Source organism: Saimiri boliviensis, chromosome Y, assembly GCF_048565385.1.
Source record: "Saimiri boliviensis isolate mSaiBol1 chromosome Y, mSaiBol1.pri, whole genome shotgun sequence".
Lineage (NCBI taxonomy): Eukaryota > Metazoa > Chordata > Mammalia > Primates > Cebidae > Saimiri > Saimiri boliviensis.
In genome coordinates this window covers 15,990,722-16,062,810 of record NC_133471.1, presented here as the reverse complement: position 1 = coordinate 16,062,810, position 72,089 = coordinate 15,990,722, and the positions used below count along the sequence as shown (strand labels likewise).

Below are 72,089 nucleotides of genomic sequence, written 5' to 3'. Positions count from 1 at the left end.
TCCGGGTGTCCTGCAGCTCCACCCTCATCAGGCGAGCCAAGGGTGACGAGCTTGCCGAGTTTCTGCCCGGTGGCTCTGAGTTCACGCGCAGGCCAGGCAGGGAGCCGGCCCTTTGGAATTGTGGGCGTGGAAGTCCGACGGCCTAACTGCCATCATGACTGTGGCAGGCGGTTGACCCACAGCGAACACATGAAACGTCTCACTTCCTTAGGCAGGCCAGGCAGATGGTCCTGAATGTTGCAGATCCAGAGGAGAGGGAGAGGGACCAGCGCTGGCTGCTGCGGCAAGGGCGGCGCGGAGGAGGCCTGGGGGAAGTGGGGCAGGGCAGGCACGTGGGAGGAAAGCCGCCTGGAACCTTGCTGGGGTGAACTTTGCACTCTTGGCAGGTCTAGGTGAAGACAGACCCCGAGTGCCATGCTTCCTCCCTAAGGATGCTGCACTCCCAGGAGCATTCCTCTGGTGCTGGGTCCTAGGCACACCGGAGGCCAGCTGCCAGGGTCACCCGTGGATGGACTGTATATACGCTGTTCTGTGCGCACCCAAGACACTGCATTGCCGACCCAGAGGTTCCCGCCAGCGGGCAACAGCGGCATGCACCGCTGCCGTCGGGGTTTCACAGGTCCAGGGCCTGCCCTGTGTCTTCCGAGCTGCTGAGCATAGCTGATCCCTCTGGGGCCCAGGGCCCCAAGGTGCATGCGTGGGACGGCACCCCAGTGGCGCATTCCAGGAGCCCTGGGTCCACGTAGCTTTATCAACGGATGCTCAGCAGGGCGAGACCCACGGGTTTTTCAAGGACTGGTCCGCACCGTGTACGTGGTCCCTGGCGTGTGTTGAGCAGCAGAGGCAGGTGTCTGTGGGAGGCAGGAGGAGGACATTGTGTTCAGCCTGGAGGTAGGAGAAGGTGACTAGTGCACAGAGCCGGGGAATTGTGGACCAGAGCAGTATCCTTGCAACTGCCCATTTGGGATGCCTGACATGAAAGGGTTCCATGTCCGAGGTCTGCGCATAGCCCTGTCCTACACTCTTGGTGCTCTTGCAAACTTGCAGGGTGTTTTGTGGCTTGCCCAGCAAATCATATGGAAGCTCCTTAACCCGAGGCAGATTGTGCAGTACACCCAGATGTCGGCCAGCATCAGAAAACATGGTGAAGTCTTGCTTAGCTACGTGACGGATTTGCAGGTCAGGCAATGGGGACTGGGTGTTCGTGAGGGCCCATATGTCTGGGTCAGGGTGGGGTCCTCCCTTGAGGCCCCAGCATAACTCAGGGGAGAGCTGGGTAGGGGAAACACATGCACCACCCCAGCTACCAGGCCACTTCAATCCAACTAGATGATTGGTCACTTTGAGTCTGTCCTCTTTCTCCTCAGCCATGCAGGCTGAGGAACTCAGACATCTCCAGTAATGGGCCACTTTTACTTCCACCGTGAAGTGATCATTAAGGATAATCCTGTTACATTTTCAGTAAGGAGTGCCTCCCAGCATGGTATAGGAGGTGGTATGTGGAAGGATATGCCTGGCTTGTGCCTTCCTGACTCCTCTTTCTCCAGGATACAGCGTTTCTCATTTCTCTGCAGTTCTGTGGTCCTGGGATCATGAAGGTGAAGCCCCCAGCTGTAGGCAGATTACTGACTATCTGAACTTCTTCAGCTGGTTGACACACCATGACTGCCCAGGGTAAGGCAGGATTGCTGAGGTGGGGCCATTGTGGGGATCCTGGGAGAGGACCTAGCTGATTATTCCAAGGCCTCTGGAGAATTGGCTTTGAACCACGGCCTGACCAGTCCCAAACCATTTCGCCAGTCGCCCAGATCATAAGCCAGGGCCTGTGGCTCAATCCAATGCAGTACCACCCAAGGGAATTAGGCCCTCAGAGATGGAACAGATAAAATGTCAGGTGAGCACTCCAGGTCTCAGAGCACACCTGAGGTCAGGAGTTTGAGACCTGGTTGATCAACATGGTGAAACCTCGTCTGTACTAAAAATACGAAAATTAACCGGCCTTATTGGTGGGTGCCTGTAATCCCACATACATTGCAGGCTGAAGCAGGAGAATTCCTTTAACAGGGGAAGTAGAGGTTGCAGTGAGCTGAGATCCTGTCATTGTACTCCAGCCTGTGTGACAGAGTGAGACTCCCTGTCAAATATATATATTTTTTATATATATTGTTGGGCAGGGTTCATTGTTGCCTGCTAAATGCTATCCTTTTCCACAAAAGAAAGCTGCTTTTCCTATCAACAGCAATATAATTTTTTTTTTTATCATTGCAGTAGAACACACATAATATGACGTCTATCCTTTCAGTCTTTTCACAGAGTCCAATACACTGGTAATAAGTACATTCAAATAATTATGCAACCATCATCACCATCTGCTTCCAGAATGTTTCCATCTTCCCAAACAGAAACTCCGTCCACATTAAGTACAAATTTCTGGGCCGGAAATTTAATGTAATGGTTATGAGTTTTGGAGACAGAGTTTTGCTCTTGTTGCCCAAGCTGTAATTCAGTGGCACAATCTCAGCTCTTGGCAACCTCCGTCTCCCAGGCTCAAGTGACTCTTCTGCCTCAGCTTCCTGAGTAGCTGAAATTACAGGCACCATTGCCACGCCACACCTGTCTAATTTGTGTATTTATTAGTATGCATGGATTTTACCATGATGGCCAACCTACTCTCAATCTCCTGACCACATGTGATCCACTGGCCTTGGCCCCCTAAAGTGCTGGGGTTACAGGCATGAGGCACCACGCCTGGTGAAACTTTTCTAACTGGATAGCTTGAGAGCCTCCTTTTCTCTTATTTTTATAAAGTGTTGACCTCAAGGTCACTTTCTGAAGGATTCTGTCATTTCCTGTACCATTCTTACTGATTTTGTCCAAATACATATAATGTCGCATGCACCATTTTAACTGATTCTCTTCTTGAAAAGTTTTTCAGGCTCTACCCAGTGGCTCATTCCTGCAATCCAAGCACTTTGTTAAGCTGAGGTAGGTGGATCAGTTAAGGTCCACAATTTGAGACCAGCCAGGCCAATGTGGTGAAACCTCGTCTCTACTAAGAGTATAAAACATTAGCTGGGTGTGCTGGCAGGTGCCTGTAGCCTCAGCTACTCGTGAGGCTGAGGCAGGAGAATCGCTTGAACCCAGGAGTTGGAGGTTGCAGTGAGTCGAGATGGTGCCACTGCATTCCACCCTGGGCAACATAACAAGACTCCATCTCAAGAGAAAAAAACAAAACAAAACAAAACAAAACAAAACAAAAATAGAAAAGAAAACAGGTTCCCAAGAGGCCTCGAATCTGAATTGGGTGCCTAATACTCAGGTGAAAGAACCTCCAGTGTTTTAAAAAATTATTATTATTAAAGTTCTAGTGTACATGGGAAGAAGGTGCAGGTTTATTACACAGGTGTACATGTGCCTTGGTAGTTTGCTGCATTCTTCACCCCATCATCTACATTAGGGAGTTCTCTTCATGCTATACCTTCCCTAGCCCTCCACCTGCTGCTATTTCTCCCCTAGTGCCTAACCCTCTGCTATCCGTCCCCTAGCCCCCCAACCCCTGCTGTCACTCCAACAGTCCTCCACCCGCTGCTACTTTCCCCTAGATCCCCAACACCATGCTATCCTTCCCATAGCCCTCCAGCCCGTGCTCTCCCTACACAAGCACCTAACCCCTGCTATTCCTTCCCTAGCCCCCACCTGCTACTATCCCTCCTCTAGACCCCACACCCTGCTATTTATCCCCTAGCCCCCATCCACTGCTGTCCCTCCCCTAGCCGCTCAGCCCTGCTATTCCTCCCCTAGCTCCCCATCCCCTGGTATCCCTGCCCTAGCCCCTAACACCCTGCTACCCCTCCCCTAGGCCCCACTCCTTCTATCCTTCCCCTAAACCCCCAAACCCCCTGCTCTTCCTCCCCTAGATGCATGGTATCTTCTCAAAAAGGTAAATAAAATAAATTAATTAAATGAAGTGAGAATTAATCTCTACCTAGATCCATGGTTTCTTCTCAAAAGAAAAATAAAATTAATTACATAAAACAAGAATGAATCAGCACTTAGATCTAAAACTTCTTCTAAAAAAATAAAATTAATTAATTAAATAAAAGAAGAATGAATAAATACATAGACGTGTAGTTTCTTTTCAAAAGGAAAATACAATTAGTTAAACTAAGGATGAGTCCACACATGGATCCAACATTTCTTCTCAAAAACGTAAAATAGATTAATTAAGTAAAACAAGAATTAAGCAGCACCAAATTCTATAGTTTCTTCTCAAAAAAATAAATAAAATTAAATAAAACAAGAATAATCAATCCATAGATCCATAGTTTCTTCTCAAAAAGTAAATAAAAGTAATTTAATTACAGTAAGAATGAATCCATACACAGATCCATCATTTCTTCTCAAATATAAATAACATTAATTAATTAAATAAGGGGAGAAAGAATCTATACACAGATCCTTCATTTCTTCTCAGAAAAATTGATAAAATTAAATAAATAAATAAGAATGAAAGAACAAATACATCCATAGCTTCTTCTCAAACTATAATAATAATATAAAACAACGAATCAAATAAACCAAGAAGGAGTCAACACCTAGATCCATAGTTTCTTCCACGCTGTAGATTTTGGACATAAGAATGAGATACTCTCTGGCAGATCTGGGGGTATGTCATCCCCACGGTTTAGCAAGGCCCTGTGATCATGGCATGAAAGGTCTTCGTGGGACAGATGCCTCTCATGATCAAAAACCTCCCCCCTGGACCAGGAGTGCACAGGTGAGGTGAGTAGCTGGCCACTTGGCCAGCCTGTGCCCAGCCCTCCAACAGCAGGGAAGGAGGAGCAGAGCCCAGCTTTGGTGCATTTTGAGTCAGTTACCAAGGAAATTGGGGGACAGCCTGAGAGGCTTGGGCACGGCCTCTCCACCCAAGCATGTGGAAACCCATATTTATAAGTAGCAGCCAGGCACAAGCTGGCATCCCCTTAGATGGATACACGCAGAATGGGGTTACCAGTGTTGGCTCCTCACAGCCGATATCTGCCTCAGTTGCCATTTCGATCTGGGTCATCCTCACTTCAGGAAAGGGAGGGATGGATATGTGCTTAGACACACTCCAATAAACACATGGCTTTCCAATCTTTGAGAAAAGGCAGCATTTCAGACTTGAGCTGGAGGCTTTGAAAGCAGAGGGTGTCGGAAGCTCCCTCCCAGAGAGCTGTTAGGTGGGATTCGCTTCTGGTATCACCACACTGCTCTGTCCAGACTGACTTCCTGGGTGGACCCCAGGAGGAAGAGCACCATGACTCAGTTATCCCAGCGGCTCCCAACCACTCTTTGGGACATCTGTTTGTGAGAAGGAGAACATCTGTGTTGGAAATTGATGATCGGTGTTGGAAAGAGAAATCAGAACTGAGACAAAGGATCTTTCAGCAATGCAATTTTTGCTTCCTGGGCTTCGGGAAGTGGACCCTCACTAGCCATTATGCCAAGACAGTACAATGAACAAAGGAAAACACACACATTTATCCCTGAAGCATGTGGGGTCATCCTTGCTGATTGTGTCTGATCACCCTTGGCTGGAGCCAGACCTCACCATCTAAACTAGAACACAATTGGCTAACAAGTTAAAACTTTTCTGAACAGCTGAAAGCAATGTAGAGCTGGGACATGCCTGTGGCCAAGTCCAGCACAGATATCTTGGTTAAGTACAAGGCCATAGAGCATAGTATATGTTTGTAAGCACACCTTTTCTAACAGGAATATAGGATAGGGCTTCACGAAGTTATGAGCACACTTGTTCTTTAAGAAGAAAGGAACTTTAGAAAGGAAGTTTTCTACTTCCCACAATCTATCTGTATGCCATGCTCTTTGTGGGATTCTCAGCCGTGCCCCTGCTACTAGACTTCTCCCTGGGCAGGTTTTATGCTAGCTTATAAGACCCAAAGACACAGAGCTGAATCCCAAGCTGAATTGTTCTTCAACCTTTTTGGTCATCTGCCACCACATGGCATCATTTTCACTGTCTTCTCAAAAGTTTTTTTTCAAAAGCACAGCTCCTCTCCTATGACTATCACCATGCTGTTTACAGTTGCAAAATATGACCGTAACCAACGTGCCTTTCATTTGCTTTTTTAGTTTTATTTTTTATGAGACCCAGTCTCATTCTGTCAGCAGGCTGGAGTATAGTGGCACCATCTTGGCTGCCTGCAACTTCCGCCTCCCAGATTCCAGCCATTATCCTGCCTCTGCCTGCTGAGTAGCTTGGAACACAGGTTCATGTCCCCACGCCCAGTTAGTTTCTGAATTTTTAGTAGGGATGGGGTTTCGCCATCTTTGTCAAGCTGGTTGGGAACTTCTGACCTTGTGGTTTGCTCGCCCTGGCCACCCAGAGTGCTGTGATTACAGGTGTAAGCCACCATGCCCAGAGCTCATTAACCTTTTCCTAATAATTAGTGAGTGTATTCATCTGTTTTTATACTTCACATAAAAATATACCGGAGGCTGGGCACAGTGGCTTATGCCTGTAATCCCAGCACTTTGGGAGGCTGAGGTGGGCAGATCACTTGAGGTCAGGAGTTCCAGAGCAGCCTGGACAACATGGCGAAACCCAATCTCTACTAAAACTACACAAATTAGCCATGTGCGGTGGTGAACCCCTGTCATCCCAGTTACTCCAGAGGCTGAGGCAGGAGAATCTCTTGAACCCGGGAGGTGTATATGGTGGTGAGCCGAGATCACACCATTGCACTGCAGCCTGGGTGACAGAGCAGGACTCTGTCTCAAAAAAAAAAAAAATAAATAAAATAATAATAATAATAATAATATGAAAGAAAGAAAAGGAGGTGGAACGGACTCACTGTTCCCAAAAACTAACTGCACTAACACAACATGGGGAATGGGTCCTTAAGGTGTCATAAGCTGGCAGCTTATTACTGCAGCAGTGCAAATGCTTTTTGGTTGCACATTCAATTGGTAAAGTCTAGGCTTTTGTCCACCTGTTTTTGTTGGTTTGTTTGCTTCTGAGACAGAGTGCTGCTCTGTCACCTAGGCTGCAGTGCAATAGTGTGATCTCTGATCACCACAATCTCCAAGTCCCGGGTTCAAGCGACTCTCCCACCTCAGCCTGCCAAGTACCTGGGATTACAGATGTGAGCCACCAAGCCTGGCCTAGTGCACCTGTTAACTGGGTAGGGTATGGTCAATCTCAGAGCTAATTTTTCATCTCCCACCCCACTTCTATCCTCTCAACTTCTGAGACTCCACTGTCTATTATTTCATTCTGTGTGGTGTTTTGTACTCATAGTGCAGTTTCCTCTCCTGCTCCATCCAACTTGCAAAAGGCATTATTTTCTTCTTTTTCAGGACTGCATACTATTCTATGGTGTGGATAACATCTATGTTTTTTCCTTACTATACATTTCTTTTCTTTCTTTTCTTTTCTTTCTTTCTGTCTTTAAAAATTGAGACAGGGTGTCAATTTGCCACCCAGGCTGGTGTACAGTGGTGTGATCTCAGCTCACTGCAAACTCCACTTCCAGGGTTCAAGTTCAAACTATTTTTCTTTCTCAGCTTCCCAAGTAGCTATAAATACAGGCACCTGCTACATTGCCTGGCTGATTTTTTTTTTTTTTTTTTTTTGTATTCTATTAGAGACAAGGCTTCACCGTGTTGGGCAGGTTAGTCTCAAACCCCTGACCTCAGGGGATCCGCCCACTTTGGCCTCCGAAAATGCCAGGATTATAGGCATGAGCCACCTCACCCAGACTATTTTGTGTATTTTTATTAGAGACAGGGTTTGACCATGTTCCCCAGACTGGTCTTCAACTCCTGACCTCTGGTTATCTGCCCACCTCGGCCTCCCAAAGTGCTGAGGTTATAGGCATGAGCCACCACACCCAGCCTATTTTTTGTATTCATAAAGACAGGGTTTCCCCATGTTGCCCAGGCTGGTCTTCAACTCCTGACCTCAGGTGATCCACTCACCTCAGCCTTCCAAATTGCTGGGATGACAAGTGTGAACCAGCACGTCCATCCCACACACACCTTTCTTTTCTCTTTTTAATGTGCTTGTTAAGTAGTCCTACAATCCTCCTGGTTCTTCTGTGAACTGATGATATCCGAAAGAAGGAATTTAGGGAGAGCAAGCTGGGTTGTCCTGTCTGGGGAAGGCGTGTCTGCATGGCCAGGGGTGTCAATCTCTTGTGGGAAGGCAAGATCATTCCAGAAGGTTTCCACTGTCCAAGATGTGCTCAGAATCCAGGAAGACAAACACATATTGGCTCTGGAGATTTCCAGCTCTGGAGGGAGCCAGGCTGCCCCCACCCCAAATCATCCGAGAGAGGAGGAGGCAAAGCTGAGCTGGCCATCCGCAGAGATGGAAGCTACTGAATCACTCATATTTGCAAATTGCATTATTGAAAAAAAAAATTACTCTGGGGATGGAATTACAGCTATGATCTACTAATAGTGCTCATTAACTGGCAATGGTTATCTGTCATTTTGAAAGCTGATATGAAGAGCATCCATCTCGCCAGAAGAGAAACATCAACTTACAGGGAGTAAAACGGGGTGCATGCTGACTTGACTTGTCGGGTACCCTATTAACCCTATTTGGGTTGAAATCACTCTCTCACTCGGAATAGTAGAGATAGAGCTGTGTCCCCTGAACTCAGAGAAGCTGAAGAAAAACATTCAGGGAAAAAATTCATTACAAGAAAAATCCCAAAGTTCTATAAACGGGTACCACAGAGAATGCCCCACATGGGTATTTTTGTATGTTTTTTTTTTTATTATTAATATACTTTAAGAACTGGGGCACGTGTGCAGATCATGCAGGTTTGTTACATATGTTTACACTTGGCATAGTACTTTGCTGCATTCATCACCCCATCATCTACATTAATTATTTCTCCTAATGCTATGCTTCCCCTAGCCCGACCACACCCTGCTATCACTCCCCTAGCTCCCAACCTTCAACTGGTCCCAGTGTGTGTTGTTCCCCTTCCTGTCTGCATATGTTCTCATTGTTCAACTCCCCCTTATGAGTGAGAATATGCTGTGTTTGTTTTTCTCTTCCTGTATCAGTTTGCTGAGAATGATGGTTTCCAGCTTCATCCATGTCCTGCAAAAGACATGTAGTACTCATCCTTTTTTATGGCTGCATAGTATTCACTGATGTGTATGAGCCATATTTTTTTAATCCAGATTATCACTGATTGGAAATTGGATGGGTTCCTAGTCTTTGTTACTGTAAACAGCCACAAAACTTCATATGGAAACAAAATAAAGCCCACATAATCAAGACAGCACTAAGCAATAAAAAAACAAAGCTGGGGGATGTCACGTTGCCTGACTTCAATCTATACTACAATGCTACAGTAATCAAAACAGCATGGTTCTGGTGCCAAAACAGTCAAATAGACCAATGGAACAGAACAGAGGCCTCAGAAGTAACATCACACATCTACAACCATCTGCACTTGTTTTTATGCAATTCACTTTTGATAATAAGTATTGCCAGAATCCCAAGAAAGGATGGATTTTGTTACCCAGCTGATACCAGGTGGGTGCTTTGGGTGTCCAGTTTAGCCAAACTGATGCTCTCTTTAAAGAGAGTCGATGGCCTGTAATTGAAAAAGATCAGTCACAAGGTCAAAAGCAAGAAAGGCAGAGAAAACCAACCAGGCTGACAAAATGGCCATGGAATTTGCAGAATGGTGGTTTCCAATTAAGATGGTGGGCTGAATTGTGTCTCCCAAAAACAATGTGATGCCCAGATTCCAGGGAATGTTACCTTACTTGGAACAGCATCTTTGCAAGGCTAATTGGTAAGGTCAACATGATATCCTTAGGGTGAACCCTGATCAAATAGGATTGGAGTTCTTATAAGAAGAGGAGATGAGGACACAGACACACACACAGAGGGATGATCCTTTGAGGACGCAGGGAGAAGATGGTGTCTACAAGCCCGGGTGAGAGGCATCAGGTGGAGCCAGACCTGCCCACATCTTGATCTCAGGACTCCAGCCGCCAGGGCTGTGAGAGAATCAATGTGTGTTGTTTATAAGCCACCCAGACCATGGTGTTCTGTGATACCAGCCTCAAATGGAGTAAGACATCTCCTAAGAAGAGGAGGTGAGGACACAGACACACTCAGAGGAACCAGCCCTGCCAGCATCTTCATTTGAGGCTTCTGTTCTCTGAAAGAGTGAGAGGGAAATGTCTTATTGAAAGCCCCGTGTGGGTGACAGTCTCTTATGAGCAGCCCAAGGGACAAATACCACCATCATCAACATTTTGCTGTGTGCATTTTCTCAGCTGACTCTCAGGCAGAGATCCATGGAGACACTCACCAGCCCATCTTTGGCTGTGTTCTTTGATGGCCCTGTGTTTGGAGATGTCCCTGCTGCTAAGAATTGCTTGCTGAGTGTTTGATAGAATATATTGTTTCCCAGGAAGAACTGTGGCAAGGAAAACCTAGCTGCCTCCTCACCAAGTAGAAAACTACAGGGGACATTCCCAAGTGGCAGGACAATATACACATATCATACAGGAGTTAAAACAATTATTTAAGCACACGACATCTGACCCTGTCTCTGTGACCCCTTGGGGAGAAAAGTTTTTAGTTTGTGATCAGTGATAAGTGGGCACCAGCTGCCTACCTGGTCTGTTCTTGTGTGATGAGAAAATACCAAACAACAGTTTGTTAATAAGCATCACATTCTCAGAGAGAACAAACGCATGGATCAGAGTCTCCTGGAGGCCCTCAGCCTGAATGCCATCTGCCCCTGAGGCTCTCAGCTCGGAAGGCTGCTGGAACCCTGGATAGACTCATTTTGCTGATGTATCTGGGTCTCTGCTTCTTAGTGCCTTCAGTGCCACTTGGGTGGGGGTTCTCCACAGTCAAGCGGTCTTTATACCCGGCAAAGGCCGTCATTGCCGTCACTTTCCACCTCCCACACCTGAGAGAGGCATAAACAGGTAATATCCTCACAGCCGAACTCCTGCCCCTGCCATACATACAGCACCTGCCAACATCTGTTGAGGAGAAGAGATGTTTCTTCCTTCCTCTTTAAATTTTCATCATTCCTATATGATATTGGCATGCACGAGGCTGGGAGAAGGTCTGTCTGAGTGAGCTTTACAAAAACGATGCATCTTCCAAAAATCTGTTTGTTCTGCTCACAGCATCTCATCAAGAACGGGTTTGGCCAGTTGCGGTGGCTCAGACCTGTCATCCCAGCATATTGGGAGATGGAGGAGGGTGGATCATTTGAGGTCAGGGTTCAAGACCAGCCTGGCCAACATGGGAAACCTGTCTCACCTAAAAATCAAAATTAAAAAAAAAATAGTCAGGCATGGCTGTGGGTGACTGTAATTGCAGTTACTCGGGAGGCTGAGGCAGTTCAAGATTGCAGTGAGCTGAGATCCCACCACTGCACTCCAGCCTGGGCAACAGAGCAAGACTCTGTCTCAAAAAGTAAATAAATTATTTTAAAAGAACGGGGTCATCGCAGCACTATGAGAGTCCTCCAAATGAGAGACGGAGAGGTGTGGTGGTTCACACCTGCACCACACCTGTCATCCCAGCCCTTTGGGTGGGTGAGGCCGGAGGATGACCTGAGGTTGGCAGTTTGAGACTAGCCTGGCCAACGGGGGGAAGTCCTGTCTGTACTAAAAATACAAACAAAAAAAAAGTTATCTGGGCTTGGTGGCAGGCACGTGTAATGCCAGCTTCTTGGGAGGCTGAGGAAGGAGAATCACTTGAATACAGGAAGTGGAAGTTGCAGTGAGCTAAGATCATTCCATTGTACTCCAGCCTATGCAGTAAAGCCAGACTCTGTCTCAAAAAAAAAAAAAAAAAGTGAAGATATGAATGTGGACTCTGATACAGTAGCTCCAGGCTTGTTATAGAAACAGGAATCAAACACATAGATACACAGAGAGATGACTATGTGAAGAGAGGGGTGGAGATTGCAGTGATGAGGTTAGAAACCAGACAGTACCAAATATTTGCAATAACCACTACAAGCTGGGAGATATAATGAGAACCCTCCCCTAGAGTCTTCAGAAACAGCCAACACTGCCAATATCTTTAGGTTTGTTTGTGCTGTTTTGAGATGGAGTTTTGCTCTGTCACCCAGGCTGGAGTGCAGTGGTGCGATCTCAGCTCAGTGCAATGTCTGACTCCGGGTTCCAGTGATTCTCCTGCCTCTGCCTCCTGAAGAGCTGGAATTGCAGGTGCCAGGCACCACACCTGGCTAATTTTTGTATTGTTTAGTAGAGATGAGGTTTCACCATGTTGACCAGGCTGGACTCGACTTCCTGACCTCACACCCACCTCCCAGGTCACTATGAACCTAATCTTTGAAACATCTGATCCCTGGTTGCTATCAGCCTGATCTCTGAGCTGTCTAACTGCTGGTTGCTATGTGTCTGATCCCCCAGCTGTCTCATCCCTGGTCACTATGAGCCTGACATTCCACCTATCTGATCTCTGGTCTCTGTGAGCCTGATCTCTGAGCTGTCTGATGCCTGATTGTTATGAGTCTGATCTCTCACCTGTCTGATACCAGGTCACTATGAGGCTGAACTCCCAGCTGTCTCATCTCTGGTCTCCCAGCTGTCTGATGCCTGGTGGATATGAGCTTGATCTCTCATCTGTCTGATCCGTGGTCACTATGAGCCTGATCTCCCAGCTGTCTGATCTATGATCTCTGAGTTGTCTGATCGCTGGTTGATATGAGGCTGATCACTCACCTGTCTGATCCCTGGTCAATATGAGCCTGATCTCTCAGCTGTCTGACTCCGGTCACTATTAGCCTGATCTCTCAGTAGTCCAATCCTCAGTCACTGTGCTGGGTATGTTGCTAAACATTGGCATAGGTGCCATGTTCTTCTGACATCCTCTGGAGGAATGTATATTTTTGCTTTGTTTTGTTGTGTTGTGTTTTGTTTTGTTTTGTTTTTGTGACCAAGTCACACACTGTCACCCAGGCTGGAGGGAAGTGCCCTGATCTCAGCTCACTGCCATCTCTGCCTTCCAGCTTCAGTTTCCTTCAGCCTCCCAAGTAGCTTGGATTACAGGAGTGCACAGTCATGCTCAGCTTATCGTGTTTTTTTTGTTTGTTTCTTTGTTTGTTTGTTTGTTTATTATTTATTTTATTTTTAGTAGAGACTGAGCTTCAGCATTTTGGCCAGGCTGATCTCGAATTTCTGACTTCAGGCAATCCACCCACCTTGACTTCCCAAAGTGCTGAGATTGCAAGCGTGAACCACCACACTCACATATGTTCTGTTTATTTGATATTTATTTATTTATTTATTTATTTATTTATTTATTCCTGCACTTTGAGTAGAGAAAGTTTTTCCCCATGTTGGCCAGGCTGGTCTAAACTGCCAACCTCAGTTGATCCACCCTCCTCAGCCTCCCCAGGTGGCAGGATTACAGGTGAGAGCCACTGCTCCTGGCCTCAAATGACCTTGCATTGGAATTGCAGCTCAGGGCCTGTTTATTTCCTGGGTTCATGGCTGAGATTTGTGTCCTCGACATCTTGAAAGACTGAGACGGGCTTACGGGAAGTTCCTAGGATGGTGCAGTGGAATAGATGGTGTCCCCCTAAAAAGAGGACATTCACATCCTGACCACTGGTACGTTAGACTGAGGCCCTCTGTGGAAAAATAACCTTTGCAGATGTCGCCAAGGTAGAGATCTCACAATGATGTCATCCTGAGTTATCTCAGTGGGTCTTAAATCCAATGAGATGTGTGCTTCTAAGGGCCGGAAGAGGAAACACAGACACAGAGAAGGAGGTTGCATGGAGACTGAGGCAGTGATTGGTGTGATGCAGCCACAAGTCCAGGACACCTGAAGCCCCCAGGAAATGGGGGAGGCAGGAAGCATCCTCCCCTAGAGGCTCCAGAAGCAACCAAACACAATTACAATGGACTGAATGCTGATGCCCAAAAGATAAGTTTATGTCCTCACCCCTAGACTTGTGAATAGAATCTTAGACGTAATGAAGTTGAGTGTCTTGAGATGAGATCACCCTGGATTAGGTGAGGTCTACGTGTGATGAAATGTGTCCTTCTAAGAGACACAAAAGGAGACACAGACACAGAAGAGAAGGCCACGTGTAGAGGGGAGCAGAGACTGGAGTGATGCGGCCACAGGCCCAGTGATGCTGGAGCTCCCAGAAGCCAGAGAGCCTGGAAGGATCCTCCTGTAGAGCCTCTGGAGGGAACTTGATACAATTGGAATGCACTCAACTGTGGTCCCTCAGAAAGTTCTATTCAATTCAAATCCAGATGCCACAAACCTGTGAACAGGGCCTTGTTTAGAAATAAATAGCTTTGCACATGTAATTAGCTAAGGATCTTCAGAGGAGATCATCCTGGAGTAGCGTGGTTCCTAAATGCAAGCACAGGTGTTTTTCTAAGAGACAGGAGACCAGACACAGAGACAGAGAAGGCCAGGTGGATTTGGAGGCAGAGACTGGAGGGATACGGCCACAGACCCAGGGGTGCTGGAGCCACCAGCATCTGTAGAGGCAGGAAGGACCCTCCAATAGAGCCTCCAGACACAGAACAGCCCCGAGTCACCTGAATTTCAGACTTCTAGTCTTAAGAACTCGAGAGCATAAACCTGTATTATTTTCAGCCACCCAGTTTCTGGTTTAGTATGATTATGATTGATTATGACTATGATTATTAGGGCAGCTACAGAAAGGTCACAGCAGGGAGAAACTCAACAGAAATGGCCTGCTGTCACCAGTGGAAAACTCCAACACAACCTTGCAGTGATGTTTGGGAAAGGCAGGTGGCCAGGGCTAATTAGTCTTTGGCTGCAAAAACAAACACATTCCTCCAGAAATCTTTTTCCAGCCTGGAGTTAATTACCGACAGGTACCACAGCCAGGGGACGTTAAAGATTGAATGTGTAGCGAGACAGGATAAAGAATTTACTGCCTCCATAGCCCTGTGTCCCCAATGTGCAGAGCTTAGGAACGCATCTGTACACCCCGATTCACCTTGGGGAGTAAGTGGTTTGGAGCTTACCAGCTTTTCTCGTGGAATCTTACAGGGAGGTAGTTATACTTTTTTTCTTTCTTTTTTTTACAATTTTACCTTTTGCAGATTGTTCAGGATTGCTATGTAGGAACACACGTGCCATGGCGGTGGTTTGCTGCATCCATTGCCACGTCATCCACGTTAGGTATTTCTCCTAATGCTATCCCTCCCCAATACCGCCACCCCCTGATATTCCTCCCCGAGCACCCCAGCCCTCGACAGGCCCTGGTGTGCGATGTTCCCCTCCCTGTGTTTGTGTGTTTCTAGGTCCTGGAGGAATCGCCACATGGTCTTCCACAATGGTTGAACTAATTTACACTCCCACCAACAGGGTAAAAGCATTCCTTTTGCTCCACATCCTCTCCAGCATCTGCTGTCTCCTGACTTTTTAATGACCGCCATTCTAGCTGGCATAAGGTGGAATCTCAGTGTGGTTTTGATTTGCATTTCTCTAATGACCAGGGATGAGGAGCCTTTTTCCCTATGTTTTTTGGCCACATACCTGTCTTCTTTTGAAAAGTGTCTGTTCATACCCTTCACCCACTTTTTGATGGGGTAGTTTTTATCCGCCTGAAGAATTATTGCCGGCAGATGGGTTGGAGCCCTGGTCATTCATAATCATCTCAATAATGGCCCCAAAGATGTCCACACCCTAACCCCCATGTGGCAGACATAATGATGGCCTCAAGCAGGTCCCGGGTAACAGGGTCAGAGCACAGGAAATTACATGACTTTGTAATATTATACCCTCTTGGGTAACCCGAGGTGTTGTAGACACAGGCTTGCTTCCACCCACACTTGGAATAAACAGCTTGCATCCCTCTTCTTCGTGTGGCCCCCAAGCCTGCTTCTCAGCACAGGCCGTCAGTGATGGATCTTCTCTGATGACACGAATTCTCTGGTGCCTGCAAGAATTTCCTCTCCTGCCATAACCTGTGTCTCACTAGGTTACCACCCACATGGGCTCAGATATGGGGCGGTGCAAGAGATGAGGCCATTTGGAATGTTTGCTAAGAAAATGTCCCCCTTATAAAGTGTGGTTGGCTTAATAGACTTGAACTTCACTTTTCATTTACTTATTTTCATATGCAGAATGATGTATGTGGTTTCACATCCAGATGTCTGACTGTTGTTGCAACTTGGAGTGGGGGCTGGGCTGGTGTTGTGCTGACTGTTGCTGTAATTCGGAGTGGGGGATCGGCTGGTGCAACTGAGGCCCTAACCCAAAACATGTTTTATTTATACTGGTACTCAGAGCCTGGAGTGTGTTGATTCTGCGAGTGGATCCAGAGTAACAAAAGGAAATGAAGTGCAGAGCTGCAATTACAGCCTGCGAAGCTGAAGCTCATTTTGGCATCCAAATTAATAAGAGTCCACATTACTCCAAAAATCAGAGACTGATACCTTTTGGCGGCAGAGGGGCCCGGGGAGCAGCCCTGATTTTCATTTTTGTGCCACCGCTGGAGTTTTTACTGTAGAGAAATCTCAATTTGGCAAAGGCCGGAAGAGAAAGCATGGAAACCATTTGATATTTGACGTGTTTGGCCAGGATGCCTGGAGTGTTACCCAATGCTCCAGGATCTCAGTGATGTTTCCTGGGTAAAGGAGGAGTTTGGGAAACTTCTGCTGCTTTGTCTGTTTGTTTGTTTTTGAGGTAGAGTTTCACTGGGTTGCCCAGGCTGGAGTGCAGTGGCACAACCTTGGCTCACTGCAACCTCCATCTCCCGAGTTCAAGCCACTATCCTGTCTCAGCCTCCCCAGTATCTGGGACTACTGGCACCAGACACCACACCCAGCTGATTTTTGTTATTTTCCATAGAGATAGTGTTTCACCACATTGGCCTGGCTGATCTTGAACTCCTGACCTTATGATCCACCCACTTCGGCCTCCCAAAGTGCTGGGATGACAGTCGTGTGCTGTCTAGCCTGGCCTTTCTTTTGTAGGTATTATAATGCTGGATGCAGCTAGGGGTGACTACTCCATGAAGTCAAGCATGACCACTACTTTTCTTTGGATTTTTTTTTTTAATTTAATTTGTGTAGATTTACAGAGTACAGTGGACATACTGTTCTGTGGATATTGTGGGTGGTGGGGTAGTCTGGGCTTTCAGCATAACCAAAGTTTTTTTTTCAGAACTCAATTCCTTGATTCTACTTACTGTTAAAACAATTTTTTCAAGCCGGGCATAGCAGCTCATGCCTGTCATCCCAGGACATTGGGAGGCCGAGGTGGGCAGATCACCTGAGGTCAGGAGTTCAAGACCAGCCAGGCCAACTTGATGAAACACAGTGTCTACTAAAAATACAAAAATTAGCCGAGCGTGGTGCCAGACTCCTGGCATCTGAGCTGCTCTGGAGGCCAATGCAGGAAAATCACTTGAACCCAGGAGGTGGAAATTGCAGTGAGCTGAGCTTATGCCACTGCACTCTAGCCTGGGTGACAAGAGCCAAACTCCATCAACCCCTCAAGGCAAAAACAGGAGGGAAAAAAAAAAACAAAAAACATAGGCCGGAGAGCTCAGCCTTATTTCTGCAAGGGTGATGGATGTGAAGCATCAGGGATCAGGTAAATGGTGTTTTGCAGAGTGCATAGGAGTTGGCCAGACAGATTTAGGAGAGTTTGTACACAGGGATCAACATTTAAAAACACCTGGAAGTGTGGCTGTGGGCACAGTTCACAGAAATTGAAGAGAGTGGGGGAGTATGAGACAGAATGAAAGGGAAATGCTATTATTTCTGTCAACAAAGCAGGTACCACCCAAATTAGGGCACTTTTCATTATGCCTGTTCTTACTGTTATTTGTTCTCGCAGGCTCTGTAGTTAGGACCCTCAACTCTTGAGCCTGAATTTCTGCCTCGAGTTTTGCTTTTTTGTATTTTTAGCAGAGAGGAGCTTTTGCCATGTTGGCCTGGCTGGTCTTGAACTCCTAAAGTTTGGGAGGCTGAGGTGGGTGGAGAGCAAGATCAGGAGTTTGAGACTAGCCCTGCCAATATGGTGAAACTCTGTCTCTGCTAAAAGTACAAAAAGCCAGGCATGATGATGGGCACCTATTGTCCCAGTTTTATCTTAATATTTCTATATATTTAAGATATTAGGTATTTTTTTTTTTTCTGAGACAGAGTCTTGCTCTGTCACCCACACTGTAGTCCAGTGGCACGATCTTGGCTCACAGAATCCTCCACTACCTTGGTTCAAGGAATTTCTCTGCCTCAACCTCCTCAGAGCCTCGGACTACAGGTGCACAGCTCCAGGGCTGCTGCTGTTTTTGTATTTTAGTAAAGATGGGATTTTATTATGTTGGCCAAGATGGTCTTGATCTCCTGACCTCGTCATCTGTCTGCCTCGGCCTCTGGAAGTAGAGGGATTGCAGGCGTGAGCCACTGAGCATAGCCAAAGTTAGGTATTGTCAATACCCCCTACAATATTATAGTTGAATTTTGGAGGGTTGGTAGAGATCATTTTTTTTTTCCTATCCTTTAATTTCTGGGGGTACCTGTGCAGAAATTGCAGGTTTGTTACATAGGTATACATGTGCCACGTTGGTTTGCTACATCCATCTCCACATCATACACATTAGATACTTCTTCTAATGTTATCCGTCCCCAATACCCCCACCCCTTCTATGAATCTCCTAGCTCCCAACCCCCAACAGGCCCCAGTGTGTGATGTTCCCATTCCCGCGTCCATATGTTCTCACTGTTCAACACCCACTTATGAGTGAGAATAGTCAGTGTCTGGTCGGTCGTCTGTCCCTGTATCAATTTTGCTCAGAATGATGGTTTCCAGCCTCTTCATTTTGAACACTAAGACGACCTGTCCATCCATCACCAATATATAAGTGGAGACTTTAACAGTAACGTAAACCTGTGGTTTCTCTCACCCCATCCAGTCCTCTGTACCACTCCCCGCAACCCACGATGACCTTGTTTGGATTCCATTTTCTTTATTTTTCTGTTTCCATTGCTACATCACCTTAGTGCATTTCTCTGTTTTAAATGTCCCTAACTCTACGACAAAGGGTATATCATGCTCTGTGTAATTTTTGGACAACACTATTTCAGACTGAAAGAGAAACAAAAGGAAATCTTTGAATCATTTCAAAGATTTGTACATCCTGTGTTTCTGCAGTCTCTTTACTTTGATGAGTCCCTCATATCCCAGAGGGAGAATATTCCAGAAGATATGGATGCATCTTTCCATCTATGGCCATTAGATATTTTCCTAGTGGAAACAGAAAATGGAAATAAAAAATATTTCTCTCTCTCTCTCTCTCTCTCTCTCTCTCTCTCTCTGTCTGTCTCTCCTCTCTCTCTCTTTCTTTCTTTTTCTTTCATGAGATGGAGTTTTGCTCTTCTTGCCCAGGCTGGAGTAAAGTGGTGCAATCTTGGCTCACCACAACCTCCACCTGCTGGGTTGAAGTGATTCTCCTACCTCAGCTTCCCAAGTAGCATGGATTACAGGCACCCACAAACACGCCAAGCTGATTTCTATTTTGCTTTTTTCTTTTTCTTTTCTTTTCTTTTTTTTTTTTTTCTTTTTTTTTTTTTTTTTTTTTTTTTTTTTTGTATTTTTAGTAGAGACGGGATTTCTCCATGTTGGTCAGGCTGGTTTCGAACTCCGGACCTCAGTCGACCCACTCACCTCAGACCCCCAAAGTGCTGGGATGACAGGCATGAACCACTGGGCCAAGCCACAAATAGGAATATTTCTATGTGATATTTTGGAGCAGGGCTATTGTCAACATTTTTAGGTGCATTACCTGATGAGCACATCAAGACGGCCGAGAGGCACTGTTTTTGCACCAATATGATTGGCAAAAATGTTAAGGGTGAAGAAACTCTTGACACTTGCAGTTGTTGCAGTGTGTTACAAGTAAAATGTCGATGGCGCAAAAGAAATAGCACATGAAGATACTTCCTCTCAGGAAGACAGTTTACTTCCTGAGAAGGGTGTGGCTCAAAGGTGGAGCAATTGTGGTCCCACTCTTGGAAAAGGGGGAAGGGGTACTTATGCCTGATGGGGGTCATCCCTACTGCAGTGTCCTTCCCCTATCGGTTAGGGGTAGACTACACAAGCCAGACTAATCCTGATTGGCTATTTTAAAGAGGACAGGGGTCGGAGCTGGGGTGGCAGGGCGGGTGTTTTGGAGAGAAGGATGCTTGAGGGCCAGTCAGAGCTGGCAGCCACGTGTGATCAGGTGACTGGGATGAGTAGGGACGGAGCTGGGGAGTGGCAAGCAGATGTGAACTACTGATTAGAACTGGTGGAGGTGGTTGTTTACTGGAATTATGAGGAATTTAAACGTTAAAGTAGAGATTTAGGTCAGGCGTGGTGGCTCATGCCTGTAATCCCAGAATTTTGGGAGGCTGAGGTGGGCGAAGTGCCAGGTCAGGACTTTGAGACCAGCCTGGCCAATATGGTGGAACCCTGATTCTCCTAAATATACAAAAAGCTGGGTGTAGTTGCAGGCTCCTGTAGTCCCAGCTACTCAGGAGGCTGAGGCAGGAGAATTGTTTGAACCTGGAAGGCGGAGGTTGCAGTGAGCAAAGATCACACCATTGCACACCAGCCTGGGCAACAGACTCAGACTCCATCTCAAAACAAACAAACAAAATAGAGATTTAAAGAATAGGAGACCTGGACATGCTGACACACTGATTCTTTGAAGAGAAACTTGGGGTTCACTAGAAGACAGTAGGTGGCAGAGACTGGTTTCCCCGAACATTCTCAGGAGAAATGTCCATCTGTGCTGCCAGTTCAGAAAGTTATCAGCCTCATCTTATAAGGTTGAGAAACAGGGTTTCCCTAGCTCAGAGATTGTACTCTGGGTGTCTCCCCAAGATTAATTGCAGCCTTTGGGTGTTGTCAGAAGTGTTGTAAGCATGGCAACTCCATCTTTCTGAGCTGGGCATGCTTTCCCTGAAGAGGTCTGCATGGCTGTCCCCTTCTTGTGCACACCTAGCAAGACCCCCAATTGTCAGTTTCAGCCTTTTGGTGCAGCTGTGCCCTGAGCAAGACCACCTCTCTCTACCCTATAATGTGAGTCAAAGAAGCAAGGAGCTTGCTAAAATGAGGCTGACACCTCATTCCACATGGTGAAGACATTCTCACTCACAAGTGAGCTAGGAAGTTGGTAGAAGATACAGGTCATAGCTGGGTGCGGTGGCTCATGCCTGTAATCCCAGTACACTGGGAGGCTGAGGCGGATGTATCACAAGGTCAGCAGATTGAGACACTCCCAGCCAACATGGTGAAACTCTGTCTCTATGAAATATAAAAAAGAATTATCCGGTCATGGTGGTGGGTGCCTGTAATCCCAGCTACATCGGAGGCTGAGGCAGGGGAATCGCTTGAACACAAGAGGTGGAGGTTGCAGTGAGCCGAGATCACGCCACTGCACTCCAGCCTGGGCGACACAGAAAGACTCCCTCTCAAAAAAGGTAAAAAGATACAGGTCATAAAGACCTTGCAGATAAAACAGGTTACAGTAAGAAAGCCCATCAAAACCCACCAAAACCAAGATGGCATCAAGGGTGACCTCTGGCCATCCTCACTGCTATGCTTTCACCAGCATTATTCTTATTGAATTTACAGCCAGTATAATAAGTAAGCATGATCTCATGTCAGTATCATTCCGTTAACTATATCTCAAAGACCCTCTTTTCAAAGAGGTTGAATGAATAATCCACACCTTGTTTAGCATACATTCTTTCCTGGGGGCTCCAGAATTCTTAACTTTTCAAAAAGCATAACGTTTAAAGCATTCCAAATCATATCTTCAACTAAATCTAATAGGTTCAGCGCAGGGGTGCATTCCTGTAATCCTAGCACTTTGGGAGGTAGAAGAGGGTGGATCAGGACTTCAAGACCAGCCTGGCTAACATGATGAAATGCTGTCTGTAAAACAATGCAAAAATTAGAAATTTTTGATGGCACATGCACTTGGAATCTCTGTTAATCAGAATTCTGTGGCAGAAGAATAGCTTGAACTCAAAAGGCCGAGGCTGCAGTGAGTTGAGATTGCACCTCTGCACTCCTGCCTGGGTGAAAAAAGCAAAACACCATCTCAAAAAAAAAAAAAAAAAAAAAAGTGTGTGTGTGGGGAGGGACAGGGGTGTTGATTATTTCTGACCAGACTCTAATGTCAGACACCTAACCATAAAAAATACCAGAAGAAATCAAAAGGAAGACGCTCCATGGCATCACTGTGGACAACAATGATCCCAAAGAGACTGCAAAACCACAGTAAAGAATATGAAAAACACAGCCTGGAGTTGTATCAAAGTAAGGTGCTCACACATAGCACAGGAAACTAAAACATCCTACTGTATGAAAGAAATTATTGTATCACTGTACTTCAGATAACAGTAAAGATTTACAATACATATGTAACTCAAACAACTCAACAGCATAAAAAAAAATAGAGCAAATGATGTGCGTAATAAATTGTGAACCTAAGACATAATTGCCCACAAGGCATATGACAAATTGCTCATAATCCCTAATCCATTCATTTTACTTCAGTCAGAATGACTGTTATCCAAAAGACAAAAGAACCTGTTTCTTTTGCAGATGCAGAGAAAAGGATAGCTTGGCACACTGTTGGTGAGAATGTAAATTAGTGCAGGCCTTGCACAAAGCTTGCCTGCGAATTAACTACAAAGAGTCCTCAGAAATCTATAAACAGATTTAACCACCTTAGGATCCATCAATCAGAATAGCAGGAACACACTATATGTTGGATTCACTTCTTCCTAGCCTTTTTCCTAGGTGGACATTATTGCCTGACTCTCTATGTTGGCAACTATTTTACCTTAATGGGAATTTCCCCATCTCCCTGATCTATCTGGAATCTCTCTCTCTCTCTCTCTCTCTCTCTCTCTCTCTCTCTCTCTCTCTCTCTCTCTCTGTCTGTCTCTATTTCTATTTCTATCTTCCTCTCTACCTGTATCTGTATCTATCATTATTTCTGTCTCTGACTTGTCTATCTCTACCTCTACCTCTATTTCTATTGAAGCTCCTTGACACTTGTGAATTACACACTCTTAAAACTCCTAGAAATATACATTTAAGTTTACATGACTCACACAAATATTTACTAAAAAAAAAGTAGTTTAAAATTGTTTAATACAAACATCCACATGTTACTGAGAGACGAGACCACCTCCACTCCTCTGACTTTCCGGCCTCAACCTCCTCCTCCTCCCCTCTGGAAGGAGAGGAGGGTGAGAAAATAAATATAATTCCAAATGGTTGAGAAAATGTCTCTTTTTTCAGTTTGCAGAGTCTCTGCTATCTGTAAGCCTTGAAAGAGTTGCAAATGAATGTTGTCTGTAATTGCTGAAGCCCAGCACTGGGTCACCACCCCGACAACTGTCCCGGCCAGGCTCCCTCCTGGAAACACACCTGCCAAATAATGATTTGCTGGTCTTTTCTCTGTAAGCCCCTCCCCTGCCTGTTTATACTCAACCTGCATATGAATTAGCAAATCAATGAGGCCAAAAGTTTGTAAAGTTCGATATCCAGCAAAAAGACAGTGACATAGTTACGCCTCAGCTTCCCCTTTAGCGTTGTAAGCCTGCAAAAGGGGAGACAAGCTGCTTCTCTGGGAGCTCAGTGAATGAGGCTGTAACCCCACACAGTTCCCAGCCAAATAAAAAGCCACTTTCTTCCTCAGTTCAATTATCCAGAGGCTTCTTTCTCATTGCTCCTGCTTCATTTTGGTACCCTGACCTTCTAGGAGGCAGAAGAGTAGACACAGACACAGAGGAGAGGGTGATATGGAGATGGAGGCAGAGAATGGAGTGATCGGGCCACAAGCCTAGGGATGCTGGAGCCCCAGGATCTGGGAGAGGCAGGAAGGATCCTCCCCGAGACACTCTGGAAAGAGCATGGCCCTGCCCACACCTTGACCTCAGACTCCAGGTCTCCAGGACTGGGAGAGGCTCAGTTGCTGGTGTTTTAAACCCTCAGCTTTTGGTCATTTGTTAACAGCAGAATCAGGAGACTCATGCATTGTCTAACACAGACCCAGCCTACAGTAAGAGATGAATTAGTACAGACTGGAGTGAGTGCCAGATGCAAGATGGCATAGCTCTTTTATTTGAGACAGAGTCTCGCTCTTGTCACCCAGGCTGGAGGGCAGTGGCATGATCTCGGCTCACCGCAGCCTCAGCCTTCCGGCTTCCAGTGATTCTCCTGCCTCAGCCTCCCAAGTAGCTGGGGTCACAGGCACCAGCCACCATGTCCGGCTAATTTGTACTTTTAGTAAAGATACGGTTTGGCCATGTTGCCCAGGCTAGTCTTGAACTCCTGAGCTCAGGTGATGCACCCACCTCTGCCTCCAAAAGTGCTAGGATGACAGGCCTGAGCCACTATGCCCACTGGCATAGTTCTTTTATAAAAGAGCCTTGGGGTCCGTGGTTTATGTAGAGCCATTTTGGGAACAGAAATACTGAATCTAAAATGTAGAAACATGAAATCGTGAGTACAGGATCACGTCTCTTCATGAACACGTTAACATTATTAAGATAGACGAACAGCACAATGCAAATGCCACCTTTCATTGCCAGACAGCGTTCATCGCAGCTTGACCCATGGTGGGAGAGAAAAATAAAACAAAAAAACAACCACGCAATTTTAGAAGGATCCTATGAAATTCTCAAAACATGCAGCCTTCTAAACCTCTGAGTATAGCTGACAGAGAACACACTTCAGAGGCAAATACAAATCACCACATCCAGCCATCACGACGAAGTTCAAAGCTGAGAGCCAATGAAAAATTCATCGCGTGTTTAGCTGAAGCTGTGAATGCCAATACCACACTTTGTCTATGTTTGTACAGTATGTTCTCATTGGCAGATACAGCACCCGATTATTGTTTTGTTAAATACCTGTCAACTCTGTGAGAGTGTAAAGATGTGGGCTTAAATCAGGATTTCTCACTCTTGGAGGGAAAGAAAATTTAAAAATGGGGTCAAAGAGAACTATGGCTAAGGTGACCTTTATCTCAATCAGCTGTGTGAACTGTCCCTGGTGGCTCACACCTGTAATCCCAGCAATTTGGAGCGACACTACACCTCCAAAGAAAAGAAAAGAAAAAAACAGGGTCAGAAAAATTAGAGCCAAGCAAAGTGACCTTTATCTGAATCAGTGGCTTGGGCTGGGCATGGTGGCTCACGCCTGTAGTCTCTTCACTTTGAGAGGCCGTGGTGGGTGGATCACCTGAAGTCAGGATTTCATGACCAGCCTGGCCACCGTCATGAAACTTGGTCTTTACTAAAAATACAAAAATTACCTGGGCGTGGTGGTGGGCACCTGTAATCTCAGCTGCCTGGGAGCCTGAGGCACCACAATCGCTTGAACCTGAAAGGTGGAGGCTGCAGTGAGCCGAGACTGGGCCAGTGCACTCCAGCCTGGTTGACAGAGCCAGACTCTGTCTCAAATAAGCAAATGAAAAAAGTGAGTTGCTTGAATTCATTCTCAGGGTCATGGGACCTGATCTTAAGCTCTCCTGAATGCTGAGCAGATGGAAATACCATAGTGGAAGGTGCCTGTAATCTAAGGTACTCCGGGTGCTGAGGTGAGAGAAATCCCTTGAGCCCAGGAGGTTGAGGCTGCCTCCTGAGTAATTTGAATTATAGGTACCCACCACCAAGCCCGGCTAATTTTTGTATTTTTAGTAGACACCAGGCTTAGCCTCCTTGGCCAGGCTGGTCTGGAATTCCTGACCTCAGATGATCCACCTGCCTCAGTCTCCGAAAATGCTTGATAGCAGGTGTGAGTCACCACCCCCAGACCAAATGTTCCAAATTCTTAAGTGACACAAACACAAGATGCTGTTACTTATAACTCAGATGATGCAGGAAATTAAGATTTTTCCTGGTGACAAAGAAATTCTAATAGAGGAAGTCAAAAGTTGGAGACCATCCTGGTCAAAATGGTAAAGCCCAGTGTCTACTAAAAAAAAAAAAAAAAAGCTAAAGTTGGCCCGGCATGGTGATGTGTGCTGTAATCTCAGCTACACTGGAGGGGCAGGCAGGAGTGTCGCCTGAACACAGAAGGTAGAGGTTTCAGTCAATCAAGATGGTATGAGAGACAGAGTCAGATTCAGAATAAAAAGAAAAACAACATTTTTTTTCAATTTTTCCAAAGTTGTTAATATTTCTGCCGTGAGAAATATTGGAGGTGGGTGAGAAATTATTCTGTAGTAACACAATATCTTACTGTGAATTCAGGTGTCAATGAGAAACATATTTCCTAATTTCACTTCTGTCAGAATCTGCAGTGTTTGCATTCATTTCTTTGTTGTCTGCCAGTGCTTCCATCAAGGTGGGCTATATCTCCATTACAAACCATGCCTTGTGTTTTAGGTGCCATATGTGCTTACATTCACCCAGACTCTTTCTAACCTTTGGATGGTGGTGCCTGAGGGGCAGAGGATGGCGTTCCGTCTCTGTCAGACCCAGGATGATGGAGGTAGAACCACCTGTGCTAAATTCATGCCTCTTAATTTTTCAGAGCAAACCCACCTGGCACCCTGCTGTGCCTCTGAGTTCTCTGCAGAGGGAGCTTGTTCATTCCAGCTCTTTCTGCTTTGCTGGACCTCAGGTTCCTGCGCCATAGTGATAATCCCTTCTGGAGGGTCTTTTCCAAACCTTTGTTCTGCTCTGTTTAATTTATGGTGAGTCATTTCTGTGTCTGCATACAGGGGAGGATCAAGCAAAGCTTACCTGGTCTGACACTCAGGACCCACAGGGATTTTGAGATGGAGTCTCACTTTGTCACCCAGAGTGCAGTACAGTGGTGTGACCTAGGCTCACCACCACCACTCCTGTACCATTCTTTTTTGATTTACCAAAATGCATATAATGTCACATGCAGCAGTTTAACTGTTTCTCATCTTGAAAATAGTTTCCTGGGTTGTGTGCTATGGCTCAAACCTCTAATCCGAGCACTTTGGGAGGCCGAGGTGGGTGGATCACTTAAGGTCTGGAATTCCAGACCAGACAGGTGAACACGGTGAAACAATATCTCTACAATAAATATAAAAAATTAGCTGGGTGTGGTGGCAGGTGCCTGTAGCCTTAGCTACTCATGAGGCTGAGGCAGGAGAATAGCTTGAACCTGGGAGGCAGAGGTTGCAGTGAGTAGAGATGGTGCAACTGCATTCCACCCTGGGCAACATAGCAAGACTCCATCTCAAAAAAAAAAAAAAAAAAAAAGCAAGAATAGAAAAGAAAACGGTGTCCCAAGAGGCCCAGAGTCAGAAGTGGATGTCTACTTCTTGGTGGAAAGAACCTACTCCTTTAAAAAACATTATTATTAAAGTTCTAGGGTGCATGGGCAGAAGGTGCAGGTTTATTACACAGGTGTACATGTGCCTTGGTGGTTTGCTGCATTCTTCACCCCGTCATCTACATTAGGGATTTCTCTTCATGCTATACCTCCCCTAGCCCTCCACCTGCTGCTATCCCTCCCCGAGTGCCTATCCCCCTGCTCTTCCTCCCCTAGCTCCTAACATCCTGCTATACCTCCCCTAGCCACAAACACCCTGTTATTCCTCCCATAGTCTTCCTCTCCCTGCTGTCTCTCGATTAGACCCCTGACCCACCTGATAGGGCCCCATGTTTGATGCTTCCCTCCCTGTGTCCTCATTGTTCAACACCCACTTATGAGTGAGAACATTCAGTTTTTGTTTCTCTATTCTGTGTCAGCTTGAAACCCATCCAAAAGAGGGTGAAGGATAAAAACAGATACTTCTAAAAAGAAGACAATCATAGGGGGAAAATTTTTCAGAAATCCCTTCTGATTGCAAAATGAAAGGCCCTTTGAGAAAGACAACAGGAATTCTGGGAGAAAAGCATGTCTTTGATGACAAAAGCCTATGTGGATGATGGATACCAGATTGGAAGTTTCCAGTAAATGGAGACAGTTTTCTGGAAAGGGCTGGTAAGAGGGACGTTTTCTGTATGAAGGAAAGGGACTCACATGCTTCAGTTTGCAAGCACAAAAGTAAAAGGAAGTAGAGAAAAAACCAGCTGGGAGGCCAGGCACCGTGGCTCAGGCCTGTAATCCCAGCACTTCAGGAGGCTGAGGACAGATGATCAGCTGAGGCCAGCAGTTTGAGATCAGCATGGCCAACATGGTGAAACCCTATCTCTACTAAAAATACAAAATTAGCCATGCATGGTGTCATGTGCCTATAATCCCAGCTACTAAGGCGACTGAGCCAGGAGAATACCTTGAACCTGGGAGGCAGAGGTTGCAGTGATCTGAGATCAAGCCACTGCATTCCAGCCTGGGCAACAAGCCAGACTTGTGTCAATAATAATAAGCATCATCATAAACATCAGGCACAGTGGCTCACGTCTGTCATCCCAGCACTTTGGTAGGCTAAGGAGAGAGGATTACCTGAGTTCAGGAGTTTGAAACCAGCATAGTCAACATGGAGAAACCTGTCTCTACTAAAAAATATAGAATTATTTAGGTGTGGTGGCACATTCCTATAATCCCAGGTACTCGGGAGGCTGAGGAATGAGAATGATTTGAAATCAGTAGGCAGAGACTGTGGTGTGCTGAGGTGGCACTATTGCACTCCAGCCTGGGTGACAGAGTGACAATCAGTCTCCAAAAGTAATAAACATTGAAAACATTTTAAAATTTGAAAAAATGCATGTCTTCCCTTGCCAACATCAGGGGGGGCAGCCAGAGAAGAGCCATTACTCAGAATTAGATTATGTTTTGCTTTGCTTTGTTTTTTGAGACGGTATCTCAGTGTGCTGCACATCTGGAGTGCAGTGGCTCCAGCTCAGCTCACTGCAACCTCCTCCTCCCAGATTCAAGCGATTGTCCTGCCTCAGGCTGATGAGTACCTGAGACTAGATGCACCCGCCACAGGGACTGGATTATTTTTGTACTTCTGGTAGAGACCTGGTGTCACCATGTTGGTCAGGCTGGTCTCGAACTCCCGACCTCAGGTGATACACCCACCTCAGCCTAACAAAATTCTGGGATTACAGGTGTGAATCACCACACCCAGCCCAGAATGAAGGTTTTGAGTGTAGACATTGAATTACCTGTCCTACTCAACACTTACAAAGTCTGCTACTACTAGAAATAAGTAAGTCTAACTTGAGGCCAGGAGTTCAAGACCAGCATGGCCAACATGGTGAAACCCCATCTCTACTAACAATGCAAAACTTAGCCAGGCATGGTGGCCAGCAGCTGTCACCCAGATACTCTGGAGGCTTAGGCAGGAGAATCACTTGAACCCGAGGGTGGAGGTTGCAGTGAGCTGAGATTGTGCCATTGCACACCAGCCTGGGCACCAAGAGCAAAACTCCATCTCAAAATAATAATCATAATAAAATAAAATTAAAAAAAATAATAATAATAGGGCTGGGTGTGGTGGCTCACACCTGTAATCCCAGCACTTAGGGAGGTGCAGGTGGGCAGATCACAAGATCAGGAGACCCAGACCCACCTGGCCAACATGGTGAACCTTGTCTCTAATAAAAATACAAAAATTAGCTGCGTGTGGTGGTAGGCACCAGTAGTCTCAGCTACTTTGCAGGCTGAGGCAGGAGAATCACTTGAACCCAGGAGACCCAAGACCTTGCCAATGCACTCCAGTCTGGGGTAACAAGAGCAAAACCCCATCTCAAAAAAAAAAAAAAAAAAAAAAAGATAACATGTCCTGGGAATATTGTCTCACACCTTGAGTGACACAGAGTGAGAATGTCACAGCAAATTAATTAATTAAACAAGAATGAATCAATATGTAGAACTATAGTTTCTCCTAAAAAATGAATAAAATTAATGAAATAAAACAAGAATGAATCAGCACCCACATCTGTCGTTTCTTCTAAAAAATTAATTAATTAAACTGGAAATGAATGAACACCCAGATCCACAGTTTCTTCTGAATAAATTAATAAAATTACTTAAAGAAAACAAGAATGAATATCACCTAGATCCAGTCTATCTTCTCAAAAAAGTAAATAAAATTAATCAATTAAATAAAGTGAGAATGAATTTCTACCTAGAGCCATGGTTTCTTCTTAAAAAATAAATAAAATTAATTTATAAAAACTAGAATGAATCAGAACTTAGATCTATAGTTTCTTCTCCAAAAATAAAGTTAAGGCCGGGCGCGGTGGCTCAAGCCTGTAATCCCAGCACTTTGGGAGGCCGAGGCGAGTGGATCACAAGGTCAAGAGATCGAGACCATCCTGGTCAACTTGGTGAAACCCCGTCTCTACTAAAAATACAAAAAATTAGCTGGACATGGTGGTGCGTGCCTGTAATCCCAGCTACTCAGGAGGCTGAGGCAGGAGAATTGCCTGAACCCAGGAGGCAGAGGTTGTGGTGAGCCAAGATCGCGCCATTGCACTCCAGCCTGGGTAACAAGAGCGAAACTCCGTCTCAAAAAAATAAATAAATAAATAAATAAATAAAAATAAAGTTAATTAATTAACTAAAAGAATGAATCAATACATAGATGCATAGTTTCTTCTCAAAAAGTAAATAAAATTAAATGAAGAATGAATCCATACAGAGTTCCATCATTTCTTCTCAAAATAATAAAATAAAACTTATTAAGTAAAACAAGAATTAATCAGCACCTGTATCCCTAGTTTTTCTTAAAAAATAAATAAAATTAATTCAATAAAATCAATTCTTTGCAACCAAGCCCACTTACAAGCATTTGGCTTCCTGGAAGGTTTGTTTGCCAGCGCTGTGGCAGGAAAGTTAAAAATAACAAGACAGAAGAAAGGCCTGGCATCCCTTCTACCTCTCTTATCTCTCTTTCTTCAACCTTTTCCTTTCTTATCTGTTATTCTCTTCCATCTCCATGGACACTGTCCGCTTCCTGTTCAGTTTTTTCTTCTTGCACATTTCCTTCATTGTGCATTTTCCCATCTTGCTCAGTTTTTTTCTCCCGTGGACTTCTCTCCTCTTCTCCCATCCACAGCCTCTTCTGTAATTCCTCACTTGTGGTATATACATATATACATACACACACAGTTGGAAAACAGTAGACTAGTATAATATGTTGGATACTAGTAACTTGGTTATACACAATGAATATATATATATATATATATATATATATATATATATATATATACACACACACACATGTACACACACACACATATATATAAACACACACATATGTATACACACATATTAAATTTTTATGTGAAAGTATGCACATAATGTCTATACTATTTCTAAATTTACAGTATAATAAAGTATATTTCCAAGCATTTTCTCAGAATTGAAGATACTTAAATTTCCAAGCATTTTCCTAAAAACCTAAAATTAGATTTCAGCAACAGGAAAGAAGTAACACTAATGTCACTCTATCCCACATGTGACTCTCATCCATAGCCTCTTCTGCTAATCCTCTTCAGGTAATATCTTCCTCAATATTTACTGAAGAGTCCATTCTTTCTCATTCTTTTTCATCCTTGCATGCTGCTCCAGCCACACTTGTAACAAAACAACCTCTCCTGATGCCTGGATCTCAACCAGAATGCAAGCCTGGACAACAACTACTTAGGCATTCAGAACTCAAGGTTTCCATGGCTGAGTGTCAACTAGCTGTGATCTGGAAAGAAAGTTTCCAGGCTTTCTGGATCTTCAAGACAGCAGTTGTTTCTCATGAAACCACAGGCAAGTTTACTCTGGCCACATGTTTGAGTTAATGTACTTGGTACTAAGACTCTTGTTGGAGACTAAAACTGGAGTTTGTAAAATCAGAGGTTCTATTCTCAGACCTTTGCAATAGCAAAATTTAGATCATTGCATGAATCAGCAGAGATGCCTAAATATTTAGAGAATATCTTATTTTGGCCAAACAGAGCTTATAAGCTGTGTTTTATAAACACGATTCTATTCTGAAAACAGTACTTTAAGGATACTCTTACTTCTTAGAGCTGGTTTATTACTCCACTTGAGGTATATACATATATACGTACACACATTGTTGGAAAACAGTATAATATGTTGGATACTAGTAATTGGTTATATACAATGAATATACACATATATATGTGTGTGTGTGTGTGTGTGTGTGTGTGTATACATACGCACACACATACACGCATACATACATATATATATATATATAAACACACACATACATATGTATACACACATATTAAATTATTAGGTGAAGGACAAGTATGCACATAACCTCTGTACTATTTCTAAAATTACAGTATAATAAAGTACATTTCCAAGCATTTTCTCAGAATTGAAGATACTTAAATTTCTGAGCACTTTCCTAAAAACCTAAAATTAGATTTCAATAACAGGAAAGAAGTAACACTAATCTCACTCTATCCCACATGTGGATCCCTTCAGCACAGTGTGGATCATGCCCTGGTCTTGTCCCCACGTGTTCCAGTTACAGGGAGGCAGAAATCGGTGAATTTCCTTGGACAGTTTCCATGCAACTGTCTTTCTCCCATTTCTGTGATGGCTCCACAGAATGAACAGTGGATCCTTATGACAGCTAGATGTACCAATTTTATGTAACACTGAATAATTCATTTCAAGATTAAGGTACTATTATAAAGCAATTAAAATACTGAGATTGTTAATGAGTATATTTCTCTCTCTCGCTCCTCTGTGTGTGTGTGTGTGTACGTGTGCATGTTTGTGTGGTTGTGTGTGTGAATGTGTGTGAGTATGTGTGTGTGTGTGTGTGTGTGTGTGTGAGAGAGAGAGAGAGAGAGAGAGAGAGAGAGAGAGTAAACATGTGTGTGTCTTACTCTGTTAACCAGGTGGGAGTGCAATGGCATGACTCACAGTAGCCTCAGACTCACAAGACTAAGGGGTTCTCCCACCTAAGTTTCCTGAGTACCTGAGAACACAGGCACACACCACTGCCTCTGTGTATGAGTATGTTTTTTTTTTTCTTTTTACAAGAGTAGAGTCTCACCATGTGGTCCACCTGGTCTTAAATGATCCTTGAAAATTATGTCTAAAGTACTCTTTGTACTTTAGTGCTTACTTGGATTTCATCTGATTCACATAATCTCCAGGGGTATTTTCACATTGATGTGGGAATAATAAGATTCTTTCTTGATTTTTTTCCTCAGAAAAAACTCAGAAGCCCTGGCCCTGGCCCTGGCCATGGTCCAAGTGGGGCTTATTGATCTCCAGGATCCTGCCCAAGCTCCAGTTGTGAGCATTGACCATGCCATACTCTACCTACGTCCCATGGACCTCTACAACCTGGCTTGATCTTCCTGAAGCAGCCTCTACATTTTCAACACCAGCTGCTTCCTTCATGCCTGGAGGAAAGTGAGAAACCAGAGAAAAACATACAACTAAATATATGACTGTTGGCTACCCAGCTGGTCCTTATGAGGGCTGAGTAATGAATAAGATACTTGGATGGAAGAGAACCATGTTTGGAAAGATAATAGTATCCTTTCATGAATAATACAAGATTTTTCTTTCCCTTCCAGTCACCATACTTCTCCCGCTAATCTAGGCTAAAGGTGAAAACAAACCACACTAAGACACTTCTCTGTTTTCCACTGGAAAGTCCTAAAATTATGCAAAAAAAAAAAAAAAGAAAAAAAAGAAAAAAAAAAGGCATCTGAACATCCTACAAGTCAGCACTTGTGCCCAATTTTGGCCCAGGCTGAATAAATTCACTTTCCATGTGGAGGCCAAAAAGCTATGGGGGAGCCTGTTTCTAAGGTGACAAATTCATGGGGTGTGAATATCAGGAGAAAGAGGAATCACTTAAACACCAAGAGTTACTTCTGGCCCTCCTTCAAAATAATAACTGATATCTTGTTTGTTTTTTCTTGCAGGGTGACCTGCGGGCACCTTTGGTGTGCCATCTACAGCAAAAGGATGCTTGGGTGCAAGTGGGAATCTTGAGTCACTTTAATGAGCACTACACAAAGCCCCATGTCTTCAGCAAAGTCTACTCTTTCCTCTTCTGGCTCTAGGGAGTGACATGGCTTAGCCATACACCCTGGTAAAAGCAAGAGCCCATGACTATCTCTGGGTCCATGTCTCTTTCACTCTCTACCTCTGCAAATGCCTCTGCTTTCAGCTCCTCTCCTGCCTCTGTTCATCTCTCTGCCACAGTTCATCTGTCTGCCACAGCCGCAGAGTAAGGCTTAAAAACATGGTAGGGGAAGTAGAAAAATAAGAGAATGGAAATAGAAAAGAACAGAGGGAAGGAGAGGGGAATGGAAAGCTCTTCCTGAGAAATGAATGACTTTTTTATCTACCAAATCATAGGAATTGTTTTCCTTATGGCTTACAAAGGCATTTCCTACTCAGAATATGTTTCCATTTCCATAGTATCACTGCATGAGATAGAGTACTGTATGATAAAGACCATATAAGATTATTACTATAGCCATCTTAATTGTTTACTCTGATATTAAATAAGTAGAATGAATTTGTCAAGTTCTCATGGCAAAAGATGAATGGGACTGTTAATGACATGACTAAAACACCAAAATCAATGGCAACAGAAGCCAAAATAGACAAGCAGGATATAATTAAACTTAACAGTTTCTGCACAGCAAAAGAGACAATAATTAGAGGTGACACCCAACCAGAAGAACGAGAAAATTTTTTTACAGTCTACCCATCTGACATTTGCAAAGAACTGCAGCAGATTTGTAAGAAAAGAAAAAAGGCATTCAATATTGGGCAAAGGTATGAACAGACATCTTTTCAAAAGAAGACCTTTACGAGGCCAACTAACACATGAAAAAATGTTCAGTATCAGTGGTCATCAGAGACATGCAAATCAAAACCACATTGAAATACCACCTCGCACAAGCTAGAATGAGGATAAGTAAAACAATCAGGAGACCACAGATGCTGGAGAGGATGTGGAGAAATAGGATCACTTTTACACTGTTGGTCAGAGGGTAAGTTAGTTCAGCCATTGTGGAAGACAGCATGGTGATTCCTCAAAGATCTAGAAATAGAAATTACATTTGACCCAATGATCCCAATACTGGGTATATACCCAAATGATTATGAAATGTTCTATTATAAAGACACATGCACATGTATGTTCATTGTGCCACTGTTTGCAATAGTGAAGACCTGGAACCAACCCAAGTGCCCATCAATGATAGACGGGACAGGGAAAATGTGGCATATATACACAATGGAATACTATGCAGCCATCAAAAACGATGAGCTCATGTCCTTTGTAGGGACATGGATGAATCTGGAAACCATCATTCTTAGCAAACAGACTCAAAAACAAAAACCAAACACCACATGTTCTCACACATAGGCGGGTGTTGAACGGTGAAAATACATGTGCACAGGGAGGGGAGCATCACAAGCTTGGATCTGTTTGTGGGTGGGGTGCAAGGGGACGGACAGTGGGGGACAGGAAGGTTGAGGAGGGATAACACTGGGAGAATTGCCTGATGTAGACCACAGGGGAATGGAGACAGTCAAACCACCATGGTGTTGCATGTGTACCTATGCAACAATCCTGCAAGATCTGCACATGTACCCGAGAACATAATAGTACAATTTAAATACATGAATGGAACTAACATTAAGACACACTCTCCTAACACCAAGTCATTTCTTTCTTACCACACAATACCTTACATTTGTAACAAAATTATTTTAAATTTAGTGTATGTTAAGTTAAAGACAGTATGATATTTAGAAACAGAATGGTAGTAGGTAAATAATGTGTTTTCGGTGCCATTACACTAGACTGTATTGCACTAGGATTATCATTTTCCTCCTTCCCTGAGCTGGTACAAAACCTGTCACAACATTAGCAATGTCTGTTTCATATTCCTGTGTTTCCCTTATTTCCTTGGAAACTGAGCAATCTCTTCTGGTCTCATGCATTAAATTTTCACTTAATCACAATAGGAGGTTTTTTATAGTTATCACCTATTGCCATAGCTACAGTGTATAATACATTTAAAATACAAAGGAGGCCATAATTATTTGCTTATATCCTTGAAGCCTAATTCAGAAACAACTACACTGACATACATGCTTCTAATTTCATCTGTATTTCCTATCTATCTATCTATCTATCTACCTACCTACCTATCTAATCTATCTATCTGTCTGTCTGTCTGCTTATCTATCTAATCTATCTAATCAATCTATCCAATCTATCTAATCCATCTATCAATCAGTCAATATATCTATCTAGTTTTTTTTAGCTCTTTCCTAAACTCAAACTTGAATTTTCTCTTTAAACCATTGTTTTGATATCTCACTAAGATTATAAGCTTAGTAAGATAAGTTCCCTACAATTTAGAGACAAGTGCCTTATCTCCAAAATGTTCACTGCTTATGTAATTTCTTCAAATCACATTATATTTTGTTGCCTATCTACTTCAACAACTTCTAAGTAGCTAAGATAGTATTTTTATAAAGGTTGCAATGGGGGAGAATGCTGTAATGACTTACAACATTTTACCTAAACAAATTAAAGCTAGGACACAAAGAAACTAAGATCCTGAAGACATATTAAGAGAAACGCTTTTTTTTTTTTTTTTTTTTTTTTTTTTTTTTTTTTTTTTGTCCAAGAAGAATGTGTAAACACAAAGCATGTAGAAGTTGTGTTTGCTAGTCATGGTTCACAATGCTGACCTGGTTAGCAGAAAGAGGGGGGATGTAAAACTTTAAAAAATTGGTCTTTGGATGGCAGATCCACTCAAATTAATGGTGCGTATTTTTCCCCTCAGTTTTGGCAAATCACATTTCTCTGTGATATACCATGCCTTGGCAGGCTGTGATCATGAGCAGTGGCAGTCAGATCTGCAGTGGTTTCATAATGAGCAGCTCTTGGCCTCTCACAGCTGCCCACTGTGTCAGGAACATGGTAAGTCTGTGCCTGCCTCTGCCCATAGCCTAAAATTCATTATCCTGTAATTATACTGCTGAAGGTTTCTCTGTGCAAATTCATTTCCATAATGCCTGGCCATTTCACATATGCAGATGACAGTTTTGTTTTAGGCTAAAAAGAAATTGCCTCTCTATATTTGCCTAAGTAATACTTCTCTTCAGTTAATTCCTCTGCATTCCCATTGTGTGTAGACTCTATTCACAGACTTCTGATTTCTCTGAAGATGAACTAGGGGACTTGGGTATCAGGATTAAGGAATATGCTGGAAGTCTTGATACAGTATTTAAGTTTCTGGTTTTCTAGTGAAAGCACTTTAATTTGCCCACAAACACACGAATCCTGAAGACACTGCTGTGATACTGGGCCTGAGGCACCCTTTGGCAGCACTGAGAGTTGTTAAGGTGTCTACTGTTCCACTGCATGAGAGATTCCAGTTGCTGAGTGGTGCAGCAAGAAATGCCCTGGCATTGCTACTCTTTCAAGTGATCCAGACTCACAGTCAGCTCTTAGCACCCTTGGGCTATCTGATGATCCAGAATAGTCCAGAACCCTGGCTGTCTGGGCCAAGAATTCTTATTCCGGGTCAGCAGTTACTTTCCTTATTAGGGTAGTAGTTCTTAAAAAACAAAAAAACAAAGTGAAGTTCATATTTTTAATATTACTCTTCAAAAAAATAACCACACTGACAATCTCTGCCTTACTAATTATAAGGCATTTAATCCATATCAGATACCCACTAGGAGATCTGTTTTATAAGATGATGTTTCTGACCATAACTTGACAGAATTTCAGATGGGAAAAATATGAGGATATTTCTCTGTACAGTCAAGTTTTATAAACCAAGGTAGAGATGATTTGTTTCCCAAAACTTTGCTAACTTTGGAACAAAGAAAAATAAGAGGTATTTTTGATTGTTGTGTTTACCTCTTTATGCAAATGAATCTGAACTTGACGTGGAATTTGGAACCTTTGTAAGTAGAAATCTGACTTGTTAATTTTGAAGAGTGGCATTTTTAAATGTGATTAAAAAGGGACTAGGCTGTTGAAGTGCTCGACACACCTGTAAGTCGAGCGCTTTGGGAGCTTAAACTAGAAGGACTCTTTGAGCCAAAGGGTTTGATACCAGCTTGTGCAATACAGCAAGATTTCATTTCTTAAAAAAAAAAAAAAAAAAAAAAAAAAAAAAAAAAAAAAAAAAAAAAAAAAAATACCCAGTCATGGTCTTGCACACGTATAGTACCAGCTACATGGAAAGCTGAGGCGGGAGGATAGCTTGAGCCCAGGAGGTCGAGCCTGCAGTGAGCCCAAATTGTGCCAGTGTGTTCCAGCCTAGGTAACAAAGCAAGAACTTGCCTCAGAAACAGAAAGAAAGAAAAAAGCAAATAAAGGCCAAGCGCAGTGGCTCATGCCTGTAATCCCAGCACTTTCGGAGGCTTTGGGAGGCCGAAGCAGGTGGGTCCTCTCATTTCAGACCAGTTTGATGCACACAGGGATACACCATCTCTACAAAAATTACAAAATTAGCCAGGAGTGGTGATGTGTGCCAGTAATTCCAGCTACTCAGGAGGCAGAGGAAGGAGAAAATGCTTGAACTGGGAGGCAGAGTTTGCAGTGAGCCAAGATCGCCACTGCACTCCAGCCTGGGTGACAGAAAGAAACGCCATTATATATATAGGATACTTATAGTCCATTAGGCTTTCTAGGATAAACCAGTGAGAATCCAGAAATGTTTTCTAGGAGAGATCAGTGAGAATCCAGATGCAAGTGATGGAAGCTTCAAGGTGTGCCCATCTGTACCCTGGCATAGGCAATCTCACTGTTTGCTTCATTACTCAGGCCTAAGTCTCTGATGCAAATGTGGTATGCAATTATTTTTTTTCCCTCTTTTTACATGAGAGAAACTGTATCATTATATAGACAAAATTTTGTTCCTATATAAAAAAAAATATGGCCTATGCCTAACTGACGAATATACATGAATCGCGGATCAGTAGGAGTAAATATTACAACTCTGTAATTACAGAACACATTCTATGAAAAAAATTTGCTCCTAATCTCTGAGTTTTCCTACATGGGTTATTAATCTTTAGGCATACTGAATAGCTAGTGTGCTGCTCTTCAAACAAATGAGATATTGTATATAATTCTCTTATTTTAACAATAGTACCTTTACACTTCAGAGTTTAAATGGAGTCTAGTGTTTTTTATTTCCCCAGTGAAATATAATGTTTCTATTTTTAAAATTGTTTTAATTATAGTTTTTTTTAGGAGTCTAGCACTATTGCTCAGTCTGGAGTTCAGTGGCGCCATCTCTGCTCCCTGCAAACTCTGCCTCCCAGATGCAAGTGTTTCTTCTGCCTCAGCCTTCCCAGTAGCGGATACTACAGGCACATGCTACCACACTCAGCTAATTTTTGTATTTTTAGCAGAGACAGGGTTTCACCATGTTAGGCAGATAGGCTCGATCTCCTGACCTAGTTAGGCGTGAGCCACCATGCCCGGCCAAAACATCCAAAACATATCTTTCTAGGATTGGATCTTCAGTGACTTCTTTCCCAGTAAGGTTTTTTTGTTTTTTATTTTTTTATTTTTTATTTTTTCCGAAGGTATTTGATCTGGATGAATTTCCTAGGCACTCATTTCATGTCTCCCTTTCTTGGGAATACATCTGCATCATCCACTTATTAAATCTAAGTTTAAGACGTTGGGATAGGCATTTAAGTCAAAATTCTATGTTTGAATTTATAGGACTCAGTGAGCCCAGAAGGGCTGTTATGTGCAGGCCAATATCTGGCTATGGCAGTTGGAGGCAAATAGGCCAATATCTGGCTATGGCAGTTACTGGTTATGTGCAGGCCAATATCTGGCTATGGCAGTTGGAGGCAAATAGGCTTCACCAGTCTCAAAGTCCTAGCATCTATAGTGAGTCCACACTTCTTCCGGATCTTATCTACGTCAGTGAAAGAAGGCCACCCAGTAAACCAGGCTTTGGGTAGAAAATGCTCAGTTGTCCACTCTCCTTAAACAGCCAAACTCATTGCCCCTTTCTTCAGTAATAACTACTGCAGCCCAGAGACTTTGGTAGCCTAACCACTCTAGCTAGTCATGCTACAGTCTGGTCACAGTCTGATAAAACTCCAGAGCAACAAAAGCAAAAATGCTGATTTATGCCTTCTGAAATCTATCTAAACATACATTCAATAAATATGGTTTTTCTTCATAAGAACCTCTGTGTCATTACTTCCTAAACTGGTGCATTGCCTTGGACTGTTGCCATTTCATTCTTGGAAATGATTCACAGTGTGTCTTTAAAATGAACATGAATACAGAATTTCATTTAACAGCAAATAACGTTTTCAAAACTATGTGAATTAAAAATGCAAACCAGCCGGGCGCGGTGGCTCACGCCTGTAATCCCAGCACTTTGGGAGGCCAAGGTGGGTGGATCACGAGGTCGAGAGACCGAGACCATCCTGGTCAACATGGTGAAACCCCGTCTCTACTAAAAGTGCAAAAAACTAGCTGGGCATGGTGGCGTGTGCCTGTAATCCCAGCTACTCAGAGGCTGAGGCAGGAGAATTGCCTGAACCCAGGAGGCGGAGGTTGTGGTGAGCCGAGATCCCGCCATTGCACTCCAGCCTGGGTAACAAGGGCAAAACTCCATCTCAAAAAAAAAAAAAAAAAAAAAAAAAAAAAAAAGAAGAAGAAAAAAAAAAAGAAAAAAACCTGCAAAATTGTCTTTCTGAACTTCACTGGTCTTTCAGATTATATTTTGACAGCTACTCACTCACACAAATTTTCATATCTGCATGTTCTCCTCAGGTGAGAGAAAACAGTATGAGAGTTCCTGAAGAATTTATGAAGGAAAGGATGGCAGTGCTACCCAAGGCTTAACCTATTCACAGCACTGTGTTCAGTGAATGGAAACATTGCTTTTCAAATTCTACTGAAGTAGTGAGTAAATAGATAAATATATTATTACAATAACTCTACAATATAAGAACGTGAAGAAAATAGAACAAGAGTTAAAATACATCAACAAACAAATGAGGCCGGGCATGGTGGCTCATGCCTTTAATCCCAGCATTTTGGGAGGCCTAGGTGGGTGGATCACTTGAGCTCAGGGGTTTGAGACCAGCCTGCCAAACACAGTGAAACCCAATCTCGACTAAAATTACAAAAATTAGCTGGGTATGGTGGGACGAACCCCTGATCCCAGCTCCTCAGAGGGCTGAGGCAGGGGAATTGCTTGAAGCTGGGAGGGGCATGTGGCAGTGAGCTGAGATCACACCTCTCCAGCCTGAGCAACAGAGTGAGACTCCATCTGAAAAAAAATAAAAATAAAATAAAAAATTCTATTCAAGAAAAAGTGCTGACATATCCAACAGGAAAATTAAAAATAATAATAATAAGGTCCTTTGAGACAAACATTCCACAAGAGGCAAATAAGGAAACAAATAAAAATTACAAATAATAAACTGAGCAGAACCACAGGGGAAAGAAGTTAAAAATTTACAAGTGAGTAGTCTAAAGGAATCTGAAGGGCACTCAGAATTTTTCTTGAGTCTCTTTCCCTATATTATCATACTATCAGCCAACCAGCTGAACAAGCTCAGGTAGCCAGTGTCCCTTCTGCAGATGGCAGCTTCACCTTCCTGATCCTACAGCAACTGGACTGCAGTGGAATCAACCACCCCGTACCCTGGAGAGAGGCGGGTGGGGAAGGCTCACGCCAGGCCTAGCCTCTCACACACCACTTCCCCTGGGGCGCCTGGAGGCACTACTTACCTAAGATGCCAAAGAGATACTTCTTAATGATCACTTCACTGAGGAAGTAAAGGTTAGCATGAAAGGACAACTTCATCCTGCTGCTGTTACCCGGGATGGCTGAGTTCCTCCACCTGCTTGGTGATGAAGGGAGAAGAAGTAGGGACACAAAGAGACCATTTCAGCTAGCTGGGCTGAAGCGGGCCTGCTAGCTGCTGGAGGGAAGTATGCATTTCCACTACCCAGCTTGCCCACTGAGACACCATGACCTGGGATCCAGAGGAACCCCTGAGTCCTGACCTCTACCCTAGACCCAGGCTTCCCAGCCTGACCTGCAAATCCGTCATGCAGCTCAGCAAGTAAGCAAGGCTGTATGGTGGCTTGTGATCTGGGGGTGGGGGGTGGAACTTCTGGGTGTGCTGCGCAACCTGCCTCTGGTCAAAGAGCCTCCAGATGATTGAGTGAGTGTGTGGTGAAACACCCTGGAACTCTGCAAGAGGGCAGAGAGGGTGGGGTAGGGCTCTCCGGCAGACCTTTGGCCTGGCACCCTTTCTTGGTGGTCCTCTGGCTGTGTCTGGCATGGGGGCACTTCACAACTGTGGTGGTCTTGGGGGTGGGTGGAACGAGGCCGAGAAAGCCTATGCTGTCCAGGGGCCAGCCACCGAAGAATTGCTCAGGAGGTTAGCGGGCAGGCTGGGTGGTGTGAGGCGGTTGCTTCCTCGGGATTCTGGAGCTGCACGAGGCCCTTGTGTGCTGGCTGCTCAGCAGGGTCAGCTGCTCTCTGAGTGTATGGTGTTCTCCTCAACTCTCTGAGGGGTGGATGACTCCCCATGAGGAAAGTGCTGTGGGTAGAAGGGGCCGCAGGGCCGTGCCTGGTGGTCCCCATGGGACTCTTGTGGGTGCGACAGAGGTTATATACATGCTCAGGGCCTACTACACCCCTCTGGGGGCAGGGCCAGCAAAAGCGAGGAAAACGTGTCTGGGGAGCTGGTGCCTGCCTTGCAGGGGAGGGCAGCCCCGCGTCCCATGAACCCGAGTCCTGAGAACCTGCAAGGGCAGGGATCTCCCCAGAAGCCGGAGATGCCCTGCCATCTGGGGCATGAACGGAGCCCAGCTCCAAGTGAAGGACCTCCGGCGAATCCGTTGCCAGCCAGGGCTTGCTGGGGCCAGGGTGCTGGGCCCGCTGGTCCACCTGCTGCCGCTCCTCGGTGTCAGCCTCCTCCTCGGCCACCCTGTCCACGTCCACTGTTATGTCATCCATCACCAGCACTGCCTCCTGCCGCAAGGCTGCCTCCTAGCTCTTCGCCCCAGCTGCCCTCCCTTGCAGAGCCTCCAGCTTGAACTTGGCCCCTCCTGGGGGCTCTCACAGACCATACCCTGTGGCGTCCACCCCAAGACCCCGGCATCGCTGGACTCCCCGCGAGGCCCGGGGGCCTCCCATGCTGAGAACCCCAGACGGCGCCTACGTGGACCCAGGGTTCCTGGGGAGCCCCACCGGGCTCGCTGCCCTCGGCACTTGCCGTGGGGCCCAGGTCCCCAGCGGGGTCAGCTGCGCACAGGAGCCCAGGAGCAGGAGGCGGAGGCCCTGGTCTTACAGAGCCCAGCCAGCAGGCACCACGGCCGCTGCTGCGCTTGCGGTAGCCTCTGGGTCCACAAGGTGTGTCCAGGGCACTGGAAGCGAGGTCCTTTGGAATGCTCCTGGGCGTCCAGCATCCTCAGGGAGGAAGCAAGGTACTCGGAGCCTGTCTGTGCATAGACCTGCAAGAGTCCGAGCGAGAGTTTCCACCGCCGGAGCGGACAAATTCCACTCCAGCAAGATATTAGGCAACTGTCCTCCCAGGCGCCTGCCCCGCCCACTTCCTCAAGCCTCTCCGCAGCCCTCGCCCCAGCAGCCAGCGCTGGTGCCCCTCTCTCTCCTCTCGATCTTGATCTTGGAACACTCAGTACCGTCTACCTGGCCTGCCGACTGAACTCAGATGCTTCATGTGTTCCCTGTGGGTCAATGGCCGGCCACACTCATGACGGCAGTCAGGGCACAGCGCTTCCATGCGCACAATTCCAAAGGGCAGGCAGCCCGCGTGTGCCCGCACCCAGCGCCGCCTGCCGCAAGCTCCCAGGGCTTCTCACGGAGGCTTGCCCGAGGAGGCTGGGGCTGCAGGCCAGCCGGGGGGCGTGGCCTCCAGGGACCCTCGCACTGACTGGCCGCTGGGGGAGGCCTGCGGTCTGCGTCGCGCTCAGACAGCCCTTTGGAGGCAGTTCGCCCTTGAAGTCCGGCGCATGCGCCCTGGGGGTCCGCCAAGCCACCCGCAGGCTCCCGCGAGCGCAGGAGAGCAACGAGGAGGCCTTGAGGGAGGAGGAGGAGGCGCTGCTGGTGGACGACGACATAATGGCGGAAGTGGAAGTGGTGGCCGAGGAGGAAGCCGATGTGGGGCGGGAGCAGCAGGACAAACGGGCACAGCCGGGGCCTGGACCCATGACGCCAGAGTCTGCACTGGAGGAGCTGCGGGCCGTTCAGCTGGAGCTGGAGCCTGTTAATGCTCGAGCCAGGAGGGCCTTTTCTCAGCAGACGGAAAAGCTGGAGCGCAGGCGCAAGCCCCACCTGGACCGCAGAGGCGCCATCATCAGGGGCATCCCCGGCTTCTGGGCCAATGCCGTATCCTTTTCAGCACTTTTTCTGTCTGTCCACTTCAAAGATGCCCTAGGGGAACTGGAAGTCACTTACGGGCAGCTCAGCGGGGATATGACTATTCTGGAAACCACGGTGAGGTGCCAGTTGCGAGTTGCGAGTTGCGAGTTGCGGCGTCAAAGTCTGGCTGTGGAAAGCCCGAGCGGTCGCGGGTCCTGCTCTCCGGCCTGCGGCACAGAGACCCTTCCTGATGCCGAGCAGCAGGAGTTTGAGTCGTCTTTTTGAAGAGCAGAAGCGACTTCTCGCCAGAAGAGTTTTTTCTGACAATCGAGCTATTGATAAGGGAGTGTGGTTGCTCCCCCTTGCCAGTCAGATCTGGGACAGGGCATTTTCGGGTATAAGCTGCTTCTGCCACTCCTGACACAGCAGCAGCCCTCTGCAGGTTGCCCCAGTCAGCCTCAGAATTATACACACTCCGTGAACCCACGAGGCCTTAATTCGGGGGAGGGGGTGGGGCAACAAAGGTCACACACTCAAGCAGATCTCAGAAATCCCGTACCCCAGACTTAGAGCTTCTTCCCTGTTCCTTCTGGCTCTTAGACCTGCTTCCCTGTTGTGTGTAGCTCTTACTTCCATCCATGCGAAGGCTCTTTGACCTATGTCAGATTGCGAACCACTCCCAGATGTCAGCCCTGATCACTGACCAAGATGAAGACATGCTTAGCTACATGATCACCTTGGAGGTGAGGCCGTGAAGACTGAGGCCAGAAGGTTTAGTGGGGAGGGGGAAGGGAAGCAACTCCTTGCTGTCAGCAACAGTGGGCACCTCACCTGAAAAGATACTTAAGCTTTCTCCCCCTTGTCCTGACAGGTGAAAGAAACAAAGCATCCTATTCATGTCTGCAAGATCGTGTTGTTCTTTCCAAGCAACCCCTAGTTCCGGAATAAAGTGGTTACCAAGGAGCATCTCGTGAACTTCACAGGTGACTGGTGGCCTCCCAGGAGGGAATGTGGTGGGTGGGTGGATCATTGCCAACGTGCGCGAAAGGAAGGTGGTGGATGGGCGGATCAAGCCCATTTCCCGCAAAATCCCCTCTCTGTAGAATACAGGCCTTCTCATTCCACTCCAATTCAGTGCTATCAGCGTTATGAACGTGAGGCCTATCGCGGCAGACACCACAACTGCAGCCATAACTTCTTCAACTGGTTTTCCGACCACAACTTCGCAGGATCTAACAGGATCGCTGAGGTGGATCGTCCCTGGGAAACATCAGGAATGACCCCCGTGTGTTTCCAGCTACTTGGCTCACCAGTCTGAGTCCTGATGAGGCCTTTCCCAATTGATTCCTCTGATAGATCGTAAGTAAGGACCTGTGGCGCAATCTCCTGCAATACTGCATGAGGATGAAGCCACCTGAAGAGGGAACAGAGATTTCAGGTGAGCCGTTCAGTTGGAGCTAGAGCTGACTGATCCTCAGGATGAAGAGGTGGACACACCTCTATGCAGAGAGCCTGGATGGATGCTCGATTCGGAAACGTAGAAATTCCTTGACAGGGAGGCAAAGAGTGACAGAATCCAGTACATTCAGGGCATTTGGGCTGAAAGAGGCACATCAGAGTCTGCACTGCTCGGCAGGTTAGAGCTGGGGAGTCTTAAGCCCATGGAAGCAGAGTCCATGTCCAGACTCACTGAAAAGTGAGGCTGAATCATTACCTTCAGTTTGTGGCACTTGTTTCCATGCCTGCCAACTCCACCGGCAGTCATCCTACCAGCCCCTTAAGGTTGGGCTCCCTGGATATGCCTCCTTGCCACAAACCACAATGACTGTTTCGACTGATGTTCTTCTACTTTAGCCGGATCAGATTTCTGTGTGCTTTTACTGGACTATGTGTCTTGTTAGCTGACTTTGGTAACAGAGAGAAAATGCTGGCAGTGGGGCAGGTGTGACAGAAAACAGCTTGTAACATATGGTAGGAGGTAGTTTAGGAGATCACAAATGGGAAAGCGTAGTCTTTTCTGGGCAGACCCTAGAATTAAAACATTTAAAACTATTGCTCAGAGGAAATGCATTTTGACATGCAGTTGTGTTTCTCTAGGGGAATCCCAGATTTCGAGTGGAATATGGTGGTGTGCCGGACTTTACCTGAAACAGCAGAACTCCTGAAAAGTTACTACATTATTCAGATGTCAGTACTCCACATGGTCCTATGCACAGGAAATAAAAGAAAGATCCTGTCATAAAGGAATGCAGACAGCAAGGGGGGTAAACTTGGATTTTATGGAGTGAAAATAAACACTGTCAAGGATGTGTGACTCTGTGTGTGTGTGTGTGTCTGGGGGAGGGGTTGTATCTTGTGTCGCTATGTGTATTGGGGTGTGTGTGTGTGTGTGTGTGTGTGTGTGTGTGTCTGCATCCACTGGATTCTAGTGTGATAATGGGTTGATCAATCCATGTGCTTCATTCTCTGCATCGTCTGCAGTGGAGCCGGGCCTCTGAAGTTGTAGATTGAATGGGTGTGGTGCATTTTGGATTCTTCCTAGAGGACAGAGTTGGGGAGGCAAAATAAATAGAAGACAGTGAAGTTGGAGGCTTGCTTTCTGCTACAGAAGCAGCAATAGTTCAAGGAAAGGGGATAATGGCACTAAGATATCCAGGGCCCAGTTTTCTTGGAAAAGGCACCTCCAAAATCCTTTGTTTGGGGTATCATAAGACACATTAAGCTAGAAGAAGATGATGGAAATCTTGAAGTTCACTTATGTGTTGAATTCACATGTTCTTCTTGTACAGCTGAATGCATAATCACCTCTCTGGTGATTTTATGGGACAATCTTCCTCTCGAGTCCCAGCAACGTGATAATAAACGGGCATGTGGGGTGTATGGAGGGACTGTGAGAAAGGATACAGACACATGTGGTAAGGCATTTGGGATACACCTTTTTAAAATTTGTTTCTTCAGGCATAGGTGACTAAGGGAAAACACAGACATGCAGAGGTGAGGGGAATGGGGGTGGATCCATGAAATACAAGAACGCCAGCAGGTCCATGCATGGACTCTCTGTCCCTTGATGACCCAGGTTATGGACACTGTTGTTGATGTTTACATCTTCAGATGGATTAAGCTTTTCTCCAAGATTCTTTATTAGGTCAGGAGTGAAGATGGTTTGTAACTAACACCATTGCGAGTGCATTTTGTTCCTTGCTAACTCTAGTGAGGATCTATCCTCACTCATGAATGGCGCTGTATATTTTTTCTGGAGCGCAGAGCCCTTTTACTTTCTGTGGCATGCTGTGTTTTTTTGTTTGTTTGTTTGTTTGTTTGTTTGTTTTTTGTAGCATACTTTGCACAACACTAATAATGTAAAGAGAAGGAACCCAAAGTGGCAGAGCATATGTTACAAGCCTCACACAGGAGGACAAAACATAACAGCCTTCCTTCTGGAGTGAGTGGCTGGTACGAAGGAACATCTGTGTCTCTGCACAGGACAAGGAGTTGTCTCTGCCACAGAAGGGGAGGGGGATTTCAGTGGTGGGTGGAGAACTTTCCTCTCCATTCCTAGATAGAACAGTTCCTGCACGAGCATCCGCCTTGGAGAGGCACTAATAGAGTGCTAACCTTCTTGTGCCATATGGACTCTGGTCACCACAGCTTCTGTGAGAAGAGCTGTGTTGTCTCAGGGAAGAGGGTTTGATGGTCAAAGTTCTTGCAGTTTTTGTGTTGCCTTCCATATGCATTACAGACCTCCTGCTGGGTATCAGCAGTTGAGCTTTGAAAATCTATAGCCCAGTTTTGCCCTTGTTCCATGCAGGCAGCTGAGGCTCTTGAGTGAGAGTGTTGACCTCCTCTGACTGCCATCCCCATGACTCACCAATGCAGGAGAAACAGGTTTTCTCCGCAATTTACTCCATAAACAGCGGGAACACTTTGTTCTCGCAAGCTAGCCTCTCTGCTACTGTGTGCTGGTGAAAGGACACCGCTGCACAGTAGAATAACCTGACAGTGGGAGTCGAGCAGCAGATTGGTGTGTACACTCAGGGCAGCTCAGATTGGGAAATGTCTAGGGACTTACCTGTTACGGGGACATCCGGAAAGGTCTTGCCCCAATTTAACGCATAAGAAAAAAGTGAGGAAAGGGTCTTGCCATGATTTTCCTAGGAGGTAACTACATAATGAGAAGATTTTAAGTAAATCCCAGGACCAGTTTTGGGGCTGGTCTTTTTTAAAGTGGTGGTAGGGGAAGACCTTTTCCCACGGAAGATAGCAAACCATCAATTATCCCCTATGGATGGGAGTGTTGGGACAGGTGGCTCAGGTGCATTGGCCACCCCACAAAGTGAGTGCAGCTGACTGCCCTTCTTCCTCGAATCCTACATGCAATTCAGTCTAGTGATTTCACATGGGTCCCAATGTCTTATCAGAGAATGTGCTTGACTCTACCATTGGTCTAATAAAAATAATTAGACACCTTTTCTTTGTGCTATGTAAACTTTCTGAAAATCTTATCTTGGCCAGTGTGGTGCCCACACCTTCAATCCCAGCACTTTGGGAGTCCGAGGTGGGCAGATCACCTGAGATCTGTAGTTCAAGACCAGACTGACCAACACGGAGAAACCCAATCTCTACTAAAAATACAAAATTTGATCAGATGTGCTGGTGCATGCCTGTGATCCCAGCTACTCGAGATGCTGAGGCAGGAGAGTCACTTGAAACCTGCAAGGTGGACGTTGAGTTGAGCCGAGATACAGCACTGCACTCCACTTGGACAGCAAGCCTGAAACCCCATCTAAAAAAGAATGTGTTTTAAGCTCTGGGGAACAGGAAAAAGTGTGCAGCTTGGTTACATAGGTAAATGTCTTTCAAGTTGCTTTGCTGAAACAGACAAACCATCACCTAGATATTAAGGCCACCATGCCTGAGCTATTGCTCCTGATGCTCTTCCTCCCACCACTCACACTGAGAGGTGCTGGTGTGCGATGTTCCCCTCCCTGTGTCCATGTGTTCTCATCTTTCAGCTCCCACTTAGGAGTGAGATCATGCAGTGTTTGGATTTCTGTTCCTGTATTAGTTTGCCGAGAATGAGGGTTTCCAGATCCATCGACGTCCCCACAAAAGACATGATGTCATGTATGAACATATTTCTAAAGGCTTTCCTAGAAAAACAGAGCATACAGCTATACTCACATACATAGCAGCATGATTCACAACAGCCCAAATATGGAAAAAACACAGGTGTCCAATCTATGGATGAGCAGGTAAACAGAATGTACTCTGTGCACTCAGTGGAATACTATACAGCCAGGAAAAGGGATGAAGCTCAAACACAGGCGGCAGTGTGGATGAACCTTGAAGACATCAGGCTGAATGAGAGAAGCCAGACATGAAAGGCCACATAGTGTATGACTTCATTTATCTAAAATGTCTAGAACAGGCACAGATTTCAGAGACAAAAACTAGAACTGAGTGGCAGAGAGTAGGAAGGTGGAATGGGGAACTGGTGTTTCTCTTTTTTTCTTTCTCTTTGTTTGACTTGCAGTCTTCCTCTGTCAGTCAGATTGGAGTACAGTGGCTCCATCTTGGCTCACTGCAGCCTCCACCTCCCAGGTTCATGCAATTCTCTGCCTCAGCCTCCCAAGTAGCTTGGAATTACAAGCGAGTGCCACCAAGCTCAGTGATTTTTCCATTTTAGTAGAGACAGGGTTTCACCATTTTGGCCAGAATGGTCTTGATCTCTTGACGTCCTGATCTGCCGGCCTTGGCCTCCCAAAGTGCTGGGGTTATAGGCGTGAGCCTCCTTGCCTCCCACAGAAATTGGTGCTTAATGTGGACAGTTTTTGTTTGGGAAGATGGAAACATTCTGGAGGTGGATGGTGATGATGGTTGTATAATTATTTGAATGTACTTATTACCAGTGAATTGCACTCTTTAAAATAGCTGAAATCATAAAGGCCATATTGTGTGTGCTCTACAGCAATGATAAAAAATTATATTTCTGTTGACAGGAAAAGAAGCTTTCGTCTGTGGAAAAGGATAACATTTAGCTGGCAACAATGAACACTGCACAACACACACACACACACACACACACACACACACACACACACATATATATATATATATGTGTGTGTGTGTGTGTGTGTGTGTGTGTGTGTGTGTGTGTATTTGAGATGGTGTCTGACTCTTTCACCCAGGCTGGAGTACAATGGCAAGATCTCAGCTCACTGCAACTTCTGCTTTCGTGGTTCAAACGATTATCCTGTCTCAGCCTGTGAAGTAGCTGGGATTATAGACACAAACTCCATGACAATTTTGTCAGCCTGTTTTTTTTTTTTTTTTCTGCCTTTCTTGCTTTTCACCTTGTGACTGATCCTTTTCATTTACAGGCAATCGACTCTCCTTATAGAGAGCATCAATTTGGCTAAACAGGACACCCAATGCACCCACCTGGTATCAACTGGGTAACAAAATCGATCCTTTCTTGGAATTCCGGCGATACTTATTATCAAAAGTGAATTGCATAAAAACAAGTGCAGATGGTTGTAGATGTGTGGTGTTACTTCTGAGGCCTCTGTTCTGTTCCATTGGTCTATATGGCTGTTTTGGCACCAGTACCGTGCTGTTTTGATTACTGTAGCATTGTAGTATAGTTTGAAGTCAGGTAGCATGACATCCCCCAGCTTTGTTTTTTTTTATTTATTTTTTTATTTTTTTTAGTGTGGTTTTGGTTATTTGGGCTTTATTTTGTTTCCATGTCAAGTTACGCGGCACTGTTTACAATAACAAAGAGTAGGAACTCATCCAATTGCCCATCACTGATAATCTGGATAAAGAAAATGTAGCTCAGATGCATCAGGGATACTATGCAGCCATAAAAAAAGGATGAGTTCATGTCCTTTGCAGGGACATGGATGAAGCTGGAAACCATCAGTCTCAGCAAACTGACACAGGAAGAGAAAACCAAACACTGCCTGTTCTCACTCATAAGTGGGAGTTGAACAATGAGAACATACGGACACAGGGAGGGGAACAACACACACTGGGGCCTGTCAGAGGGTATGGGTTAGGGGAGTGATAGCAGGGTGTGATGGGCCTAGGGGAGGCATAGCATTAGGAGAAATATCTAATGTAGACGATTGGGGTGATGAATGCGGCAAAGTACCATGCCAAGTGTATACATATGTAACAAACCTGAATGACCTGCACATGTACCCCAGAACTTAAAGTATATTAATAATAAAAAACAAACAAAAATCCATGTGTGGGGCGTTCTCTGGGGCACACATTAATAGAAGCTTTCGGGTTTTCTCATAATGCATTTTTCCCTGAATGTTTTTCTTCATCTTCTCTGAGTTCCGGGGACACAGCCCTGTCTCTACTCTTCCCAGTCAGGGGGTGTTTTCAACCCAAATGGGGTTAATAGGCTACCCGGCAAGTCAACTCAGCATGCACCCCGTTTTACTCCCCATAAACCGTTGTTTATTCTCTGGCAAGATGGATGCTGTTCATATCTGCTTTCAAAATGACAGGTAAACATTACTAGTTAATGAGTGCTATTAGCAGATACATATCTGTAATTCCATCTGCAGAGTAATTTCCTTTCCAGTAATGCAATTTGCAAATGTGAGTGATGCAGTAGCTTCCATCTCTGCAGATTACCAGCTCAGCTTTGGCCTCCTCCTCTCTCGGATGATTCGGGGTGGTTGGAGGCAGCCGGGTTCCCTTCAGAGCCGGAACTCTCCAGAGCCGATATTTGCTTGTCTTTCTGGATTCTGAGCACATCTTGGACAGTGGTAACCTTCTGGAATGATCCTGCCTTCCCACAAGAGATTGACATCCCTGGCCACCCAGACACGGCTTCCTCAGACAGGACAACCTGGCTTGCTCTCCCTAAATTCCTTCTAACGGATATCATCAGTTCACAGAAGAACCAGGAGCATTGTTGGACAATGTAACAAGCACATTAAAAAGAAAAAATAAGGTGTGTGTGGAGGGGATGTGGTGGCTCACACATGTCATCCCAGCAATGTGGAAGGATGAGGCGGGTGGATCACCTGAGGTCAAGACCATCCTGGGCAACATGGGGAAACACTGTCTTTATGAATACAAAAAATAGGCTGGATATGGTGGCTCATGCCTATAATCTCAGCACTTTGGGAGGCCAAGAAGGGCAGATAACCGGAGGTCAGGAGTTCAAGACCAGTCTGGACAACATGGTCAAACCCTGTCTCTAGTAAAAATACAAAAAAATAGTCTGGGTGAGGTGGCTCACGCCTATAATCCCACCACTTTCGGAGGCCAAGGCGGGTGGATCCCCTGAGGTCAGGATTTCAAGACTAGCCTGGCCAACATGGTGAAACACCAACTCTAATAGCATAGGAAAAAAAAAAAATCAGCCAGGCGACGTAGCAGTTGCCTGTATTTACAGCTACTTGGGAGGCTGAGACAGAAAAATAGCTTGAACTTGAACCCTGGAAGTGGAGGTTGCAGTGAGCTGATATCACAGAACTGTACACTAGGCTGGGTGACAAACTGACACCCTGTCTCTATCTTTAAAAAAAAGAAAGAAGCAAAATAAAAGGAAATAAAGGAAAAGAAATGGATTTTATACACAACATATAATAGTATGCAGTCATGAAAAATAAGAAAATAATACCTTTTGCAGCAAGTTGGGTGGAGCTGGAGAAGACTCCTAAGCAGTGTAATTCAGAAACAGAAAGAAAAATATTGCATGTTCTCATTTATGAGAAGAAACTGCGCTATGATACAAAAGGGCACACGGAATAAAATAATAGACAGTGGAGTCTCAGAAGCTGAGAAGATAGGAGCGGGGTGAGAGATGAAAAATTATAAGCCAGCATACATCCTGTCCAGGGAGAAGGCTAGCAGCAGGGCCACGGAGGAGAGTCCCACAAAGAGTATCCCATACGGACAGATTGTGGGAAGTAGAAAACTTCCTTTCTAAAGTTCCTTTCTTCTTAAAGAACAAGTGTGCTCATAACTTTGTGAAGCCCTATCCTATATACCTGTTAGACATGGTGTGCTCACAAGCACATATTACACTCTATGACCTTGTACTTTAACCAAGATGTCTGTGCTGGACTTGGCCACTGGCATGTCCCAGCTCTACATTGCTTTAGCTGTTCAGAGAAGTTTTAACTTGTTAGCCAATTGTGTTCTAGTTAGATGGTGAGGTCTGGCTTCAGCCAAGGGAGATCAGACACAGCAGCAAGGACGACCCCACATGCATCAGGGATAAATGTGTGTGTTTTCCTTTTTTCATTTTACTGTCATGGCATGATGGCTAGTGAGGGTCCCCTTCCCGCAGCCCAGGAAGCAAAAATTGCATTGCTGAAAGATCCTTTGTCTCAGTTCTGATTTCTCTTTCCGACACCGAGCATCAATTTCCACCACAGATGTTCTCCTTCTCACAAACAGACGTCCCAAAGAGTGGTTGGGATTTGCTGGGGAAACTGAGTCATGGTGCCCTTCCTCCTGGGATCCCTCCAGGAAGTCAGTCTGGATAGAGCAGTGTGGTAATGCCAGAAGCTAATCCCACCTAACAGCTCCCTGGAGGGCAGCTTCCAACACCCTCTGCTTTCAAAGCCTCCGGCTCAGGTCAGAAATGCTGCCTTTTCTCAAAGATCGGAAAGCCATGTGTTTATTGGAGTGTGTCTAAGCACATATCCATCTCTCCCTTTCCTGAAGTGAGGATGACCCAGATGGAAATGGGAACTGAGGCAGATGTCAGCTGCGAGGAACCATATCTGGGAACCCTGCTTCTGCGTGTATCCGTCTAAGGGGGTGCCAGCCTGTGCCCGGCTGCTACTTATTAATATGGGTTTCCACGTGCCTGGGTGGAGAGGTCATCCCCAAGCCTCTCAGGCTTGTAGTCCCTCGGTTTCCTTGGTAACTAACTCCAAATGCACCAAAGCTGGGCTCTGCTCCTCCTTCCCTGCTGTTGGAGGGCTGGGCACAGGCTGGCCAGGTGGCCAGCTCCTCACCTCACCTGTGCACTCCAGAGCCAGGGGGGAGGATTTTGATCACGAGAGGCACCTGTCCCACGAAGACCCTTCATGCCATGATCACAGGGCCCTGCTAAACCCTGGGGATGACATACCCCCAGATCTGCCGGAGAGTATCTCATTCTTTTCTCCAAAGTCTACAATGTGGAAGAAACTATGGATCTAGGTGTGGATTCCTTCTTGGTTTATTTGATTTGTTGTTTTATATTTTTTTATTTTTATTTTTTTGAGAAAGAACCTATGGATGTATTTGTTCTCTCATTCTTGTTTTATTTATTTAATTTTACCCTTTTTTTTTTTTTTTGAGAAGAAATGAAGGTTTGTGTATGGATTCTTTCTCACCTTAATTAATTAATGTTCTTTGTGTTTGAGAAGAAATGATGGATCTATGTCTGGATTCATTTATACTTTAATTAATTACTTTTATTTTCTTTTTGAGAAGAAACTATGCATCTATGGATTGATTATTCTCATTTTATTTCATTAATTTTATTGATTTTTTTGAGAAGAAACTATGGAATTTGGTGCTGATTAATTCTTACGTTTTTGAGAAGAAACGATGGATCTATGTACGGACCCATTCTTAGTTTAACTAATTGTATTTTCCTTTTGAAAAGAAACTACACATCTATGTATTGATTCATTCTTCTTTTATTTAATTAATTAATTTTATTTTTTTAGAAGAAGTTATAGATCTGAGTGCAGATTCATTTTTGTTTTATTAAGTTAATTTTATTTTTTGAGAGGAAATCATAGTTCTAGGTAGAGATTCATTTTCACTTCATTTAATTAATTTATTTTATTTACTTTTTTGAGAAGATATGATGAATCTAGTTGCTCATTCTTACTTGTTTAATTTAATTAAGTAATTGTATTAATTTTGTAGGAAGAAATTGTGGATCTAGGGATTCATTCATTCTTACTTTAATTAATTAATTTGCTTTAATTTTTTAGAAGAAACAACAGATGTAGGTGGTGATTCATTCTTGTTTTATTTCAATAACTTTATTCATTTTTTGTGAAGAAAGTTTAGCTCTACCTGTTGATTCATTCGTATTTAATTAATGAATTTGCTGTGATATTCTCACTCTGTGTCACTCAAGGTGTGAGAGAATATTCCCAGCACATGACATAATTATTTTTTATTTATTTATTTATTATATTTTTTGGAGATAGGGTATAGGTCTTTTTACCCTAGACGAGAGTGCAGTGGTGAGATCTCGGCTCACGACAACCTCAGCTTCCTGGGTTTCAAGTGATTCTCCGGCCTCAGCCTCCCATGTAGCTGAGATTACAGGTGCCTACCACCACACCCAGCTAATTTTTTATTTTTAGTAGAGAAGAGGTTCATCATGTTGACCAGGTGGGTCGGGGTCTCCTGATCTTGTGATCTGCCCGCCTGAACCTCCCTAACTGCTGGAATCACAGGTGTGAGTCACCACACTCAGCCATATTGTTTTATTATTATATTATTATTATTATTACTATTATTCTGAGATGGTATTTTGCTCTTGGTGCCCAAGCTGGTGTGCAGCAGCATGATCTCATCTCACTGCAACCTCCACCCTCAGGTTCAAGTGATTCTCCTGCCTCAGCCTCTGGAGTAGATGGGTGACAGCTGCTGGCCACCATGCCTGGCTCAGTTTTGCGTTGTTAGTAGAGTTGCGGTTTCACCATGTGGGCCATGTTGGTCTTGAACTCCTGGCCTCAAGTTAGATTTACTTATTTCTAGGAGTAGCAGACGTCGTAAGTGTTGAGTAGGACAGGTAACTCAATGTCTATGCTCAAAACCTTAATTTTGGGCTGGGCTTGGTGGCTCACACCTTTAATCCAGGAAATTTGTTAGGCTGAGGTGGGTGTATCACCTGATGTAGGGAGTTCGAGACCAGCCTGACCAACGTGGTGACACCCAGTCTCTATGAGAAACACAAAAATTGTCCGGTCCCAATGTCGGGTGCCTGTAGTCCCAGGTACTCGTCAGCCTGAGGCAGGACAATTGCTTGAGGCAGGACAATTGCTTGAGCCTGGGAGGTGGAGGTTTCAGTCAGCTGAGCTGTAGCCACTGAACTCCAGGTGGGCAGCACACTGAGACTCCATCTCAAAAACAAAACAAAACAAAACATAATATATTCTGAGTAATGGCTCTTCTCCGTCTGTCCCCTAGACTTTGAAAAGGGAAGACATGTATTTTGGGAAATTTTTTAATGTTTATAATTTTTGGAGATGGAGTGCCACACTGTCACCAGGCTGGAGTACAGTTGTGCCACGTCAGCTCACAGCAGCCTCTGCCTCCCAGGTTCAGATGATTCTCCTCCCTCAGCCTCCAGAGTAGCTGGGATTACAAGTGTGAGACAACATGCCTGCCCTTAGGAGATGCATTTTCTGTGAATTTTCCTGAGTGCAAGGGTGTTACAGACATAACATCCTTCAGCAAACGTAAAGAAAAGACAGGAATTCCACCAAATTACAGAAAATCCACCAGATTTGCACACAGCAAATCTCTAGGTTACACAGATTAAAGATTCCCACCTTGTTTTTTTTTTTTTTTTTTTTTTTTTTTTTTTTTTTTTTTTTTTTTTTTTGAGACGGAGTTTCGCTCTTGTTGCCCAGGCTGGAGCGCAATGGCGCAATCTCGGCTCACCGCAACCTCCGCCTCCTGGGTTCAGGCAATTCTCCTACCTCAGCCTCCTGAGTAGATGGGATTACAGGCACGCGCCACCATTCCCAGCAAATTTTTTTGTATTTTTAGTAGAGACGGGGTTTCACCATGTTGACCAGGATAGTCTCGAACTCTTGATCTCGTGATCCACCCACCTCAGCCTCCCAAAGTGCTGGGATTACAGGTTTGAGCTACCGCGCCCTGCTGTTTGTTTTTTGAGATAGAAATTTTGCTCTTGTTACCCAGGCTGGAGTGCATAGGCACCAGCTGGGTTCACTGCAGCCTCCCCCTACCAGGTTCAAATCATTCTCCTGCCTCAGCCTCCCGAGTAGTTGGAATTACAGGAATGTGCCACCATGCCTGAATAATTTTATCTTTTTAGTAGCAGCAGGTTTCTCCATGTTGGCTATGCTGGTCTCGAACTCCTGAACTCAGATAATCCTCTCTCCTTGGCCGACCAAAGTGCTGTGATGAGAGAAGTGAGACACTGTGCCTGACCTAAGTTATGATGATGCTTATTATTATTGAGACAAGTATGGCCTGTTGCTTAGGTTGGAGTGCAGTGGCTTGATCTCAGCTCACTGCAACCTCTGCCTCCTGGGTTCAAGGGATTCTCCTTCCTCAGTCTCCCAAGTAGGTGGGATTATAGGCACATAACACCATGCATTGCTAATTTTGTATTTTTAGTAGAGATAGGGTTTTACCATGTTGGTCAGGCTGATCTTGAACTGATGGCCCCAGGTGATCCTCCTTCCTCAGACTCACAAAGTGCTGGGATTACAGGCCTTAGCCACCCTGCCTGGCCTCGAAGTTACTTTTATCTCTACCTCCTTTAAGTTTTCTGCTTGCATGCTCTGAAGCCTGTGAGTCCCTTTGCTCTGTACAGAAAATGTCCCTCTTACCAGCCCTTTCCAAAAAGCTGTCTCAATTTTCTGGAAACCTCCAGTTCGGTATCTGTCATCCACACACATTTTTGTCACCAAAGACCCACTTTTCTCCCCAGAACAATGGTTGTCTTTCTCAAAGGGCCTTTCACTCTGCAATCAGAAGGGATTTCTAAAAAATTAATTTCCATGTCTGCCTTGGGACAGTTTTTGATGAGCATGGTGGACTTCTGTCTGGCAGGCTGGAGTTATCACAGTCTTGGGAGCATTCTGACAGGGTTTTTAGGCTCAGTAATACCCCTGCAAAGACTACCTCAGAGGGGACACAGTTTCCTGTTATTTCTAATCGGGACCCTGAGTGAAGCTTTTCCTGTGTCTACAAGCAGGAAAGCAGGAGGCTCTTTCCCCTGATTGTCTTTTTTTAGAAGTGTCTGTTCCTATCCTTCACCCACTTTTGGATGGGATTCAATCTGACACAAGAACAGAAAATCAAACACTGCATGTTCTCACTCATAAGTGAGTGTTGAGCCACAAGAACACATGGACACAGGGAGGGAAACATCACACACTGTGGCCTTTCTCGCAGGTGTGGGGGCTAAGAAAGGGACGCAACAGTATGGGAATTGGAGCGGGATGGCAGGGGCTGTGCACTGGGGGGAATAGCAGGGGGTGGGGCTTATGCTTATGGCCAGAATGGCAGGTGTTTGGAGGGTAGGTCAGGAATAGCAGTTGGTGGGGACGTAGGGGACAAAGAGCAGGGAGTGGAAGCTAGGGGAAGAATAGCAGGAGTTAGGGGCTAGGGGAGGGACAGCAGGGCAGTTACGGGACTAGGGGAGGAATAGCAGGGTGTTAGGGCTTATGGGAGGGATAGCAGGGTGTGGGGACTAGAGGAGGGACAGCAGGGGTTGGGGGTTAGGGTAAGGATAGCTTGGGGATGGGGGACTAGGGGATGGACAGCAGGGGGTTGGCTCTAGGGGAGGAATAGCAGGGGATGGGGGCTGGGGAGGGATAACAGTAGCAGAAACCCCTAAAGTAGATGATGGGGTGATGAAGGCAACAAACCTGAGACGCATATACACCTATGTAATAAACCTGCACGTTCTGCACGTGTACCCTACAACTTTAATAATAATTATTTTAAAAGCAGGAGGTTCTTTCCCCTGAGGATTAGGCACCTACTTCATACTTGGGGCCTCTTTGGATCCTGTTTTCTTTTCTATTTTTTTTTTCTTTTGAGATGGAGTCTCACTATGCTGCCCAGTGTGGAATGCAGTGGCATCATCTCGACTCACTGCACTCTCTACTTCCTGGGTTCAAGTGATTCTCCAGCCTTAGCCTCATGAGTAGCTGAGACTACAGGCACCTGCCACCACAGCAGACTAATTTATTTATTTTTTTAGTAGAGATGGGGTTTTACCATGTTGGCCAGGCTGGTCTCGACTTCCTGACTTATTATCCAAACACCTCGGTCTCCCAAAGTGCTGGGATTACAGGGATGAGCCACCAAACGCAGCCCTGGGAAAGTGTTTTCAAGAAGAAAACACTTGATGCCTTGATGGGAGCACTGGCAGACAACAAAGAAATGAAGGCAAACACTGAAGATTTTGATAGAAGTGAAATTGGAAAATATGTTTCTCATTGACTCCTGAATTGACAGTCAGATATTGTGTTACTACAGAATAATTTCTCCCCTACCCCCAATATTGCTCATGATGGAAATATTAGCAACTTTGGAAAACCTGAAAAAAAAAATTACTTTTCTTTGCATAGTGAATCTCATTCTTTCTCCCACGCTGGAGTGCTATGGTATGATCTTGGCTCACTGCAATGTCTACTTCATGGGTTCAGGTGACACTCCTGCCTTACCCTCCGAAGTAGCTTAGATTACAGGCAAACACCACCACACTGAGCCAACTTAAGTGTCGGTTTTTAGTACAGACTGCGTTTTACCATGTTGTCCAGGCTGGTCTCCAACTCCTGACCTACGGTGATGTGTCCACATCGATCTCTGAAAGTGATTGCAGGCGTGAGTCACTCTGCCCAGTCATGACCAGCTAATTTTTGTATTTTTAGTAGAGACAGGGTTTCATCATATTGGCCACGCTGGATTCAAACTCTTGACCTCAGGTGCTCCACCTGCCTCAGCCTCCCAAAGTGCTGGGATTACTGGGCTGAACCTCCACACCAGGTCTGGAAAAGCTGAAGAAACAAATAATGACACATTTCCACCTAGCTGTCACAATCACAGATCATTTTTGTGTCTCCATTACTCTTTGTCCTACTCTCTAGTTAATGATGATAAAAAAAATTATACATGTTTTCTCTGTACTATGTAAACTTTTTGAAAACCTCATTTTGGCCAGTGTGGTTCCCACACCTTCAATACCAGTACTTTGGGAGGCCGAAGTGTGTGGATCACTTGAGACCTGTAGTTCGAGGCCAGACTGACTAACACGGAGAAACCCAATCTCTACTAAAAATACGAAAATTAACCTGGCATGCTGATGCATGCCTTTGATCCCAGCTACTTGAGAGGCTGAGACAGGAGAATCTCTTGGAACCTGGGAGGTGGATGTTGACATGAGCCAGAATCACAGCACTGCACTCCACCTGGGCAACAAGGCTGAAACCTCATCTAAAAAAGAATGTGTTTTAAGCTCTGGGGAACACAGACAAGTGTGCAGCTTGGTTACATAGGTAAATGTGTGTCACGGTGGTTTGCTGCAGCAGCCAACTCATCACATAGGTATTAAGGCCATCATGGTTTAGCTATTTGCTCCTGATTCTCTTCCTGCCACCGCTTACCTTGAGAGGTGTTGGTGTGTGATATTCCCCTCCCTCTGTCCATGTGTTCTCATTTTTCAGCTCCCACTTAGGAGTGAGAACATACAGTGTTTCGATATCTGTTCCTGTGCAAGTTTGTCATGAATGAGGGTTTCCAGATCCATCAACATCCCCACAAAGGAAAAAAAGTCATGTGTGAACATGTTTCTCCAGGCTTTCTGAGAAAAACACAGCATACTGCTACACGCACATACATAGCAGCATGATTCACAACAACCCAAAGATGGAAATAACCCAGGTGTCCAATCCATGGATGAACAGGTAAACAGAATGTGCTCTGTGCACTCAGTGGAATACTATACAGGAAAAGGGATGAGGCTCAAACATAGGAGGCAGTATGGATGAACCTTGAACACATCAGGCTGAGGGAGAGAAGCCAGGCATGAAAGGTCACATAGCATATGGCTTCTTTTACCTAAAATATCTAGAACAGGCACAGATTTCAGAGACAGAAACTAGAACTCTGAGTGGCAGAGAGTAGGAAGATACAATGAGGAATTGATGTTTCTCCTCTTTTCTTTTTATTTTTGTTTTGACGTGCAGTCTTCCTCTGTCACCCAGACTGGAGTACAGTGGCTCCATCTTGACTCACTGCTGCCTCTGTCTCCTGGATTCAGGAAATCCTCTGCCTCAACTTCCCAAGTAGCTTGGAATTACAGCTGTGTGCCACCATGCTCATCTGATTGTTGTATTTTAGTAGAGATGGGGTATCACCCTGGTGTCCAGAATGGTCTTGATCTGTTGATCCCCTGATCTGCCCAGCTTGGCCTCCCAAAGTGCTGGGGTTACAGGTGTCAGCCTTCTTGCCCAGCCCAGAAGTTGGGTTTTTAATGTGGACAGAGTTTTGTTTGGGAAGATGGAAACATTCTGGAGGTGGATGATGATGAGGGTTGCATAATTATTTCAATGTACTTATTACCAATGAATTGGACTCTTAAAAGTGGCTGAAATGATAGACTTCATATGATGTGTGCTCTACTGCAATGTTAAAAAATTTTACTGTTAAAGACAACACACTTTTGTGGAAAGGGGTAGCATTTAGTTGGCAACAATGAGCATTGCACAATAGTTTATATATATATGTGTGTGTGTATATAGATATACATATATATGTATGTGTATATGCATGTGTGTATATATAATATCTATGTGTGTATACACACACGCACACACACACACACATATAGAGGGAGAGAGAGAGACAGACAGAGAGAGAGATAGAGAGAGGCGCGCGCACACACACACACAGAGAGAGAGAGAGAGAGAGAGAGAGAGAGACAGAGAGAGAGATTCTCACTCTTTTACCCAGGCTGGAGTACAATGGCACAATCTCAGCTCACTGCAGTGTCTCCCTCCTGGATTCTAGTGATTCTCCTACCCAAACCTGTAGAGTAGCTGGGATGATAGGCACCCAGCACTACAGCTGGCTAATTTGTGTGTTTTTACTTGAGATGGCGTTTCATCATGTTGTTAAGTATGGTCTTGAACTCCTGACATCAGGTGATTCACCCACCTCAGCCTCCCAAACTGCTGGGATTACAAGCAAGGCACCAGGTCTCTAATGTTTGTGATTTTAGTTGAGAAATGGTTCCACCAGGTGGGCCAGAGTGGCCTCAACCTCCTGACCTCAAGTTATCCACCTGCCTCAGCCTCCCAACCTGCTGGGACAACAGGCCTGAGCCACTGCACCTAGACACATTTGAGAGTTTTCCTTCAGATGTGCCATATTAAGAAGTCATCATGTGCTCTGATAGCTTCAGGTGGAAGACAGCAGTAAGTGTAAATTGTACCCACAGGATTATCTGTACTTCCACACTTCCAGAAGTTGAAGGAAAGAGATAAATGGGCCTTTCAAAGGCCCATTTTGCTTAGAAAAGCAAACCCCACTCAACAGGTGTTATAAGTTCTGAGAGACTGAACTTGAATCAACTTCCATTATTCCTTGGCCAGACAGCAATGGGCATGTATGCTAACCATAATATACATTCAATGTTTTACAAAGAAGGTCTGATTTTCTGGTACATGATTTTTTTTGTCACAATAAAGAGTCATTATTGGGTGGAAAGTATTTTACAATATGTTTTCTGTAGCACTCATGAGACATGCAATAGTGCTTTTGTTTAAAAAACAAAACTTTTTTGTTTAAAAAACAAAGGAACAGTGCCTCATGCTTGTCATGCCATCATTCTGGGAGGCTGTGATGGTTGGATCACGAAGTCGGGAGTTCCAGCTAAGCCTGGCCAGAAGGGTGAAACCCTGTCTATGCTAATTATATGAAAAATTAGCTGGGCATGGTAGCCGGTGCCTGTAGTCCCAGCTACTCAGGGTGCTGTGGCAAGAGAATCGCTTGAACCCAGGAGGCGGAGAGGTTGCAGTGAGCTGAGATCACGCCACGGCACTCTGGCCTGAGTGACAGAGTGAGACTCTGTCTCAAAAAAAACAAAACAAAACAGTAAAACTGAAAAAAAAAAAAAAAAAAAAAAAAAAAACAGCTTGAAATTCCTCAGCCCCCACCTCTTACCAGATTAGTCAAAATTGTAAACCAGAATACATTACTACCTTGCATACTGAAGATCGATTTCATTTCATCTGTGATATTCTGTGAAGCTGGAAAGAGACACTGCCATCCTTTATTGTGAAATTGGGCTCATTCAGGTTATCAAACCTATCAGCAAGATATGACACCTGGAGGCTGGGAACGGTGGTTCACACCTATTATCCCAGCAGTTTGGGAGGCCAAGGCAGGCAGATTATCTGAGGTCAAGAGTTCAAGATAAACCTGGTCAGCCTGGTGAAACCCATCTGTACTACAAAAGGACAAAAATTAGCCATGTGTGGTGCCAGGCATTTATAATGCCAGCTACTTGGGAGGCAGAAGCAGGAGAATCATGTTTATGAGGTGGTGGTTGCAGAGAGCCGAGATCAAACCACTGCACTCTAGTGGTTGATCAGAGCCAGACACTGTCAGAGCCAGACACTGTCTCATAAAAGACACACACACACACACACACACACAAATAAGATAGTAAAACTGGAGGCCGGGCTCGGTGGCTCAAGCCTGTAATCCCAGCACTGTGGGAGGCCGAGGTGGGTAGATCACAAGGTCAAGAGATCGAGACCATCCTGGTCAACATGGTGAAACCCCATCTCTAATAAAAATACAAAAAATTAGCTGGGCATGGTGGCGCGTGCCTGTAATCCCAGCTACTCAAGAGGTTGAGGCAGGAGAATTGCCTGAACCCAGGAGGCGGAGGTTGCAGTGAGCCAAAATTGCACCATTGCACTCCAGCTGGGTAATGAGAGCGAAACTCCATCTCAAAAAAAAAAAAAAAAAAAAAAAAAAAAAAAAAAAAAATGAAAAGTGGAATAACCAGGGGTTAATATTCAAGGGATACGTGGCTATTAGAATTTCTTTGCCAGCTGGAAAAATCTTAATTTCTTGAATCCTCTGAGCTATAAGTAATAGCAACATGTGTTCATGTCACTTACAAATTTGGAACATTTGGGCTGGGCATGGTGACTCAACCTGCTATCCCAGCATTTTGGGAGCCTGAGGCAGGTGGATCATCTGAGGTCAGGAGTTCCAGACCAGCCTGGTCAATGAGGCTAAACCTGGTGTCTACTTAAAATACAAAATTTAGCTGGGCGTGGTGGTGGGTACCTATAATTCAAACTACTCAGGAGGCTGGGGCAGGAGAATCTCCTGAACTCAGGGGCTGGAGGTTTCAGTGACCCAAGATCCCAAGATCCCACCATTGCAGACCAGCCTGGGTGACTGGGGGGGTGGGTGTTTGTAATGTCAGCTACTTCGGAGACTGAGGCATGAGAATCGCTTGAACTCATCAGGAATATGAGGCTGCACTGAACAGAGATCACACCCCTACACCCCAGCCTGGGACACACAATCAGACTCTGTTTAAAAAAAAAAAAAAAAAAAAAAAAAAAAAAAAAAAAAAGGACCAATTTCAGAGGTAAAGTGTGGGCTTTAATTACCTTCTTCATCAAATGGAATTTCCATATCCTTTTTCCTTTTTCAAGGCCGGGTCTCACTCTGTCATCGAGGGCGGAGTGCAGTGATGCAATCTTGACTCACTGCAGTCTCAACCTCCTGGGCTCAAGGGATTCTCTCACCTCAGCCCCCAGGAATAGCTGGGACTACAAGCACTTTCTACTATGCTATTTCCATCTTCTCAGCATTCAGGAGAGCTTAAGATCAGGTACCATGACACTGATAATGAATTCAGGCAACTCACTTTTTTCATTTGCTTGTTTGAGACAGAGTCTGGCTCTGTCAACCAGGCTGGAGCGCACTGGCCCAGTCTCGGCTCACCGCAACCTCTCCACCTCCCAGGTTCAAGTGATTCTCCTGCCATGGTGTCCTGAGTAGCTGGAACTACAGGCGCAGTCCACCATGCCCAGCTAATTTTTGTATTTTTAGTAAAAACAGGGTTTCACAATGCTGGCCAGGCTGGTCTCCAACTACTGACCTCATGATCTGTCTCCCTCAGACTCCCAAAGTGCTGGTACCACAGGCATCAGCAAACACACCCTGCCTCTAATGTGTGTATTTTTAGTAGAGACAGGGTTTTAGAATGGGGGCCACACTGGCCTCAAACTCCTGACCTTAAGTAAACCACCTGCCTCAGCCTCCCAACCTGCTGGGACTACAGGCCCGAGCCGCTGCACCTCACCACATTTCACTGGCTGAGGCAGGAGAATCCATTAAACCCAAGAGGCAGAGGTTGCAGTGAGCTGAGATTGTATCTCACAGCTTATTTCTGTTTCCCATTTTATTAAATTCTTATGGATGAATTCCACATGGAGGTAATTTAGGAAAACTACTCTCCGGGTCAGAATGTCATAGACACTTTTTCTTAAAACTGTGACTCACTCTGTCTCCAAAAATAAAATGCAGTGGAGCCAGCTCACAAGCTCACTGCAGACTGGCCCTCATATCTTTAAGCTGTCCTCCTGCGTTAGCATCCCAAAAAGCAAAAAGTACACTGATACACAATTAAATGCAGCCGGTTTTGGCTATTCCATAGAGACTCTATTACTCCATGTTGCCCAGCCTTTGTCTCAAATGCCTCAGGTGAAGCGCAATGCCTGTCTCAGCCTCGCAAAATGCTGGGATTAAAGACCTGAGTTATCACACCTGAAAAGACACTAGATTTTGAATTGCCACTGTGAAGACACACGACTAGGGAGTTTTATCTTTTTTATTTAATCTTCAGAATTCTACTTCATATGTGAATCAACATACAATATCGAAACATGAATAACCAGCCAAAACTCAGAAATGGTAACTTTTCTAAAATTATTTGCCCTTTTTTACTCTAAAAAGCAAATCTTTTCAAAATTTTCTCATGAAAATACTTCCTTCTGTAGGTTAGTTTGTTACTTCTAAACACTATGGATTATAAAAGTTTTGTTTCAATGGAAAACTATAGAACACTCAGGTAAGCATTCTTACATATTTTAATAGTTATTTATAGCTTTATATATTAATCCATTAATTAGATGTTTAGTCTTCATATACTCCCTCTCTTTAGGTAGTATGATCAAGTAAATTAATTGTTTTACTTACTTGGGTCCAAACATTTTTATCTGATAGCATCATCAGATTTCTCCACCACCCATTTTATTTTGATTACTCGATAATATCTTAGACGTTTAAGCAATCTGCACTCTGAATCTTTATGCTGATGTATTATACAACTAACTGTCCCGAAGGGATGACTTTTAAAGCATTCCTATCCATATTAAATTAAATCTGATAGGCTGAGCATAGTGGAAATCTGATATGCTGTGCATGGTGCATTATGCCTGTATTAATAGCACTTGGGGAGGCAGAAAAGGGTGGATCCTGATTTGAAGACCACCTTGGCCATGAGCGTCAAATGTTGTCTGTACAAAAATTACAAAATATTAGCCAGCTGTGCTTGGAGACACCTGAAATCCCAGTTACTTAAGATGCTGAGGAAGAAAAATAGCTTGAACTCAATAGGAGGAGGCTGCAGTGAATTAAGTTCAAGCCACTGCACCCTAGCTTAGATGACAAGGCTAGTCTCCATCACAAAATAAATAAATACATAAATAAATAAAATAAAAATAACTTCACAAAACCCCAGCCCTTCCAGATCATACCTATTTGTGATCATACCTATTAAAACCACTGCCAAATATTTCAGGAAAGAATTAATGTTAGTTCCTGAAAGAAATTTATTTTCCACTAATTAGGAACAATTAATGTCATTAAACTGTGCAGTTAGAAAACTTAGCTGGTTCACTTTTGATTAAGGTGGAAAATATTTTTTTCATAACCTTTGTCCCCTTTAGTCACAGAATGCTACAAGGAGAATGTTCTGGGTACCTTAAACTTTAGCAACAAGCAAACCTAATGGTTTCCTTTGTGCTTTAATATACCTTTAAGGACAAATATTTTAGTTTGAGTTTAGTTCAGTAGACTTTCTGAAGACCTGAAAATTGGCCTTGTGATCTCTCCAATGTTGGGATTACAGGAGTGAGCCACCTTCCTTGGCCAAACTGCTACTTTCTTTCTTTCTTTTTTTTTTTTTTTTTTGTTTTTTTTTTTTGTTTTGTTTTGTTTTTTTTTGAGACACATTCTCACTCTGCCACCCAGGCTGGAGTGCAGTTGTGCAATCCTAGCTCACTGCAATGTCCGCCTCCTGGGTTCAAGCACTTCTCCTGACACAGCCTCCAGAGTGGCTGTGACTACAGCCATGTGCCACCATACCTGGCTGATTTTCTGTATTTTTGTTAGAGACTGGCTTTTTCCCTGCAAGTGAAGATGGTTTCAGTCTCCTGACCTGCTAGGTACACCCACCTCTTTAGGCCTCCAAAAGTGGTGGGAATACAGGTATAAACTAAAGAAACACAGCTCAGATAGGAACATGCTTCGATGTGTAGACAGATTCCAATGGAATCGTAAAAGATGTCTATTTTTCTATCAACTTAGGGGCAAATAAATGAATAAAATTGTCAACACCACAGTTTAAATTCCTATATAATCTGCTTTTAAGACTGTGTAGCAATGAAATCAGGCATTTGATATTACATGTAACATTTTATTCTGAAAATTTTTAAACGGACATTACATCAAAGCAGAATAGTTTTCAGTTCGATTAGCACTAACAGTTGTAAAATTACTTTCAAAAAATAAGTTTTTATCTTAATACCTCAAAAATATTCATGGAGAAAATGAGTATCTCCCTCTCCCCCGAAAAGCAACCTATTTCTTATGGTGGTACTCAGGTAATAATGCAAAAACAACATATTAATTTTCCATTCAACAGCAAGTTTTGGCATGAAATAATCATGATTTGTAGTATCACCTTCAGTTTCCTTTTTCAGATCGTCTTCCCCCATCATCCCCCGTAGATGTTCCGTGTCTTGACCTACGATGTGCTTCAGGAGAAGCACGGTCCTCTGTCTCCACAGAGGGTGGACACATTGGTTCTTTTCTGCCACAACGCTCACGATCACTGGAAGAGAAATCACCATGGCCCTTGAGTACTTGTCCCGACTTCTGCCATATGTATCTCGTGTATTATTGTAATCAGGGCAACTGCTTCCACTGTAAGTCTTCCTAGGCCTTTGTGCAGGTGCTGCACCACGAGAGGTCCCTGCAGGGTTAATAAAATCATAGAACTTATGTTGAAATACAGTTAAACATTTTTACTGGCATCACTAAAGCATGAATAAGATAAAGTACCATTTGGAAATACTTGCATTCATCTGTCTTTATTGACAGGATAGTATTTATTTCTGCATTTCTCAAAAGACTTTATTTAAAAGATGCATAAGAGTAGTATTTTCAAGCTTAAGGAATTATATTCTGAATTAAACACCAGTCACATTTACTGACAATTAACAGAGGCTCTAAGCTTCATACACTTCCCTAAGCTTTACACAGTTCAAAACTCTCAGTATTTAAACATGTTACATTTTTCCTTTATACTTTCCCTTTTAAAAAATCTGGTCTATTCAACATAATTCTGTACTTTAAAAATCAAACTTGGAGCCTTACTATAAGTCTGATATGAATCTCTGCTAGAACTTCTTCTACGATGTTCAGAATGATCTCCACCACGGTGCCTTCTGTAGCCATCATGATCACTAAATTAAAAAAAAAAGAAAAAAACAAAAAAAATTTGAGAGTGTCAGCATGAACTACTTAAGAAATCTATTGGACAAAACCAAAAAATGTTATAATACCTATATCCTCTAGTGAAATGTGTATCCTGTCTAGAACGATCATCATCAGGGTATGCATATTGTGTACGCATCGAAGCATGTTCCACATTGTCTCGGAAACTTCGATTACTTCTGATTGCATAAGTTGAAGAAACACATTTTAAGTTGTCAACTTCTAGTATCTAAAACATAACTTATTTACAGCTTCAATGAAATAAAGGCCAGACATATATAAAGGCCTAGGCACTTCTCCAAATACAATATGAAAATACCCAAAAGACAAGTGGATCTGGTACTCACAATTAGTTATTCAGAAAATACATTTCAAACCCCAAGTGAGATAAAATATTTCAGCCATACTTAAATGGTTATACATTTTAAAATCTTAGAAATATCAAGAGCGTGAGTGGATGGAGATAAACTGGAACCCTGAATCAATTCTCATTGGATTGGAAAATGATGCAGCTACTAAGAAGAAATGTGGTGGGGCTTCAAAAATAGAAATAAAAATTAATAAACACCAAAAGTCATCACTCATACATACCAAAAATTCAGTAACTGTACTCAAGTAAACATGTGTGCATCAAAACAGTGTAGAGGAAACACTCAAACAAAATAATGGGTTAACAGCTTATGTAAAATGTGAAGTGCTATGATGCGAATGAAACTTCAGGACATCAGGCAGAAAGAAAACAGATATAAAAGTGGAGTAGACATTGATCAAGCCCATTAACATGAAGTATGCAGAACAGGTCAGTTCACAAATGAAACAGAGTAGTGGTTATTAGCAGCTGAGAGAAAAGACAAAATGAAAGGGACTGCTTAACTGGTAAGAGACGTGTAGTTTGGAGCCATGAAAAGGTTTTGGAACTAGATGGAGATTGCACAACAGCATGTAATAAATGCCACTTAATTGTTGACCTAAAAATTTTTCATTTTCTAACGTGAATTTCATCACTAAAACAACAATAAGCTAGTTTTTCATATTTCCTTTACCTATTCTTAGTTGCATAAGCATTATCTTTTTGTGATATATGGTCACGCCTGCAGGAAAAGACTGACTTTCCGCGTGAAGAACCTCCACAATTATCTCTTTCACTTGATGTTGGTCCTGTAAATTTAATATGATGAAACATTATGTAAACAGCAGAAAACCTGAAACACTATTATTTGTTCTCTAAGACAACTGTTGCAAGATATTTCTTCAGTGACTCAATTCTTCATTCCCTAAGTCACCAGAAACCCATGACACTTTGAATACTTCTTATGGCTCTGAATTATCTCTTGATTCCTACAAGGCCAGTTCCCACAAACTTAAGACATACACTAACACTTAGGTAAAAGTTCATGGTTAATGGCTAATAACTACTAGTCGTTATTTTCTTTCTCATGTGAATTGCCTACGACTATTAATGACACAGGCAAAACACGTAAAACCATCAAAGTCTTCACTGATTGTAAAGGTTACCCGTTGGTGCTTTCTCAGCTCAAGAAAGTCAATTTACCCATGTTGTTCAGTGCATCTCTCTCACACAAATACTGCAACCCTCGAATGGCTGCATGCTATATTTACACCTAAATGTTCTCTTTGGTCTTAAAGCAGTTGGCCCTATCTTAAATGTTGAAAAATTAAAATGTACCAGTGCAGGTTTTCTAATGATGGCCAAGAATTCTTCTCCTAGCAATAAGCAGTACTATTAAAGTGCTAATTACATCATTATGCCCTTTTCAAAATAGAAAACAGTCTCTTTTAATATACTCTTCATGTGCAGCTTCTTAGACGTCAGTCTTCCACATGATGTGTGTACTGGCTAAACTTTTAATGAAAATGTGCTGACTTGTGCATTTTGAAGTCAGTAGATACCTAACTTCACTGATACTCTATTACAAAATGTAAAATTGAAAGAATCATGTATTAAATGATAAATTTTTTATATATCTACAGAAATGTGAAATCTTGTTGGAGTCAAATGTAAGAATATATGCATTTTCATACATGGCAGAGTATTATTACACTTGTTCTTAGCCAAAAGGCCGAGAAGTGATGGCAGAGCATTATTAATCTTCACCTTCAAGATTAATTGCAAACAAAAAAGACAAGAAGTTCTGCCTCTTAAAATGAAGCAAACACTGCAATTTCAAATTTAGAAAATATATCTCCCATAAAGTACATAGCTAGCGACTAAAATTCCAAACGAAATGTTAGATTTTTGATGGTTGGATAATAGATAATACAAGTTGACCAATAGGGATTTTCTTAATACATGGTCACATTTTTTTAAGTAGAAATTAATCCCTCTGTCCTACTGAATAAATCAATTTTTAAAACCATTTTCAGAAGCTGTTCCTCCAGCAAAGAAAGATACATATGAATTTGTGAAGCCAAAGTTTTGACATTTCTGAGTTACAGAATCTTTTAAGAAACTGAAGTTCTATATTCCATGAATGAAGAATAATTTATGGCAGACCTATTTACAAATTATCCATATCAAAAGTGAAATGGTTTTCATTTGTATACATGTTTACACACACACACACAAGGACACACACACACAGAGAGAGAGAGAGAGAGAGAGAGAGAGAGAGAGAGAGAGAGAGAGAAAGAGAGAAGAGAGAGAGAGAGAGAGAGAGAGAGAGAGAGAAGAAACAAACAAATATTGTTAAAATCAGTCCTCAAATACTCAGTTACTAATATCCCATTGGAAGGATTTCAAGGTTTCATGGTATTTTGATAATACAACTTATATGAAATTCTGAGATTCAAAGTAAGAAACTCTAAAGGATAATAAATGGAAACATGTTCAGCAGAAAATCTGTGGAGAACATGTAATCAAGATTCATAAACTCAATTCATTTTGAAATTTTTCTTTTTTCATTGCAAAGCGATTAAGATTTTAAAATGAGTTTCAGACATTAATCATTCTCATTATACATTTTTAGTACTTACAAATCATGTTGCTTATTCACAGTTAGTTATTTTCTGTTCATAAAAATATAAAGAAATTTGAGAAATTTCTATAATTTCAAGCTTTCTGTCTTTCAGTCCTATGCTTCCAACTTTATATTTTAAAACTTTACCCAAGCGTGCTCTATGTGAGAGATGCC

General features: G+C 44.1%; 3 pseudogenes; 1 reads left to right on the top strand and 2 right to left on the bottom strand.

Moving 5' to 3' along the window:
- Nucleotides 1-19,033: 19,033 nt before the first annotated feature.
- LOC141582959 (uncharacterized) lies at nucleotides 19,034-41,832 on the bottom strand (annotated as a pseudogene).
- A 1,905-nt stretch (nucleotides 41,833-43,737) lies between these two features.
- LOC141582958 (testis-specific Y-encoded protein 3-like) lies at nucleotides 43,738-54,155 on the top strand (annotated as a pseudogene).
- Nucleotides 54,156-68,124: 13,969 nt separating this feature from the next.
- LOC141582957 (RNA-binding motif protein, X chromosome-like) overlaps nucleotides 68,125-72,089 on the bottom strand; it is a 7,068-nt pseudogene continuing 3,103 nt past the window's right edge.